This window comes from Ruditapes philippinarum, unplaced genomic scaffold (genome assembly GCF_026571515.1).
Source record: "Ruditapes philippinarum isolate M1 unplaced genomic scaffold, ASM2657151v2 ctg918_1_1_1_1, whole genome shotgun sequence".
Lineage (NCBI taxonomy): Eukaryota > Metazoa > Mollusca > Bivalvia > Venerida > Veneridae > Ruditapes > Ruditapes philippinarum.
In genome coordinates this window covers 102,262-156,753 of record NW_026863899.1, presented here as the reverse complement: position 1 = coordinate 156,753, position 54,492 = coordinate 102,262, and the positions used below count along the sequence as shown (strand labels likewise).

Here is a 54,492-nt window from a genome sequence, read left to right as displayed (position 1 = left end):
AATTTGTTTTTGTAAAATTGAGAGGGTCTTTTTTGCAAAATGATAAGGTTTAAAACCCCTGCCCCTTAAGAAAACACGCCAGAGATCCCAAGGCCAAAAGCCCAAACCCCCAGAAAATATGTCTAGGAGATTTCCGCGTGGCTTGGTCATTTTTGCACCGTCGATTTGTTCTTTTCTATTTTAATTTTCGGGAAAAAAACATATATTAACGAGCCTACAATTCAAAACCCATTTAAATAAATTTCCCGGGTTCAAATTTGATTTTGTACAACTTGAGGGGGTCTTCTTTGACATGAAAAGGTTTAAAGCCCTCCCCCAAAGGGAACCCCTCCATGAGATCTCCGCATGGCTAGGTCACTTCCCAAAGCGATATCTTTTTTTTGTATAAAAATTTGGGAAAAAAAAACATAAATTTTTAAACCGAGCTTACCGTTAAAAATAAAATTCAAACCAAAATTCCAATGAAAATTCGATTTTGTACAACTAGAGAGGGCCCTTTTTTTTGCACATAAAAAGGGCCCAAATACCCCTAACCCCAGAAATATGCCCAGGAAAATTTCCGCGGGGCTTGGTCATTTTTTGCACCCGGGGATTTTGTTCTTTCTCTTGAAAATTTTCGGGAAGAAACATCATTTTTCACGGGGCCTACCATTAAAAAACCATTTGATAAAATTCCTTTTGAAATTTTTTAAATTTTTGTACAACTTTGGGGGGGTTTTTTTGGGCCACATGAAAAGGTTTAAAACCCCAAACCCCAAAGGGAACACGCCCCTTGCAAAGCGAAAAGGGTTTTTTTCTGAAATAAAAATTTTTGGGAAAAAAAAACATAAAATTTTCGAGCTTAAACGTTCAAAAGCCCATTCCCCAAAACCAATTTCCAATCCCCAAATTTCAATTTTGGTTATTAATTAGAGAGGGGCCCTTTTTTTGCACACCCAAAAGGCCAAAAAGCCCTAACCCCAGAAATTTATTTTTCAGGAGATTTCCGCCGGGGGTTGGTATTTTTTTTTGCCCCGGGGGCGAAATTTTTGTTTTTCTCTTTTTTGGCCAATTTTTCGGGAAAGAAAAAAATTTCCATTTCACGGAGCCTTTTCCCCCTTTTTTCCCCAAAAACCATTTTTGTTTCTTTTTCCCCGTTTTTGGCCAAAATTTAAAATTTTGAAAAACAACTTAAAAGGGGGGGTCTTTTTTTTGGCCAAAATGTTTTAAGGCTTAAAAGTCCCCCCCAAAAGGAAAACTCGAATTCCGGAAGATCTCCCGAATGGTTAGGTCATTCCCAAACCCGATATCCCCTTTTTTTTGAAAAAATAAAATTTCGGCAAAAAAACATCAATTTTTAACGAGCCTTAAACCCGTTAAAAAAAGCCTTTTCGAATAATTCCAATGCAAATTTTGGGGTTTTTGGGTACAAACTAGGAGGGTCGCTTTGGCACAATGAAAAGGCCTAAAGCCCTTTACCCCATTTAAATGTCCGGGGCAAATTTCTGCGTGGCGGGGTTCTTTTTTTTTGCACCGGGAATTTGTTTTTCTTTTTTTAAATGAAAAATTTCGGGAAGAAACATAAATATTCCGGAGCCTCCCCAATTCAAAAACCCATTTGATAAATTTCCTTTTGAAAATTTGAATTTTTTTACAAACTTGAAGGGGGCCCTTTTTTGGCCACCATGATAAGGTTTAAAACCCCCTAAACCCAAGGAACACGTCCATGAGATCCCCGCATGGTTTAGGTACTTCCCAAATTTGATATGTTTTTTTCTGTATATAAATTTCGGAAAAAAAAAAAACCCCAAATTTTACGACCCTTTTTTAAGGGTTCAAAAGCCTTTTCAAACCAATTTCCCAAAATGAAAATTTTTCCGTTTTTTTAAACCAACCTAGGGGAAGGGTTTTCCCTTTTGGGAAAACATTGAAAGGGGCCCCAAAAAACCTAACCCACCCAAAAAGAAAAATTTTTTTGTTTCCAAAAATGAGGGAATTTTTTCCGGCGGGGGGGCTTGGGTTTTCATTTTTTAAACCGGGGGGGAATTTTGTTCTTTTCTCTAATTAAAATTTTCGGGAAGAAAAAAAGTAAATTTGTTTTTATTAAACCCAACCATTGGGCGGTAGGAAAAACATTTACGGGGGAAAAACCCAGTGAGAAGAGGTTTGGGTTAGAAACCCGGGTTAAGGTTTCCCGGAAATAAACCCGTAAATTTCCCCGCCCTTTTTTTGGTGAGGAAGGGTTGAATTTAAATTTTTTAATTTTTTCCATTCCTTTTCAAGGGAGAGAAACTTTAAAACCCCACTTTTCCAGTCCATAAATTAAAAAACTGAACATAGACTTTTTTCAAAAGTGTTTATAGGGCATAATCTTTTAAAAGGGACATGTACCCCGTTTAATTCAAAAATTTTTGGAGCAACACTTTAAATGAGCAGAGACTTTCAAAATACATAAAATTTCTTCTGATTTAGAAAAAGTTTAAAAAAAAATAAAGGAAAAAAATAAACCCGGTTGCCCAGGGCCCAAAACCAAAACCCCCGTAATGGTTTTTGCGTACCAGCATGGATCCAAAATTGAAACCCCTGTTGCTTTTTCCACCAAAAGCTGGAAATCATGATTTTATTTTCCTTGTTTGGTAACAAAAGGGCCCTAAAACCCAAAGTGGGACCAAAAAATGGGAAAATCTTTAATAAATATTGGGCAAATTTTTCGCAGGCTGGTTGGATCCATGCTGGTCGCAAACCCATTACGTTGTTTTTGTAAAATGGCGCGCAGCTCAAAATCACTTACACGTGGGTTCAGTGACAGAAAGCTCAGTGATGAGGTTCTAAAAATTTATTTAGCAATATGAAGGAAAAACCTATAATAATAAACGAAACAGTTATAAAAAAAATATTTTACAGAAGAAAATTTCCCGGGCAATTCACATATAAATTTTCAAAAAAATAAAAATAAAATAAAATTTTTCCCATTAAATAAACATTTCATATTTACTCCTAAATGGGTCAGTACCATAACCCTTTTCCCTTTTTTTTGGGTACAGTTTCCCCGCAATTACTAACAAGAACCCCCTCAACTATAATGCCTTTTTTCCAAAAATCACCCCTTTTTAAGAATGAAATGAGTTTTCTGGAGATCTTAAAAAATGCCCCCAACACTATCCCTTTCAAAAATTTTGTCTTTTGAAAAAAATTTCCCTAAACAAAGTCCCAAAATATTTTATACAGGTATTCGAAAAGGGATAGATATAACTCTTTTGAATCATAAAGCTTTCCCAAAAAAAAACCTTAAGAAATTCCCCAAACTGTGTAAAGGGGAACTTCCAAAGAAAAAACCCCCCAATTTTTCTTTAAAATTCAACGAAACAACACTATTGAAAACCCTTTTCCCCAGACTCTTTTGATAACGGGTACATGTGAATTTGTATAAGCATATATTGACCCCTTTCTAATAAATAAACCCTTTTAATAACTCATTTAAAAAAACAATTTTAACTAATTGAAGCAGTTTACTTCCCAAATTTTAAATGAAGCAATTCATGTATCTGATAATAATATCATAAATTTGTTAAACAGCCCCGTACTATTTTTTTAAAAGGCCAATCTTTTTGGGTTTTATTATCATACTTTTATTTATAAATAAACTTTTTCTCATTTTTGGGAAGCAAATATTTTAGATTGGTATAAATTATAACTGCAGCAGAAAATCATTTAAAACCTGAACTTTCGGGAAAGCGTTTTTTTCCGTAGTAAATTTGATAAATAATGAACAAAATCCTCTTAATAATTTTGGAAAAAATATCGAAATTTTGTAGTAGCAGTCACAAACTTGTTTTACGGGGAAAGCAATTTTTAAAAAGGGCCCCTCCAAAAAAATAGTATCTTTGGGCAGCAGTAATCTTTTATATCTTTAAACTGGAAATTTTGGGCCCCATATGTATTTTATTGCCCTTTTTCCCTATGCCCCATGTTAAAAACCCTTTTAAAAGGTTAGTAGCCCATGAATTTTACATTTAAAATTTTCCCTGGAAATTTTAATTCTGGAAAACCAATGCAAAAAACAAAAAAGGGAAAATGCAAAGACAACAAAGAAAATTTAAGAAAATTTCCAATATATTGTCGTTTTTTTTTCCTCAAAAAAATGGCCACTGGATAAATAGGCAATCCTAAAAAATATGTAAATCCCAACCTTTTTTGCAAAAAACATTTGTAAAATAAAAAAAAAGGGATCATTAGGTAAATAACAAAAACAAAAAGTTGAATCCTAAACCCTTTTTTATTAACACATAAATGCAAAATTGAAAAATTGAAATTCTTTAACAAATATAGCAAGGACCAATCTCAAGTTTTCCCTTTTTTTAAAATACAAAAATACCCCGATAGTGGAAAATTGTGTTTTAACAGTTTTTCAGAAACAAAATCATGTTTGCATATAAAAAAACTGCAAATCAAAATAGAAGGTATTTTTTAACGGTATAAAAATTTTAAAAAGGGAAAAAAATAGAAAATAAATAAAAACTTTTAGGGAAATTAAAAATGAAGTATTTTATGGCAAATTTTTGCATGGTTTTCAAAATTTTTAAATGCATTGGATTTATTTTTAAATAAGACGTTAAAATCTTTTGGGGAATAAGTGGAGGGTAAATATAAGTACTTTTTCAAATGTGTATGGTCCCCTTTTTAAAATTGTATTAAACCGCTCTCAAACAAAATATTCATATATAAAAAAGGGAAAACTCTCATTACATGATTGAAATAAAGTATTTGTTTTGAAAATTTAAAAAATTATATGAAAAGTTAAAAGTTAAATGAATTTAAAAACTTATTAAAAATAACTAAATTTATATAGCCAATTATTAATTTTCTACCATATAAAATCATACTTTTTTCCCCTTAAAAATCTTTTAGATATTAACTAAGTAAAACTGGTGGCTAAATATTGCATCATTTTAAATTTCCCCATATATCTCTTTTTTTTACCTACCTCCCCAAAAATGGGCGACAACCAAACAAAAAACAATCTAGTCCCTTCCCCTCCCTAACTATTAATTTCCCAACTTAACTTGTGCCCCTCTATGATAAACATATTTAGTTTGGGAAAATCCAATTATAATTTCTACCTACAACTGCTGGGCCCCCTTTTTAATTTCCCGTTAAGCCTTAAAAATAAACTTTTATATAATACCTACCCACACTGGTGGGGGACTATTAAAAAACTTTTATCTTGGAAAAATTTAATCCCTTAATACCCACCTACCTGGTGGGGCCCTAAACAATATCTTTTTCAACCTTACTATAAATCATTATTAATACCTACCTACCCCTGGTGGGCCCCCTAAAATAAACTATCTAGTCTTGAAAATATCTTATAATGAATACCTACCTTAAAACTGGTGGGGGCCCCTATAACAAACTATCTATTCTTGAAATATCCTTTTTATGAAAAACTTACCTAAAACTGATGGACCACTATTACAAACTATCTAAATCTTTGAAAAATCTAAACATTAATACCTCCTTTCACTGTGGGCCACTATTTAAAAACTTTTTTCAAATTACATATCATTATAAAAAACCTACCTACACTGGGGCCAAATTTTTACAAACTATCCCAGTAAATTTAAAAATCTTTATTTTAATACCTACCTCACTGGTGGGGCCCCTATAAAAAAAACAATTAGTCTTTAAAATTTTCTTTTTTATAAAACCTACCTAAAATGGTGGGCACTATTACAAACTATTTTTGTCTTGAAATATCTTTTTAAAAAATACCCACCTACACCCGTGGGCCCCTATTACAAACAATCCCAGTCCCTTTAAAAATCTGATTAAAAAATCCTACCTACACCCGGTGGGGCCCCTATTACAAACTATCTAGTTTTTGAAATATCTTATTATAAATTTCCCACCCACACTGGTGGGCCACTATTTTCAAAAATATCTAGTCTTGAAATATCCCTTTTTTTTAATTCCTCATACACTGGGGGCCCACTATTAAACCTTTTTCAAACCTTAATATTTTTAAATCAAAATAAATACCTACCTACATTGGTGGGCCCCTATCAAAAAACTATCTTTCTTGAAATATCTTTTTATGAATACCTACCCACACCCGGTGGGGGCCCTTATTAAAACTATTTAGTCTTGAAATATCTTTTTAAATTTTACCTACCTACATGGGGGGCCAATAATACAAACTATCCCAGTCTTGAAAAAATCTTAATTTGGTTTTAAAACCTACCTGCACTGGTTTGGGGCATATAACAAACAATCTAGTTTGAAATATTTATTATAAATACCTTTCCTACCTGGTGGGGCCACTATTACTTAAATATATATCTTGAAATATCTTATTATTAATACCTACCTACACTGATGGGTCACTATTACAAAAAATCTAGTCTTTTTTAAAAACTTATTTTAAATAAACCCCTTTTACACTGGTTTTGGGCCCCTATTACAAACTATCTAGTCCCTTTGGAAAAACTAATCATTAATACCTACCTACACTGGTGGGCCAAATATCAAAATTTTTTTTCAACCCTTTCTAAAAACCTCATTATAAATACTTTTCCTACAAAATGGTGGGCCCTATCACAAAATATCTAGTCTTGAAATTCTTATTATGAAAAACCTACCTACACTGGTGGGCCACTAATTACAAACTAAACTAGTCTTGAAAAATTTTTTTATTAATCCCACCTACACTTTGGGGGGCCCTAATTACAAACTATTTTAAATCTTGGAAATTTAAACATTAATACCTACCCTTTACAGTGGGCCCCTATTAAAATCTTATTCAACCTTACTATACTCCAAAATTATAAATACCTAAACCTACACTGGCGGGCCACTATTACAAACTATCTTATCTTGAAAATATCTATTAATAAATACCTAGCATACCAAATGGTGGGCCCACTATAACAAACAATCTAGTCTTGAAATATCTTTATTATAATACTACCGCTAACACTGTGGGGGCCCCTATTACTAACTATATAGTCTTGAAATATCTTATTATTAACACCTACCTACACTGGGTGGGGCCACTATTACAAACAATCTAGTCTTGAAAATATCTTATTATAATAAACCGCTTCTACACTGGTGGGTTTCTATTACACAACTATCTAGTCCTTGGGAAAATCTAATCATTAATACCCACCACACTGGTGGGCCCCTATCAAAAAACTTATTCAACCTTTCTATACCTCATTATAAATACCTACCTACACTGGTGGGCCACTATTACAAACTATCCCTAGTCTTTAAGTATTTTATTATTAATACTACCTACACTGATAGGCCAGCTATTACAAACTATCTAAGTCTTTGGAAAATCTAATCTTAATAAACCTACCTACAACTGTTGGGCCATTATTAAAATCTTATTCCCAAACCATTACTATACCTCAAATTATAAATACCTCCCTACACTTTGGTGGGCCACTATCACAACTATCTAGTCTTGAAATAATCTTATTATGAATACCTACCTACACTGGTGGGCCAATATTACAAACTACTAGTCCCTTGAAATATCGTATTACTAATACCTACCTACACGGGTGGGCAACTATTACAAACTTTTAGTCTTGAAATATCTAAATTAATTCTTACCTACCTACATTGATGAGCGACTATTATTATCACAATAATGTCCTTATTATCTAAAAATTTACTACCTACAGTTTTGGCTAAAATTTTCACACTCATTGTAATTGGGGTGTCTGAAAATGTTGTTTAATTGACCATTTAGTTACCTAAGTCTTTGAATATGTTTGAATCTGTATGTGTTTTATATTTATAACAGAAATACATTGAAGTAGGGCCCAAAATCTTTTACAGAATACACCAATTTTATCATTTAATGCAGTAAATGGGTTAATCTGTTACTGCACTGAGGTGAACAAAATGTTCCAATTTTTGGGTTTGATCTAGTATGTTTTTTACAATGTGTTTACAGATTGTTATACATCATGAAATATAAAATTTCTCATATGGTAAAATTTGAATTTTTTTACAGAAGTTTATCAAAATATATCCCGCAAGTCTAACCTTGACCTTTGGGACAATGACCTTGCACAAAACATACAACTACAGTATTTGTATATTGAAGCTTACATTTGCCAGCTAACAGATGGACAGACTGCTGCATGCACAAAAACTGTTGTCAGAACACACACAAAAAAGAAATATAATAATTACGATTGTTAAACATTATCTGTCTCCAGTATCAAAAAAATAAATGGTTAAACAGCTACAATTATAACTTCTATCAATATACACTAAACGAAACTTATAAGTACTCCGACCAATTTTTTTATTATATTGTGTTAGAATTACTATAACTAGTCTAAGTCGATACAGTATAAATTTTAAATCATAGAAATCATCTTTTTTAAAAAATTTTTTTAAAGGGCTTTTTTACAATAACTAAAACCCAAAACCGATGTGCATCTCCCCCGGGGCCCGGAGATGTTTTAAAAAACAAATGAACTTTTCTTGACCCACGTGTTTTTTTGGCTCTCCCAAACGTGGGCCGTCTGGGGAAAAAGTTTTGGCGATACTTTCCGGTCCGCCCTGTTTTTTAGCTGGGGAGCTTAGTAATGCTTCTTTCTGTACATGCTTTGGGCACGGGCAAAACCTAGAAAAAAATAAATGTATCAAGGGTCAAAAAATTTCCCGATACACAACAAAGCCAAAAAGTATTTTTTAAAAAAAAGGGGCGCAAAAAAATAAACAAAACTGCGTTTTTAAAAAATTCATACCTTCTGCGGGGGCGTTTGCGGCCGCCCTTTTAATAGCCCAATGGCAATTCCTTTTTTTGTTGCAAGCGACTTTTTGGGGCCTTTTTTGTGTTTTTTAAATTTTAAAGGCACATCCAAATTTTAAACTAACTTTTTTTGTTTAAAAAACACAATTTTGGGTTTTTCTTGCCCCGAAATTGCACTTGGCCCTTATTTCGGGGTTTTTGCATGATGGACCGCCAATATTGCGTTTTCGGATATAAAGAGCTAAAAATTTAAAAATAAAAAGGATTTAATTTTGTGTAAGTACATATATCATTACTTTAACTTTAAAGAGGTTTCTTAAAAAATATATCAATAGCATGAATATGAGTTTTAATTTACAGTATAAAAACAAGCTACTTTCAGTAAATCTTCAAAAAGCATCCTAAAGAGAGGATATTGGATGAGTGTACATGTTACTAAGGTTTAATACTAAATTTATTGAACGAGTTGAATAAAATCATATTATACGAGCCTCTGGCGAGCATAATATTGTTTTATTAAACTTGTTCAATAAATTTAGTATGGAACCTATACGAATATGTAGCAGGGTCATATTTTTGTATGACAGTATTATGAAACGTGTCAGCTCTTTCCGGTGTTTTATTTCTTTAGGTTTTGATAAGTTCTTGCTGGTCTTTTATTTTCTTGTTTTCTTTGTGATCTCGCGAGAGTTTGGCGGGAATGTTGTGCAGGTTTTGAAAAGAGTTTACATGGTTGATGTAGAGAACATTCTATTAATTTCAACTTGTCTATATGATTTACATTTGGTTGAGCTATCCAAGTGTTTGTGAGAAGTATTTAAGGTAGTTTTGTGATGGCTGAAATGATTATTTATTATTCGGTTTAGTTGCAATGTTGTATTTTACAGCGCGTTGAATGTTCCAAAATGGCAGTCATTTACTTTCTCTTTCAATTCTATATTTTTATAACCAGCATGTATTATATGTTTTAATCTTGTTCACAGTTAACCATCACGTGAGACAGGATGTATGTGATGTGAAGTGAAGTGCTATAGATTCTAATTTGTCATTGGTTTATTGTGGAATAGGCTTAAGATCCCATAGATCTGTAAGTATAAGAGTATGTTGGTATTTATACCTTTTGTAATAATGTAAACATTATACATGTAATGTTTAACTGGTAAAACATAAGAGTACAAAGGCTATAATCATTTAGTGATCTTAATGTCTATAGTAATAAGATGTTTATTAAATACTATGTTTATTGATTGTATATATTATATGTGCAAACATTGTTATTATTATGTCATTTCAGTGCCTTGATAAAAGTTGACTTCAATAGAGTACTTAGAAGATATATTGTATATTCAGTTTGACTGTATATGTAAACAATAAATGAATTACCACATCTACCCTGTGTTATAACACCATGTGTTACAAATATAATATTCTATTTATCACATACCCAAAACGAGAACGGCTTATAGTTATTGGGAGATACGATGGTACTCCTTATAATGAGAGAATTTGCACATTGTGTAGCGACAATCAAACTGGCACCGAGCAGCATTACTTGTTACATTGTAGTTTTTTCGGGAGACAAAGAGAGCATTTTTTCCAAAACGTAAATTTAATAAACGAACGCGAACTTTCGCTGAAATCACTATTAGGGTCAAATAACATACATGTTTTAAGGAGCCTCGTGAAATTCATTAATTCTATTACAAAAACGTTCCAATAATCCTAATGCCTCCATCAGTAATTCAAGATTTCATCTGATATTTCTCACTTGTTAAACTGTTTGTTTCCTTTAAATTGCGTGTTTAATTTTTTTCTCAACATTTTCTTTGTATACTGTATAATTTTCTATTCACAAATGAAGTTATTTTTTCATAAAACAGATGTCTGTTATTGTTAGGAATACAAGTACATATTATCTATATGTAAATTTATAAATTGCCATTACTCACATTTTACTGACAAAATCTTATCCAACATAGTCCCATTGATTCCTATTTCGAATTTCCCCAATACACGTAGTAATACATTATAAATCTATGAATGACATTCCTTTCAGTTGTAGATAACTGTTATGCACGACTTTCACGTGCAGATTTACTACATGTTTGTGCTAATGTTTTTTGTTTTTTTTTACGTAATATCGTGCTATACATACATACAGGTGCGTATTGTGTTGTATACCTGTTTAAATTATTACAATAGACAACCTCCTTATTTTTTTTTTCAAATGTAGTTACACGTAGAATAATAAATTAATGGTGTATATCGATTTAATGTTAACAAACCCCTGCTCAATATATCATTCCATAGTTTGTACTTTTTTTTTGGTAATTTAGTAAAGTTTTTTTTTGTGTGTGTTTTTTTTTTTTTCTCTTTGGCAATGTACAGTGTTAAATGATTATATACTTTTTTTGTTCGTACCGGAACTATGCATTCTCTGTTATATAAAAAATGTGTTATGCCCCCATATTGTATTGAAAAATGCTTGGGTGAAAATAAAAGATATGTTCTGTTCTGTTCTGTTCAGTTAAAATGAGTCATTTTCATTGACGCGCCTATAGTGTAACGCTAACATTAGCGCGCAATAACTCTATGACATCATGACAAAGTGTTATTACACTAGAGTAATATTGATTTATTAAATGGCTTTATTACACTCATGTGCCATGGTTTATGTGATAATTAGAGTTATTTAAACAGGTAACAAATTTGACAATAGCAAACTTTTACAACATATACCTTATAACAATGGAATGAAGCAGTTCTGACTAATGTTTAAAACATCATTTACATATGAAACAAACTGTAACTTAAAAAAATCTAAAACTGCTAAAAATCCATTAATTTCAAGCTGATCCATTTCTTGTGTTTGTGTACACTATTGTCATTATTGTTAAAGTTGTGCTATATTTCTGCTCTGTTTCATTGATGGTGTCATCCATTACCCTTGATTTGGTTTTTCACATCCGCTTAATATAAAACTTCCATACTGTATACTTAACCAGACCTGAAAAGAAGAAAAAAAATTAATGTCAAAAGAAAATCATGAGAAACAAAATATTTATAAGTTAAATACATGTCATGTGTAATAATCAATATGCAACCCTCATTCTTCCAGACACTTGAACCCTTAACCTGGTGGAACATGGGGCCATTAGCCTTTGTCACAGTAAAGAGCAGGCCAGCCTGCACTTTCGTGGAGTCTTACCAAGTCCTCAACTGTTGGCAGCTCAATTTTTGAGTTTATTTTCTGATTCACCTTAACTTTGAATTAGCGGTTCTAAATTCAAAGCAAGGTCAATATCTATTTCACAAGTTGAGCAGGTAAAGTGCTATTTAAAACAGACTTGTCATGCTTTCTACTTGCACCTGATTCTTGCAAAATTAATAGATTTAACATTATCTGCAACTTTTAAAATAGCAAACCTATGTTTAGACATAAGGTCAGGATATATTACTTAGTTGCATTATTAGGGCCTACAATATTTGATATCGGATTGCCAATTTTGTCAGCTCTTTTTCTTATACATGTAGTATACAAAAGAACGCATTTCCTTTTTTAAACAACTTCTTGAAAGTAATAGCCAACCTATATATAGACAGAAGGGGCAGGAAATATACATTTTATTTGTATAATGGCTTAATGCCTAATATCCTGAAATAAGTTATACATTTGACATTTAAGACCAACCTACATAAGTACCAGACTGTACCATTTGGTGTTGGAATTAGTTTTAGAAATGATTTACTTACCTAGAAATCCTAAAATCCACAAATAAGCAATTTGTTTTGGAAGTGGTTAGTTGATAGTTTCATAATCAAACTTAACAGTAACCAGAAGTTCTTTGATGACAATTGCTAAAATCATCCATGATTTTCAACCAAACTTGTTCAGCTCTCTGGAATATAGATATTACCTCTTACATGTAAGATTAACACAATGTGATATTTTAGTACTTGATACAAAATATTTCCTGTCTTGATGGTTTTAACACAGATTTTAACACATTATTTTTTGTTTATACCTTTGCAGATGATTCACCTAAATGACTTACCTGGAAAATTAACTAGTAACTACCAATTTCTATATAAGTGATCTACTACTTCTACATGAATTTTTAATCAGCAGTGAGAGAGATAATGTTGAACTATAAACCCTGGATTATTTATTAAATGCTCTCCCTATTGAGCTAAGCAGGCAGGCCAGAGCGAATCCTGCAACAAACAGTTGTAACTCACATTAAATAAAAGAGATTCAACCATTTTCATATAATTATCATACAAGTATAATAAATGTATAATATGCAACCCTAGTTTAAGCTTTTCATTTTATTTACTTATTTTTTCTGCTTCAGTTCTAAGTCACACAAACAGAGTATATGTCATATGGCAACCTTCCAACTTTACTGATGAAAGAAGACCCTAAATGTCCTTCGGTGCATTTTCAGGCACAAACAGGCACCAGAGTAGAACCACAGAGGTTCAGTTAGCTAGCTGGATGGCTTCCTCACTTAAAAGAACCCAAAGTCTCTGTTGTGATTCAAAGCTCTGAGATACAAGTGATCTAAAGGCAATTACCATTTGAACAATTATCTTATAGCTTACAATAATGAACATATTTCATGTAACACAATAACACCTGACTAATAAATTGTAATTTCATCTAATTCCAAATTATCTTTAGTCTACAACAACCTTAATTTCAGCACATTTAAACCATCATATTAGAAATTTTCACAAGTGATTAAATCTACCTAAATGTTTATAGTTTGTAATAGTGGCCCACCAGTGTAGGTAGGTATTAATAATAAGATATTTCAAGACTAGATAGTTTGTAATAGTGGCTTACCAGTGTAGGTAGGTATTAATGATAAGATATTTCAAGACTAGAAAGTTTGTAATAGTGGCCCACCAGTGTAGGTAGGTTTTCATAATGAGATATAGTAAGGTTGAATAAGATTTTAATAGTGGCCCACCAGTGTAGGTAGGTATTAATGATTAGATTTTCCAAGACTAGATAGTTTGTAAAAGTGGCCCACCAGTGTAGCTAGGTATAGATAATAAACATATTTCAAGACTAGATAGTTTGTAATAGTGGCCCACCAGTGTAGGTAGGTATTTATAATAAGATATTTCAAGACTAGATAGTTTTTGATAGTGGCCCATCAGTGTAGGTAGGTACTTATAATGAGGTATAGTAAGGTTGAAATAAGATTTTAATAGTGACCCACCAGTGTAGGTAGGTATTAATGATTAGCTTTTCCAAGACTAGATAGTTTGTAATAGTGGCCCACCAATGTAGGTAGGTATTAATAATAAGATATTTCAAGACTAGATAGTTTGTAATATTGGCCCACCAGTGTAGGTAGGTATTTATGATAAGATATTTCAAGACTAGATGGTTTGTTATTGTGGCCCACCAGTGCAGGTAGGTATTAATGAGAAGATATTTTAAAACTAGATAGAATAAAATAGTTGGTCACCTGTGTAGTTAGGTATTAAAGATTAGATATTTCAAGACATGATAGTTTGTAATAGTGGGCCCACCAGTGTAGGTAGGTATTTTAGTAAGATATGTTAATGATATATAGGATTTAATCGTGGGACACCAGTGTAGGTAGGTATTAATGATTAGATATTTTAAGACTAGATAGTTTGTATAAATAGTGGCTCACCAGTGTAGGTAGGTGTTTATAATGAGGTATAGTAAGGTTGAATAAGATTTAATAGTAGGCCTCTAGTGTAGGTAGGAATAAATGAATAGATATTTCAAGACTAGATAGTTTGTTATAGTGGCCCACTAGTGTAGGTAGGTATTAATGATTAGATATTTTAAGACTAGATGGTATTTGATAGTAGGCTAGCAGTGTAGGTAGGTATTATTTATTTCATAATATTGCACGTTTGTAACGTCACTTTTCATTGGATAATGGTGACGTTTATATAGTTTTATATACACGGCTGTTGTTGATTCATAAAGAAATCTTACTTTTTTCTCTAAAAAATGATGCTACCTGTATTATCAATTTGTTATAAAGATTGCTGAAAGGTTATATGGCTGTATATAAATGGCTTTTTTGCAATATAACCCTTGCCTAGGGGATCTGGTTATATTTACAAATAGCCGTTTATATAGGGCAATATAATTATAACCTGTCAACAATATTTAAACTGATAATATATTTCAAGACTAGATAGAAGGTAATAGTGGCCAAGAAGTGTAGGTAGGTATTTATAATTAGATATTTCAAGACTAGATGGTATGTAATAGTGGGTTGCCAATGTAGGTATATACGGTAGATACATGTAAGTGACTCACATATGGCTTGGACTTTTGGCTAGCTGTACGGCTAGATATTTCCTTCCATTATTTTCTAAAGCCTCATCATATGCGCATCAGCTGATCAGTCCAGAGCTCTGAAAGACATCAGCAAAACATGATACTATCAGAGCATATTTTATCTTACAAAGCAAATTGAATCACATGAATATTATAAAAACAAAACATTGTCATTGGTCGGCAATTCACGTATTGCTTAACATAGAAAAAGGCTGAAATGTCTTTGGGCCGATTTAGTTTTGGGACGAAGTCCTGCGAAATTAACATATATAAAAAGCAGTAAATAAACTAAGCAGCAAAAGTATTTACCGCAGCCCAGCTTACACCATTCTTCTTATTTTTCCTTGCCACAAATCGTCCACTGTTTTAAGTTTCAAGTTCAAGTTGTAAAATCATTTTTTCAGCTTCATCGTTGCTTTTTGTTATTACAGTAGCCATGTTGGATGTAGAGGGCGGAGTTACGGTTATTACCGTAACCTTACGGTTTCTACCGTAACCTCTCCTCACTGGTGTCCCCGTAATGTACCTACCGCTAATGGTGGGTCAATAGCGATTACCGAAGAAACATCATATTCACGAGCCTACCATTCAAAAACCATTTGATCAATTCCGTTGCAAATTTGATTTTGTACAACTTGAGGAGGTCTTCTTTGCATATGATAAGGCTTAAAGCCCTAACCCAAGGAACAGGTCCATGAGATTTCCGCATGGCTAGGTCACTTGCCAGCGATATGCTTTTTCTGTATATAAATTTCGGAAAAAAACATCAATTTTACGAGCTTACCGTTCAAAAGCCATTCGACCAATTCCAATGCAAATTCGATTTTGTACAACTAGAGAGGGTCTTCTTTGCACATGAAAAGGCCTAAAGCCCTAACCCCAGTAATATGTCCAGGAGATTTCCGCGTGGCTTGGTCATTTTTTGCACCGGCGATTTGTTCTTTCTCTATGTAAATTTCGGGAAGAAACATCATATTCACGAGCCTACCATTCAAAAACCATTTGATCAATTCCGTTGCAAATTTGATTTTGTACAACTTGAGGGGGTCTTCTTTGCACATGATAAGGCTTAAAGCCCTAACCCAAGGAACACGTCGATGAGATCTCCGCATGGCTAGGTCACTTGCCTGCGATATGCTTTTTCTGTATATAAATGTCGGAAAAAAACAGCAATTTTACGAGCTTACCGTTCAAAAGTCATTCGACCAATTCCAATGCAAATTCGATTTTGTACAACTAGAGAGGGTCTTCTTTGCACATGAAAAGGCCTAAAGCCCTAACCCCAGTAATATGTCCAGGAGATTTCCGCGTGGCTTGGTCATTTTTTGCACCGGCGATTTGTTCTTTCTCTATGTAAATTTCGGGAAGAAACATCATATTCACGAGCCTACCATTCAAAAACCATTTGATCAATTCCGTTGCAAATTTAATTTTGTACAACTTGAGGGGGACTTCTTTGCACATGATAAGGCTTAAAGCCCTAACCCAAAGAACACGTCCATGAGATCTCCGCATGGCTAGGTCACTTGCCTGCGATATGCTTTTTCTGTATATAAATTTCGGAAAAAAACAGCAATTTTACGAGCTTACCGTTCAAAAGCCATTCGACCAATTCCAATGCAAATTCGATTTTGTACAACTAGAGAGGGTCTTCTTTGCACATGAAAAGGCCTAAAGCCCTAACCCCAGTAATATGTCCAGGAGTTATCCGCGTGGCTTGGTCATTTTTTGCACCGGCGATTTGTTCTTTATATAAATTTCGGGAAGAAACATCATATTCACGAGCCTACCATTCAAAAACCATTTGATCAATTCCGTTGCAAATTTGATTTTGTACAACTTGAGGGGGTCTTCTTTGCACATTAAAAGGCCTAAAGCCCTAACCCCAGTAATATGTCCAGGAGTTTTCCGCGTGGCTTGGTCATTTTTAGCACCGGCGATTTCTACTTTCTGTATGTAAATTTCGGGAAAAAACATCATATTTACGAGCCTACCGTTCAAAAACCATTTGATCAATTCCGTTGCAAATTTAATTTTGTACAACTTGAGAGGGTCTTCTTTGCACATGATAAGGCTTAAAGCCCTTACCCAAGGAACACGTCCAAGAGATCTCCGCATGTCTAGGTCACTTGCCAGCGGTTTGCTTTTTCTTTATATAAATTTCAACAAAAAATCATCAATTTTACGAGCCTACCGTACAAAATCCATTTGACCAATTCCAATTCAAATTCAATTTTGTACAACTTGAGAGGGTCTTCTTTGTACATGAAAAGGCCTAAAGCCCAAACCCAAGTGATATGTCCAGGAGATTTTCTGCACCGGCGATTAGTTCTTTCTTTATGTAAATTTCGGGAACAAATCATCATATTCACGAGCCTACCATTCAAAACCCATTTGATCAATTCCGTTGCAAATTTGATTTTGTACAACTTTAGAGGGTCTTCTTTGCACATGATAAAGCTTAAAGCCCTAGCCCAAGGAACACGTCTATGTGATTTCAGCATGTGTAGGTCACTTGCCAGCGATTTGCTTTCTCTGTATATAAAGTTCGGAAAAAATATCAATTTTATGAGTCTACCGTTTTAAAGCCATTTGACCAATTCCAATGCAAGTTCGATTTTCTACAACTTGCGAGGGTCTTCTTTGCACATGAAAAGGCCTACAGCCCTTACCAAAGAAATATGTCCAGGAGATTTCCGCGTTGCTTGGTCATTTTTTGCACCGGCGATTTCTGCTTTCTCTTTTTAAATTTCGGGAAAAACATCATATTCACGAGCCTACTATTCAAAAACCATTCGATCAATTCCGTTGCAAATTTGATTTTGTACAACTTGAGAGGGTCTTCTTTGCACATGATAAGGCTTAAAGCCCTGACTTAAGTAACACGTCCATGAGATTTCCGCATGGCTAGGTCACTTGCCAGCGATTTGCTTTTTCTGTAAATAAATTTCGGAAAAAACGACAATTTTACGAGCCTACCGTTTAAAAACCATTTGATCAATTCCGTTGCAAATTTGATTTTCTACAACTTGAGGGGGTCTTCTTTGCACATGATAGGCTTAAAGCCCTAACCCAAGGAACACGTCCATGAGATTTCCGCATGGCTACGTCATTTGCCAGCGATTTGCTTTTTCTGTAAATAAATTTCGGAAAAACATCAATTTTACGAGCCTACCGTTCAAAATCCATATGACCGATTCCAATGCAAATTCGATTTTGTAAAACTTGAGAGGGTTTTCTTTGGACATGAAAAGGCCTAAAGCCCTAACCCAAGTAATATGTCCAGGAGATTTCCGCGTGGCTTGGTCATTTTTACACCGGCGATTTGTTCTTTCTCTATGTAAATTTCGAGAAGATACATCATATTCACGAGCCTACCATTCAAAAAACCATTTGATCAATTCCGTTGCAAATTTAATTTTGTACAATTTGAGGGGGTCTTCTTTGCACACGATAAGGCTTAAAGCCTTAACCCAAGGAACATGTCCATGAGATCTCCGCATGGCTAGGTCACTTGCCAGCGATTTGCTTTTTCTGTTGATAAATTTCTGAAAAAAAAAATCAATTTTAGGAGCCCACCGTTCAAAAGCCATTTGACGAATTCCAATGCAAATTCGATTTAGTACGAGGGTTGTTCGGAAAGTTTTGAGACTGGGTCAATATTTAGCGTTGGAAAAGATAAAATCAAACAAGAGTTTACTATGTATTACTTTAATACCTCATCTATTATAGTGTAAAATTTCATAACAATAGCTTCATGTATACAAAAGCTACAAAGCGTTAGGCACAGACACTACCGGTGACCCGGCGCACGCAACGACGTTATCCGACGTTGCCGTTATTTCCAGAGTTTAACGTCACCGTAGAAAAGTCAACTGCTACTGTACTCCTTTTCAAAGTATCTTCCTTCACAACGTACACATTTCTCATGCCTCGTAACCAACTTGGCGAATACATTTCTATACCAGTCGGATTTAAATGTTGCAATAATGCTCATAACTTTAGAGCGCAGTTCAACTAGGTCCTCAAACCGGATTCCTCGTAGTTCGGATTTAAAACGGAAAAGTCCATTGGGGCCAGTTCGGGTGAGTAGGGTGGGTGAGCGATGGGGTTAAACCCGAGAACATCAAGTTCCAGAGAAGTGGCAGATGCTGTATGCGCAGGCGCATTGTCTTGATGTAGGTATATATTCTCCAGATTTGCAAGCATTTTCGGCCGCTTCTTACGGATAGCGTTGATCAGTTCCCGTCTGATTACCTTAAACAGAAATATCGGAGCTCGTACTTAATACAGATACAGGTGAATTAATTTCAAATAATTATTCTAATAATTAAGTAAGTAATCAATTTAATTATCTATATTATTTATATATTTATTTTTAATAATTTTCATGTTAAATAAAGTTAACATAATAATGTAAATTTCGGGAACAAATCATCATATTCACGAGCCTACCATTCAAAACCCATTTGATCAATTCCGTTGCAAATTTGATTTCGTACAACTTGAGAGGGTCTTCTTTGCACATGATAAGGCTTAAAGCCCTTACCCAAGGAAAACGTCAACGATATTTCCGCATGGCTAGGTCACTTGCCAACGATTTGCTTTTTCTGTATCTAAATTTCGGAAAAAACATCAATTTTACGAGTCTACCGTTCAAAGCCATTGACCAATTCCAATGCAAATTCGATTTTGTACAACTTGCGAGGGTCTTCTTTGCACATGAAAAGGCCTACAGCCCTTACCGAAATAATATGTCCAGGAGATTTCCGCGTGGCTTGGTCATTTTTTGCACCGGCGAATTGTACTTTCTCTATGTAAATTTCGGGAAGAAAACATCATATTCACGAGCCTACCATTCAAAAACCATTTGATCAATTCCGTTGCAAATTTGCTTTTGTACAACTTGAGAGGGTCTTCTTTGCACATGATAAGGCTTAAAGCCCTTACCCAAGGAACACGTCCATGAGATATCCGCATGGCTATTTCACTTGCCAGCAATTTGCTTTATCTGTATATAAATTTCGGAAAAACCATCAATTTTACGAACCTTCCCTTCAAAAGCCATTTGACCAATTCCAATGCAAATTCAATTTTGTACAACTTGAAAGGGTCTTTTTAGCACATGAATAACCCAAGTAACATGTCCAGGAGATTTCCGCGTGGCTTGGTCATTTGCCAACGATTTGCTTTTTCTGTATATAAATTTCGGAAAAAACATCAATTTTACGAGCCTACCGTTTAAAAGCCATTTGACCAATTCCAATGCAAATTCGATTTTTGTACAACTTGAGAGGGTCTTCTTCGCACATCATCAGGCTTAAAGCCCTTACCCAAGGAACACGTCCATGAGATTTCCGCATGGCTTAGTCAATTGCCAGCGATTTGCTTTTTCTGTAAATAAATTTCGGAAAAAACATCAATTTTACGAGCCTACCGTTCAAACGCTATTTGACCAATCTTAATGCAAATACAATTTTGTACAACTTGAGAGGGTCTTCTTTGCACATGAAAAGGCCTAAAGCCCTAACCCAAGTAATATGTCCAGGAGATTTCCGCGTGGCTTGGTCATTTTTTGCATCGGACATTTGTTCTTTCCCTATATAAATTTCGGAAAAAACGAGTCTACCGTTCAAAAACCATATGACTCATTTCAATGCAAATACGATTTTGTACAATGTTGGAGGATTTTCCTTACATATTTTAAGCCTTAAAGCTCTAACCCAAACAACATTTCCAGAAGATTTCCGCATGGCTAGGTCATTTTTTGGACCGGCGATTTGTTCTTTCCCTATATAAATTCACGAGCCTACCGTTCAAAAATCATTTGACCAATTCCGATGCAAATTCGATTTTGTACAACTTGAGATAGTCTTTTTTACATATTTTTAAGCTTAAAGCCCTAACCCAAACAACATTTCCAGGAGATTTCCGCATGGCTAGGTCATTCTCCGGCAATTTGTTCTTTCTGTATATAAAGTGTATAACTTTACGGTAAAGAAACACAATCATTTCATCATTTTTTGTTAACATAAAAAAATTAAAAATGTTACAAAACAACAATTTTTAACCAAAATTAGGTGAAAGACCACATGTTAACATGGAAAAACTAGATTTTGGGTAATTCCAAAGTTGTTCATCATTTTTGTATTAACCCTTTACCTCATATATACGCGAAACAACGCACTTTCAACCCCCCCCCCCCCTCTTTCAGGCCTCAAATAGAGAAAAAATATCCTATTTGGGGCCAAAACACATGTTTTCGTTTGAGAAATGTTGCTAAAAAAGTGAGCACTTTTTCGGCGCGCCCCTTATCCAAAAGATACATCAGGGAGTTGCCAGAAGGGGGATGTGCCCCCTTATGTTTTTAGGGTTTGAAGGGGGCGGTAGTCCCCCTCATCGCCAAAATATTTTGGACTTGTGAGAGGCTAAAAATAACCCCAGGTCGATCATAAGGTAACGTGTAACCAACGCTGAAAAGCCTTTGACTCTCTCTCAATCCCTTGAGAAGTTGCAGCACTTTGAAATAAATTTTGATGGAAAAAAATCAAGGCAAAATAGTGATTTTTGGCAATTTTGAGATGTCCCCTCGTTGCCATGGTAACAGGAAATTTAAGACTGAGCATGTCGTTACAAAGGCAATGGTCCAGTCAACATATGTGCCAAATTTGATAAGTATTGAAGCATTTTTCATAGTTTCATAGCAGTTTGAACTTATAACAGGAGGCTTTTTAATGAAAACGGCCATTTTTCACAATATGCTCATGAGGGAAAGGGTTCAAGGCCTAAAGCCCTAACCAAATAGACAAATAAAGAGTCCCTTAAGAAAGCACAACACGACAAGATTGAAAATGTAAGCAGGCTCGGTTTGATAAAGCCTGTTCATGGACGGTACTGGAAAGTGCAAGTGACCGTCCATGCCCCCTAGCACTGGCTTGAGCAGAATTCAACATTTAAACACGAAAATGGTGAAAGTTTGAATTTAGAGACATCCACAGATGTGTTCATACGGCGATTATCATAGAACCTTCAATGTGACATAGTAGTGCCATTCCATGAAAAGGGGCGTATGGTCCCCAAGTAAAAGAATGCGTGTGCCCTAAACGAGAAAACAATGGGCGGAACTAAATAAAATGAAATTTTGAAAGGAGATCTGAGGTTATGAAGCCTGCATATCACAGACAAGACGCCAAAAGACAAATTTTAAAAGCAGGCAACATATAAGGGTGATTATACAGTATTCAAGTAGGAATACTGGAACCATCTAAGTTGAAAAAAGGCCAAATAGAAGAAACTAAAAAAAATGTGTACACAACAATAACTTCCAAGCAATATGTCCGAGAGATTTCCGCATGGCTATGTGATTTTTGTACCGGCGATTTGTTCTTTCTGTATATAAAATGTATAAAGTTTCTATGACCGGCTAATCGTTCTTTCCTTCCTTGGACCTCAACACTATGGTGACAAGTCCCTACTGAAGCGGAGATCTATTTGATTTGAATGATCACTAAGCAGTGGTGAGACAATAGACAAAGAAGTTAAAAAAGCAGTAATATCTAAACAATTAATTTGGAGTCTTGTAAACAGCAATATAAGATTGAAAAGCCTAGCCAAAGCAAAATTAACGAGATATTTCCGCGTAGTATTTCGTATTTTAGCCCGGCGATTTTTAATTTCTGTGTAGAAAGTGTATGCATTTTCGTTAAAAAAAAACACACAATATTCTTAGGCGAACTGCTTACACACAATATGTCCCATATCATTTCAGATTCGATTTTGTACAAATTCGGATGATCTACTTTACAGAAATATAACACTTGAAGGTCAAACCAAAGAAATACATCCGTGAGTTTTCCGCATTGCATTGTTGTTTTTGTGACCGGCGTTTTGTTCTTTCTGTATATAATATATATAAGTGCGTAAATTTACGTAAAAACACACCCTTTCTAAGTCCGAAAAGTTAAACATCATTTGTCTGATTGCGTTGCCCATTCAATTTTGTACAAATTTGAAGGGTCTACTTTACAGAAATATAAAACTCAAAGCTCTAGCCTAAGAAAAGCATCCGTGAGCTCCCCGCGTGGCATGGTCGTTTTCATGACCGACTATTTGTTCTTTCTGTAAATGAAGTGTATACATTTTTGGAAATAAGGACACTATCTTCGAGCCAACTGTTTAAACACCATTTGTCTGACTCCGTTGCAGATCGTATAATTTTGGAGAGTCTTCTTTACAGCAATAAAAGGCCAAAAACTAAAACCCATTTAACCCATGCAAAATGGCATGGAGATTTCCGCGTGTCATGATCTTTTTGGGCCGGCAATTTGTTCTCTCATCTCAATATAGCGTATATAAACTAACTCGTAAAAAACACAATTACAGATTCCATTACGGATTTTTTTCTTCTATTCAAAGAATTTGGTCTTGATATTTCCGCGTGGCATGGTCGTCTTTTGCACTGGCAATTTGTTAAATTTACATATAATGTCTAAATTGTTTTGTAAAAACACTATTTTCTGGGGCAAACCTTTCAAACATCATTTTGTGATTCTGTTCCAGATTTCAAAGGATATAACATCTGAGACTCTAATTTACAACAATATAAGGCAAAGGTCTGAGCCAATGTTTAAAGTCTAGAGATATCAGTATGGCATGCTTTTTTTTACAGGCGATTTGTTGTCGGTTTTTTTTTTCTTTTATATAAGTGAAAACAATTTTGTTTAAAAAAAACACCATAATCTGCGGCTGGCCGTTCGAACACCATGTGTGGGATTCCTTTTCGGGTTGGAAATTATATTAATTTGGAGGGTTTTTCTTTATTTATTTTTCTTTTGTACAGCAATATAAGGCACACGAAATAAGGCCTTGAGATTTGGTCACGGAATAAGACCTTGAGATATGGCACAAGGGCGATTCCGTACCAAAACATTTCTGAAAGATTTTCGACCGTGAGACCACATACACGCATCAAGGCTATTTAAGACGGAATGGGTCTGAACGACTAGTTAACGTATTATATGATTCCCCTTCCCATACGAGAAAGGAAAAAGAACTTTCCAGCCATTTAACAAAGGACAGGCTTTACATGTATATGACATTTCATTATTGTAGTTAATAAGGAGGCTAATATCCACAGATTTGTCTCGAATTTGTATATATATACACCTACAGCAGCGCAAGCCAAGCGGGGATCATTTTCGTCCTTTAAAACTCGCTCATATATAATTTCTCAAAATATAGAGTTATCATTTTATATATATAATAGAATTGTTGTTTTTCTGCAAAGCATGAACGTTGCAAAAACGTTGTAAATGCAATAATGTGGACGATATATTTCACATTTTGTAAATGTATTTATTTATTTTTTTTTTCAAAATTACGCTTTTAATTTCTTCATTGACTCCACGTATCCTTCTAGAAAGAGATTGATTGCAAAAAACAAAAAATATTAAACTTAAGAGCCAACAATGCAGACCCTTATCCTTTACCTAATGAATTTATGACACTTTGTGACGTTTTCAAGCTTCCAGATATGGAAATGTACATTATCAACCTTGAGCTATCAAAAAAGAAATTCAAAACGTTAGTAAGCAAACAGAGCAGAGCCTGATCAGACTACACGGGTGATCAACCTGGATTGGCTCTATACTGGTTTATACAGTTCTGTTCTTGCATGGTAAATGGTGAAATTTGCTGTTGTCGCATTTACATCATTATTTCTCATCAAACGCGACGGACTGATGATAATCTAATTATTGCTGGCTGTGTGAATTAAAGCACCTCCATGGGGAAAATCGTGGTTTCCTTGAACAAGAACATTTATACTCATAGGAGATTGGACTTAGAACCCACAATCAAGCAAGGTAAAAATTAAATTATACAGTTATTTTTCTGCATTATACAGCATAAACGTTTATGTTATTATAGCATAATCTTTTAAACGTTCATTTGTAATATTTTCCAAAGGTAAAAGAGTTATCAATGCGATAGGTGCATCGAAAACTGGTTATGTTATTTAAATCAAACAAATGCGATATAGCATTTCAAGAAACTATAAAGAACAATTCGGTATATATGCACCCAACAGTGAATGATACAACCGATCAGATGACTTGCATAAACTGAACATTTATTGTTATAACTCTAAAAAGCGAGCAGTGTAGCAGATAGTCTGAGGGTATAGTGTGCTAGTTGTGTAAATTCGATTACCGCCCGCAGGGTTAGAGTAAATACGGAGTTATCGTTTTTCGTTTTTCCATACATAATGCAGAAACTCGCATAATATAATTTTATTGAACTTTCAACAAACACAGAATTGAATCTCCATTCGTACTAGTATTAAGGAACCGGAAACGCTACGTGGGCATGTTATAAACAAAATGGAAGTAAAATTAATGTTACGTTTCCGCCATATGACCATATGACGTCATGCGATTAAACCTCGGTTTCAAACATATGACAATAAAAAAAGTCAAACAAAAATATAAATTTACGAAAAAAAATGCAAATTCAACGTCATGTAAAAATATTTCGAAAACGACTACTTCATCTGCGTGTACACTTTCCTTGGTGTGATTTGTTTTGTAATCAATGTAATTTGATAAAACTTTAAACGAACTGTCCTCTGTATATATACATGTATATAGGTCATATGACAATTTTCCAGCTTTACTGGTGTATTATTCCAGGCATGATTTGAATAGAACAGTGAACGTTCGTAAGCTGGCTTGCTTATTCACATAAAAGTGTCAAATTCCCTGCAGCAATGAGATTAACCATAGTTTGCAGCAGATGCTTACTACTTACTGCCCGAGCTATAATTTGGAGATAGTGTGGTAGAAAATTATTTTCTTTCGATCCATTATGTTGGTTTGAAAAAGAAGATAGTTTTGTTAAAAATACTTCATGTTTTGATCAGAAACTTGTATTTTGCTAGGACATAAAGCGTCAGGTCTGATCCATTCTACCAATACCAATAAAGCCAAATACAGGTAAAATGTCTAAAGATCTCTTACCATACTTTTAGTGTATTCTTATTTAAACTATATATTGTTTCAACGGTAACGACATATCATTATGTAAGCAACGAAATATTTCTGACTGCAGTTGTGCACAATACCTATTATTTTCTAGTCGTAATGGTACCAGGCATTAAATATACTAAATTTCAGTAAACTGTCATTTTCATATAAAGACGTTACTGGTTTATGTGAACAGTATTTTATTCATAGCTCTTTATAATGTTGATGAATTCTTTTTCCTTAAAAGGCTTATTCTTTCCTAGAACTTTTATCTTTATATCTCGACGGCTTTTTTATTTCCTATGTACTGTTATATTGTCCAAAAATATTACTCAGTAACCAGCTATCTAAACTATCTTTTATTTGTGTTACCTTCTTGCAATAAGAAAAGTTTTACTGATTAGTATTCTGTAAGATATTCATAATAGTTCTTTGTTTATATTTTGCTACCTATAATTAAAACTTTAACAATCAGTGCTACTTGCTACAAGTGACGCGCATGTTACATGCTCCAAAATTAGTATTAAATAATTATGAAACTCTCATGTGTCCTTCCTAAACAAATATTCTATTTCTGATACATAGTGTGTATTCAAAGTTATTTTAAATGTACCGAGGTATATTTACGACTAGCCCAAGACATTATAGGGAAATAAAATAATCCTTCAAAATACCACACGAAGATATCATTGACAGCAAGTACTTGATTTATAAAGAAGTGAAATATCCTATTTCTGACAGATCTTTTCAAATTTCCTTGTGAAAGGGAAATTAATTAACATGCGATACATACCACATGAAACGTGAGTCAAGACAGGTTTTAAAAATCAGATATTTACACAAATCCTTACTTTTATCGTCATATTGATAACACTTGATAAAAATTTCAACCGAAACATTTTGTTCAAGGAAAGTTTATATTCCCCCATTTTATCTAAGTGCGTGTTGATACAGTTGGAGTCTTGTCTTCTATATTGCTGTAATTACGAGTAGACCGCGGGTTGATGCTTCTTGCTTCCCCGGCCCAAGGATCCGACTCCCTGTAAAGTCCAACGCGGCTTCGCTTTTTCCTTATTGTTATAAATATTATCGTACCAATCAAAGCACAAGCGAGGGCAGCCGAAATAGATATGGCAGCAATACCGCCACCAGAAAGGCCCTTCTCCGCCCTTTTGCTGTCTGAATTATACTGAGCTGTACCAATAGGCGCTTCAGTACTTGCGTGGAACAAACCATGCTGCGCCATAAATTTTGGAACCATTACATCAGCGTCTTCAATATTTGTCCAAAGCGCTCCGTCACTGCTTACAACGACACTCTCAGAATCTATCATAGTGAAGCCATCTTTTGGGGCGTCCATGAACGGCGGTCTCTGAACCTTTGGCAGGCCCTGTGCAGAGAGAGCTCCTGTCTTTATACAATAGTTGATACTACATCCCTCATCTACAATCGCCAAATGTTGACTGTAACCTTTAGGACAAGAATGCGGATATGACGTCATTCCTTGGTCTTTCATATACGTCATCATCATACTTGTTCTACCGCTACTTTGAAGCAGATCACTTTGCTCTTTCAATGCCAATGGGTTTCCCGCTTTGCAGCTATAAAACCCGGCAAATGGGAGGGAGTATCGATATCCTAACTCATAATCATCACTTACACAAATAGTTAGAGAATCAAGAAGTTTAAGGGGATAGAATTCTGGAGGGCAACTCATACTTTGTGTAAGTACATTTGCCATTTTAGACGTGAACAGTCCTCCAAAAAGAAAGCCGCTGTTCGCTTCAACTTGTACAGTTGCGGCGCACCAGAATGCAGAATAACTGGCATAGGCTCTGTCAGTTACAGTCTTGCAGCAATGGCAAAACCACCAGCATCTATGGCATGATCTGCGTCGTCGTTGAGAGTGTTTTGTCCCTTCTTTAAGAGGAACTGACTCATAACCATCCGGACAGCTGAAATCACCTGTCTGTGGGTTTTTCTGTGTTATTCCCGAACAAAGGTTAGTATAGCCACCACCTGTACAAATCTGATAGACACCACCAAAGGTGAAATTCGTTTGAGATGCAACACAGGTGCCATCTTCAACATTGGCCTGGAAACTAAAGTTTGGAGACTCTTCGTTCGTGCAGCCTCTATGAATGTTGTGCCCGTAGTACATATGTACTGCGTCTTTGACGTAATCATATACGTCATAAACGGTTGACTCTGGTACATTGGGAAGATTGACGTGATTTATTTGGTAATATATAGGATCTCCGCTTCTATCGAGGGCTACCATGTCGTTATATATGGAACTTGACCAGTTGTTTGCGGTGAAATTATTTGGTCTGAAAAGTACATAGATATATATACGTGTGCATGTTAACATTTTCTAAAAACAATTTATTTCAACTCTTAACTTATCCGATATATAACCGGATTCTAATTTTGCATACATGTTTTGTGAATATGGTTTTTAATATTCATCCAGAATTAAATTACGATGGTTCGATGGAGAAAACTTGCATGTACGATGAATAAAAACGTGATGATGATATGATGAAATTACAATGGTACGATGGTGAAATGACAATGGTACGAAACCACTATGGTACGATTAAGCCACGATGAAGTTTTTACAATCGCGTTTTTACCATTTTGGCATCGTGCATCGCAGGCCATGCGTTTAATAAAAACACAATTGTCTAAAACGATCGCTATGTACATATATTTTTAAGAAAAGGAAATAACTCATAATTACTGAACCTGATTTATCTAAACTTAATTGTTAATGTTTTGCAGAAAGAATAGATACCTGAATACTGGACCACCAAATGTCATAATCTTTGAGGATGTTCGTTGTTTGTGGTATTCGTCTATCATTGTTTTCGAAGTTGATTTGGAATAGCTGACCCCAAAGTCGAATATTCCAAAGAAACTGGCACTTGCCGATGCTAGGATCTGGTGCTTCTGAGATTCGTATTTCTTTACAAATGTAGCGGTAACGTGGTCTAGCTGATAAAATAGCATTAGTGTTGTTAAGCTTTAAATTAATGGATAGTTTAATGACGATGAAGTGAGGAGTTTAAGGATGAGTTGATAACAAAGATCAAGATGAAATATTCGAAACAGATGATGCTAAGGATGATAACGACTATGGCGATTATGTTAAGGGTGAATATATATTTTAAGTTGGGACTAGAAGTTTTTGAGACATTTACTAGTATTTCTATTTCTATTGCATGAACCTTTATAGCAATTTACTCTTTCACTGTAATTTACAATGTATTAACATGCGACCTGTGTGTGCCTTGTTCTAATTTACGTGTATCGGCGAATCCCAAAAACATGCAAAACACTACAAATAACGACAAAATGATGTGTTTTCATTATTTAATATGTTCATTGACGCTTTTAATCATGTCGCTTCGACACTTAAAAAGACAAAAAACTCATCGCACCAATCTGCTACCAATGTATCCAACAAAAGAAAAACTTGTTTGTTTTACAAGTCACTTAAAAAGTATATAATTAAGATAAACAAAATCTTTTCAGTACATACTTGAACTAAAGCCGCTCCAACATCTATGCTAGTTATCACGTGGGTTCCAAAGTCTCGTACTAAAAGTTGACTCTCGTAACGGGCGATATCTGTGCGGTTCAGCGTTATATGAGCAGCTATTTTTCGCAGACGAGCCCGGAACACCTCGTTGACTTTGGTATCAGGTTCGAGCTTTGCAGTGTATTGTACATAACGGGCCTGTATAAAAATAAATTTTAAAGAAAACAACACCATATTAGCTGGGTCTTAAGGGCACAATCTTAACAAACCTAGAAGAAAGTTCCAGAGTCACTGGCAAGGCAATATATTTGTTACGTTAAAGATTTGGTGAATAATCATGTGTATAAATACCATTTGTCCTAAAATATGAAGATGGAGAAAATAAAACTTATTTTCTAAATATAAGTTTGTGTTAGGAGGAAAATATAGTGACACTAGTGCAGGGTGGTTGATCATGGAATATTTGTTTAAGGTAACATTGGGTCATCGCTAATTGATTTTTCTATTTTTTTCGTTTTGTCTTTCAATACAAAATGGTTTACAACTTTCTATTGTAGCTCTTTTACTTCGGTCGTTAGGCTTGCAAAAAAATTTTCTATGCGGCAATAAATGTGTTAAATAACGTTTGAATAATGCTTATAAAGCGTGTTAAATGTTTTCGGCACCGAATATTCTTTAATAGCATATAATTTAACATAAAAGTAGCAAAACGTAGACAAAGTGGTATTATAACTTCTATACAAAATACATTATGATATAAAAACAAACATATTCTGGCTGAGTTTCACCATTTTTTACAATTTTTACAGTTTTACAATTTCTCTAAGTTACGTAGTGTAAACAGTAGGTGTTCATTATATATTGCGATAACTTAAGAAAATGATATAAATTCGGAGTGAGTTGTTGTTGAAAAATCCACGGTTTATCGTTCAAATGCTCAGGAATATAATCACGAAGGTCGATATCAAATTGAAAGAGTTGTAGATAACATGACCCGACTATTTAAAGTTAAAAGTTAAAATGTCAATAATGAAAAAAAAGTCCATTTAAAAGTCATTCATGTGTATCAACGTGAAATTATACGTTTATGTTATAAAAGGGGATCATTCTATATCCTAAATATATCAGAGTAATGATCCATGCCATTTGAAGTTCAGAGATAAACAATGAGTCCATAGGACACCTATGCCCTCAGTTCTTTTGCCTTTTACAGCAACATTTTAACTTGTTTTGCTTATTTATAAGTTGCACAATGCTATAACTGAGGCAACTCTAGTCATTAGTTTGGTAAGGATTTCGCATCGAGTGTCACTGTTACAATCATCACTGGATATTGGTAATGTCCTACTATGTAACATAAACCACGGAAAAAAATGATGTTATGACATTAACTCTTATTAACAGAATGACCTAAAAATCAGTAAGGATCATCTACTGTTCATGTGCATTGTCCTTGCCATGTGACAAAAGAGTAATTAATAAACTTTTGAAAAATAGAAATGGTTGCATTTTTGAGGTTTAATGGGCCTAAAAGAAAAGCAAATAGAGGAAAAAAGGAATCTAGTTTTTATTGCCATTTTTACTTACCTGAACTCTAGTTGTCATGGATTTATCAAAATGTTGCTTGGATTTCACGCTCTCATATTCGTTGGAATACTTTCCGCTGACACTCACTTTACCAAGGTGAAGTCCCGCGTGAATATTTACCCCTTTTGATAAGGTACTTGTGAAGTTGTCCCAATGTGTGATCAATTCCGCATACGTTTCTACCTTACTGCTTTTAATCGGGATGGTGGAAATTCCGTCGGGAATGAGAAATTTGCCGTCTTCTGTCGTTCTGCATTGCGAATAGCTATAGTTTGATATTATGCCCATTTCTCGATTTCGTAGATTATCCCAACCTCTGCCGGGGAGCACCTCAAACCGCAACACTCGATCATTTTTATGCAAAGTGCATTTCCGTGGATCACCGTCGGGATACGTAACAGGATTTTCCGGCGGCGCTGTTAAATGATCGTCTCCTAATACTAAGTACACTGCGAGGACAAGTTGTAACACTAAATACATGCATTCCATATTTTCTTTATTTTGTCTTGGTTTATATCAATCGATACTAAGGTGCTCAACAATTTGCCCAAGTGGCCAAATGGGCTCCAAGAATACGCTTTATATACAATCCTGTCGGATGCGTCAACGTAGCGGAATATAATTCAGTAAAGTGAGGAAAATAATCGACCGTTATCTATTTGATAATATGAGCGAATTAAAGAAAATGGGATTTTGGTTTAACTTTACCCATTTTTTATTCGCTAATGTAAATTTCATTTAAAAACAGAAAGCTAGGCCTATTTCTATGCTTGTTAAGTTTATGTTAAATAAGGGTCCATCCGCCGGCCATTACTCAAAAAGCAGCTTTCGCTGTCAAGTACGGACCCCCAACATGTCGCCAGTTGTGTCCTTAATGGATTGATTTTGGAGCACAAGTGATGATAATTTACCTCCATGTAATTTCCACAGAATATCAACCGAAAACATTAATTATGAATCAAGAATTAGTCAAAATGCACGGCGGTTAATAAGAACCTGAATGTACAGTAACCTGGGACAATATAAAAACGAAGTAGCCCTGAAAAGGGCTGATATGCCATCAAGGGGGGGGGCTGCCATTCAAACCGTCTAACCCTACTAGGGACAAACGCACCCTAGTACCCTTCCTCCACGTCTCTGATTCATTTGTAGGGCCCCTCCCTCGGCTATAGTCAGGACACCAGAAACAAACGTAATACGAACTTAGTTGTGCCAACTTAAACGTAACCCGGAGTATGCAAACATTGTAAATCATTTTGCTTCATGTTTGATGTTTTGGTAATTTGTTTGCCAATCTATACACAGGCGAACGAAACAATTCTAACTAATGGTAGGAGAGTTGTTGAATTGTTATAGATGAAATATATTTAATTGATCCAGCCGAACTATTAACTGTTCGTCCTTTCCAAGAGAATTAAAACAAACTATTTAACACTCGCGCATTCTCGCTTTCTTGATGATTAAGGGACTTCTGGTGGTATAGGTGTGTGTGGCAATAACTCCTTGTTCAACGGCATACATATTTTATAAATTGTCACGAAGGCTGAGTCAAAACTGTATAAAAAACAACAACAGAATGTATCAAATGATGAATTTCGATCTGAACAATTAATTCTTTGTGAACTTTTATATATTTAATTCACCAAGATTTTCAAGAATAATCATTTTTATTGTTAAAAATAATTAAAAATTGAAAAGCATGCAAAACTTAAATTGGACGAACGTCACTTTCTAATAGGTCAATTAAGAAAGCGTCCGGTTGACATGGTCTAGTTTTGTTCCTTGTCATGCAGAAGGATTTTTAAAATGTAAATCACGAAAACTCCAAATGTTTCCCAGTCTTATGAAAACTATAATGCATAAGGTAGTGATGTTGATACTGAAATACGTTATTCGTAATTTAGATAATCTTTTGTATAACATAGAAAGCCTAGGGTCGGAGAGCTATTTTAACCGAAACTGTAATTAAAGTCAGACTTCTTGACAATTCGTAAAATGTATGAGTTGAACAAGGAGTTATTGCCACACACACTTTGATGTCGGACTCTACCACCAAAGCCCTTTAACCATCAAGAAAGCCCAAGTGCGCGAGTGTTAAATGATTTGTTTTAATTCGTTTGGAAATTGTAAAACGAAATAATACTAGTAGTTAATGATTGAAATAGATGCCCCATTCGCTTTACAATTTTAAATGATTCTTAGTTCACAGGTGCGGCTTAAGGTAGGGCACAGGTTCTGACACCTCCGTGTCCTTCTTAAGTGTGTCTCTTGTAAAGATCGTCCCAGATAAAGAACGCATTTTAAAAGAACTGTCATCCAAGAACAACAAATCATTTAAATAAATAATACAGATTTTATTTTATTTCGATTATGCAGTGAGCTAAAGGTTAACAGACATACTTTAATACCTCTTCTTCAAACTAACCAGTACTTATTCTAAGTATTAAAGGCTTCATGCATTAGAAACCAACAGCTTTCCTATGACAGGGTTCGAACCCATGCGGGCAGAAATTCACAGAATATTATAACCGACATTTAACCACTCGGCCCGCACGCCGTTACATTAATTTAATAAAGAACTATTACTTTTTATTGTTCACTGTCTGCTAGTAAAGACAACATTTTCATTTTCATGGAGTGGTCTTGAAAGTCAAGGTTGACTGTAGCCTGGGTTCCAGTCTGTCGATTTTTTTATGTTTCTGTTTGGCAAATCGACACCATTTCCTCATTGCATTTAAATTCCGCCAATCAAGCGTCAAATTAAAATGGATTAGAGCTATACAATTTTTTGGTGTTATAATCAAAAAATATTTTATCATTCTTTGTTTTCCTTATTTGCTAATTTCTTTCTTTTATATACCTAGGTAATTGCCTTTTGTTTACTTTGCTTTGTTTGGTTTTAGTTTAGTTTTTACTTGTCCAAACGAAAATGCTAAAAGACGATCAAATAGTATTTCTTACAACTGCATAAAAACATTTATTCTCTAAGTGTATCCAAAAATTTTGAAAGCCATAAAAATATACAATTTTCATGCCAACAGTTAAACAACTTTTGTGTTATTATTCTATTACAGATTAGTCCATGCTTTACTTTGGTGGTTCTTCATTACAGCAATATAAGGCACAAAAGCTCTAACCTAAGGGAAGTGGCATGAGAAACCCGCATTGAATTGTTGTTTTCTTAAATCGACAGTTTGTTCTTTCTGTATATAATATGCATCAATTTTCGTAAATTAAAAACGAAATTCTTGAGCTTTTCGTTATAATTTGACCATTTTGTCTGATTCTGTTGCAGATTTGCCCTGCATTTGTTCGAACATTTTTCTCTACAGCAATACATTTGTAAAAGGTCCAATGCTCTTGGCTCGAAAGGCCGTATGAAATGTTTTTTGTTTGTTTTTTGTTTGTTTTTTTTTTGTTTTTGTTTTTTGGATCGGCCATTTTTTTCTTCCTGTGTATAAAGTGTATCAATGTTGTAGGGCTCAAATTCTAACTGTGCGACGATTTCTTCTCTAAGGATATTACATCCAAGACTTTTCGAGAGAGAAAAAACACACCCTTTTCTATAGGCAAAATTTTGAAATTAATTCGGCTGATTCGGTTGCGGATTAGCCATGTAATATTTTTAATTTGTTAGCAATTTCGTGTCTATATTTCTTGATTTTACCAGTGAAAAGAAATTGAAACAAGTTAGCTGAAATGTTAACGAAAATTAGACGATGTTGAGAGCGTAGGTTTGTAGCTTTGACCTTACAGGGGTCAATATTAATTGGGGACATTTGATTTTATATAGACTCATATAGAAAAACATATTTAAATCTTATTGTGTAAAACTACAAATCCCATGGTTTAGGTATTTGGCGTGTTGCATCAATTTTTAGATACCGTCAGATCAAATTGGTCTTGCACCGGGAGTGAGTCTCTTTCTTTATGTAGACAAAGGTATAGGTAGACATATCTTAATTTCTTGATGATAACTACAATGTCTCTATATTTGGCATAAAGCCTTGCTTAGTAGACGTCTATAAAAGGTTTCGGAATCTTGTACCTAGGGTAAAAATGCCCCTTGTAATTGTCTTCGTGTAATATAGAATCACAGGGATAATTAAGATAAAACATTGTTCAGATAAGTTTCTTGATTAGGTATCTTCCCTAAATGAAAGATTTTTGTTGTATTTTTTACTCAAAAAAATTTACATTCGAGCGTATATTGTCCCGCCCTTGTAGTACTCTTGTTGGCAATGACCTTGGTCAGTTTGAAGATTAGGGATTATGCATCTCTTACCATACGTTATTGCTGTTTGCAGTTACATTAATTTTTGATGATACGACAGTGCCTTTTGACTTCCTAGGAATTCTTACATAGCTAAAAAAAATACAAAACACATAAAAGGTATACGGACAAGTAGAAAGGTACAGCTCGAAAATGTATTGTATATTTTGAAATAAGAATATTAACAACTACTGAGTTTTCAATTTTTATTGTTTCTTCCAGTACAACAGGTTTGGCGCAGGACCGGAAATATTTAAAGACTTTAAATGAACTCCGCTGATGTTTTCTTTTACATGACGTGGCTAAGTAATAGTTTTCCGAGTTAACCATTTTATGAAGGTCTAGACCAATAAATTTCAGATGAATCCTAATTTCTTTCTTCTAGAATCATCATTTTAACTGTGTAAAAAACTTAAAATGAAAAGCTTTGCAACCTTTTTCACTCAAGCGGACTAAGAATCGCAAAAAAACGATTTTCGAGTTCAATCTCGGCAGATTTATTTTATTCTTTGCAGATTTTTTTTCTTTTTAAGTGATTCACTTCATCTTTGAAAGCATTTCAAAATTTAAGTTTTAGACTTTTTGACCCGAAATAAGATAACTTAAATAATGTTTTGTAATTTGGTATATATTAGTAGTCTTATGTATACTCTAAATAACAGACATATTTGAATCTGCTATTTGCAAAAATCTCTTTATGGCGTGATTAAGAATTCTAATTTTATTCAACAAAACTTTTATTTTAGACTTGTACATAACAAACCGTCATGGAAATATATTTACAATACAATTTTTTTCATACCACGTGATCATGATTACAGAAAAATACAATATGATAATAAATCAGACAAGAAAAAATGCATTTGTTTTCAAACATAAAGCTATATCAAGGACAGATGACCATTGAGATAAATACATCCATGAAAAACTGGTTTTACTCATAAAGATAAGTTGACTGGAGTGATTCAGAACCTCTGAAAAGTCAAAATATTTCAACATGCAAAACTACTGGTAGATTCTAGATAACTTTTTATTCTGGGTCGAAATATCGCTTCTTCGTCGTAGAGGGGAAATATTACCTAGCTTAATACATCAACTTATAATACAGTTCTTTTTTGGACAAGCCGTTCACAACTGGTTGTAACATAGCCCTACTGAATTCTCACCACAACTTTGAATTTGCACAAGTAATAATTATTTCATCATTAAGGAGACAATTCTATCATTTCTACATGCAAATAATTTTGCTAGTAAAACAGATTTACTTCGGCCAAGTATCTTTTCTAAAGATATTTCTTGTTATGTACCGTTACAGTGTCCAAAATGTTACTTAACCATGCACGCTTACTTGTGTTGCTGTTTAGCAATACGTACAGTTTTTATATTTAAGCATTTTGTATGCATCTCAAAATGTTACTTTATTTACAATTTCGTTACTTTTATGATAAATACATTTGCAATACGACGAGCATCTTACATGCTCTAAAACTATTAATTTGAACGCTTAATAGAACGTTAGTCGTTTCTGAGGCACAGTGTGTCTTTAAAGTTATTTCTAAGGTATTAAGATATATGTGCGACAAGTACAAGACCTTATAGGGAAGAAAATAATGATTAATCCTATATATTATCGCCTAAAGATAGCATAGACAGCAAGTAAGTGATGAAATATCCTACTTCTTGACAGCCATTAAGTATTGAAAAAGTATGCTTTCAGTTTAAAGTAATCTTAAATTTCCTTGTGAAAGGGAAGTTAATTGTCATGCGATACATAGCACGTGTTTTATGAGTCAAAACAATTTTGCTAGTCAGAGATTTACACAAAATCACATCGACGAGTCTATTCCTTAATCTCATAAAGATAACACTTAATCGAAGAAAAGTTTATATTCCCCCATTTTATCTACGTGCGTGTTGATACAGTCGGGGTGTTGTCTTCCATATTGCTGTAATTGCGAGTAGAGCGCGGATTGATGTTTCTTCCTTCCCCGGCCCAAGGATCAGACTCTCTGTAAAGACCACCGCGGTTTCGCCTTCTCCTTATCGTTATGACTATCACCGTTCCTATCAAAACGCAAGCGAGCGTAGCCGAAATAGATATGGCCGCAATACCGCCACCAGAAAGGCCTCTCTTCGTTCTGTTGCTGTCTGAATTATACTGAGCTGTGCCAACAGGCGCTTCAGTACTTGGTTGCACCATACCATGCTGTGCCATGAATTTTGGAACCATTACGTCAGCATCTTCCATACTTGTCCAAAGCTCTCCGTCACTACTTATAACGACACTATCGGAATCTATCGTAGTGAAGCCGTCTTTTGGTGCGTCCATGAACGGTGGTCTCTGGACCTTTGGTAGGCCCTGTGCAGAGAGAGCTCCTGTCTTTATACAATAGTTGATACTACATCCCTCATCTACAATCGCCAAATGTTGACTGTAACCTTTAGGACAAGAATGCGGATATGACGTCACTCCTTGTTTTTTCATATACGTCATCATCATACTTGTTCTACCACTACTTTGAAGCAGATCACTTTGCTCTTTCAATGCCAATGGGTTTCCCGCTTTGCAGCTATAAAACCCGGCAAATGGGAGGGAGTATCGATATCCTAACTCATAATCATCGCTTACACAAATTGTAAGAGTATCAAGAAGTTTAAGGGGATAGAACTCAGGCGGGCAACTCATACTTTGTGTAAGTGGATTTGACATTTTTGAGGTAAACAGTCCTCCAAAAAGAAAGCCACTGTTATCTTTAACTTGTCCAGTTGCGGCGCACCAGAAGGCAGAATAGCTAGCATGGGCGGTGTCGGTAACAGTATCGCAGCAATGGAAAAGCAACCAGCAGCTGTGACATGATCTGCGTTGTCGCTGAGAGTTCTTTGCCCCTTGTTTAAGAGGCACTGACTCATAACCATCCGGACAGCTGAAGTCACCGGTCTGTGGATTTTTCTGTGTCATTCCCGCGCAGAGGTTAGTATAGCCACCCCCTGTACAAGACTGATAGACACCACCGAATGTGAAATTTGTTTTAGGTGCAACACACGTGTCATCGTCAACATTGGCCTGGAAACTAAAGTTTGGAGACTCTTCGTTCGTGCAGCCTCTATGCGTGTTGTGCTCGTAATACAGATGCACAGCGTCTTTGACGTAATCGTATACGTCATAAACAATTGACTGTGGTACATCGGGAAGGTTGACGTGCGTGATTTGGTAATATATAGGATCTCCGCTTCTATCAAGGGCCACCATGTCGTTATATATGGAACTTGACCAATTGTTTGCAGTGAAATTATTCGGCCTGAAAATTACATAGATGTTACATTTACTAGATCATTTATTTTGATTCTGAACGTACTTGATAAATGATCGTTTAGTATATTCTACATTCTAATTTACTTTATATATTTTCTGATAATATAATTTCTAATATTCAGTCCGTATCAATTTACGGTAGTACGATGATAAAATCGCGATAACACGTTGGTGAAACCACGATGGTATGTTTGCACGACGATGAAAGCGCACGGACATGTGGAGAAAACTAGATACTAGTGAAAATCGTATTTTTGGATTTTCGCATTTTCACCATCCTGTCAGCGTATTTTCATCATTGTACCATTACGTTTTCACAAACGCGTTTTCACCCTCAATTGGATCGTACATCGTGGGCCAGGGAACATCGGAACTGAACATCGTCATTAATACTGATCTTGTACATATATTTTAAATAAAGGGAAATAACTCTTAATTACTGCACCTGATTTATCTAAACTAAACTGATAATATTTTGTAAAAAGAGTACATACTTGAATACTGGACCGCCAAATGTCATAATCTTTGAGGTTGTTCGTTGTTTGCGGTATTCGTCTATCATTGTTTTCGAAGTTGATTGTGAATAGCCGCCGCCAAAGTCGAATATTCCAAAGAAACTGGCGCTTGCCGATGCTAGGATCTGTTGCTTCTGAGATTCGTATTTCTTTACAAACGTAGCGGTAACTTCGTCTAGCTGATAAAATAAAATTAGTGTTGTTCAGTTTAAATGAATGTATATATACTATGTTATTCATGAGGCGAGGGAGAAGAAAAACTGGAATGTCTACTTAAATCATGGCGATAAAGAAGATGCAGTATACGATTCAAATAATGTTAATGATGATGATGATGATGATTATGCTGCTGCTGCTGCTGCTGATGATGATGATGATGATGATGATGATGACGATGATGATGATGATGATGATGATGATGTTAAGGGTTAATCAAAGGTTTGAGACAAAGACAGGGTTATTTTGACTTCTTATACATGAAGCTTTATAGACATTTACCCCTTCACTGCAATCTTATTTTTATCTTAACGGCATTAACTTGCGGCCTGTTTATGCCGTGTTCTATTTTTCGTGTAGACTCGAATCCCCAAAACATATAAAACACAACAAATGACGACAAAATAATGTGTTATCTAATCATTTTTTTTTTCTAAACCATTTCACCTCGTCAATCGCCACTGAAAAAGACAAATCATTCGCACTAACCTGTCACCGTAGTAAAACAATGTGTACTAAACAGAAGAAACATTGTTTGTTTTAAAAGTCACTTAAAAAGTACTTAATTATGAGTACAAAATCTTTTCAGTACATACTTGAACTAAAGCAGCTCCAACATCTATGCTAGTGATCACGTGGGTTCCAAAGTCTCGTACTAAAAGTTGACTCTCGTAACGGGCGAGATCTGTGCGGTTCAGCGTTATATGAGCGGCTATCGTTCGCAGACGTGCCCGGAACACATCGTTGATCTTGGTATCAGGTTCGAGCTTTGCAGTGTACTGTACATAACGGACCTGGATAGAAATAATTAAAAAACAGTATCATATTAGCTGGCTAGCACAAGCTTAACAAATCTTGAAACCGTTAGTTCGAGCCATTGACATGGTAATAATATGGTGGATTATCATATGTTATAAAATATAAAGATGGAGACAGTTAAAGGTTATTTCCTGAGGGGGGATGTGAAATAGAAAATAGTCACTCGAATAACTTCAACAAGAACTGTCGGAGGACAGTAACGCTCGACTATTCGAAAAGTTGTCACAAGGGTGTTTCATTGAGTATAATAATGCTTACCTATATGAATACATAAAATTTTCCGAAAAGGTACAAACCCTTCAGAAGTTATGGAGATGCCAGCTTACAAGCAAAAATTTACCTAGAATTTCTAAGTCGAAAAAGGGGCATAATTATGCAAAAAAGCAAATCAGAGTTATGGGATTGTGCCAATCATCTTAGATAATCACAGAGAACAAGTGTGTGAAGTTTCAATCCATTCTCTTCAGTAGTTATGGAGATACCAGCTTACACGCAAAAACTTAACCAAGTATTTCTAAGTCAAAAAAGGGGCATAATTATGCAAAAAGCAAATCAGAGTTATTGGACCTAAGCCGATCATCTAAAATAATCACAGAGAACAAGTGTGTGAAGTTTCAATCCATTCCCTTCAGTAGTTATGGAGATACCAGCTTACACCAAGTATTTCTAAGTCAAAAAAGGGGCATAATTATGCAAAAACAGCCAATCAGAGTTATGGGACTTGTGCCAATCATCTTAGATAATCACAGAGAACAAGTGTGTGAAGTTTCAATCCATTCCCTTAAGTAGTTATTGCGATACCAGCTTACATGCAAAAACTTAACCACAGCGACGCCGACGCCGACGCCAACGCCGACAAATGGGTGACTGCATTAGCTCGATTATTCTTCGAAAAGTCGAGCTAAAAATTAATGCATCTGCTATCTGCGTTAAATCAACCGCGACCCCAAGTATGTGGTTAATCAGTCGCCTCCCTTTATTTAAGTATCGCACTCGCAAAAGATAAGAGCTTAAGTTTACCACATTACCACGCAAATATAGGAAATGTCATAGAAGGGGGTATTACTCAAATGTGAAGCAACTAAATTTATCATAAAAGCAAGGATAATAATTTCAAAAGAACGGATATAAATCGAAAAGAGTAATAGAATTCAATGATGAATCCTTTCAATATAATAAGGAACTCCGAGAAATTTAATATAGACAAAGTAAACATTTGTGCCGCGTCATGTGAAAAGATGACTTCAGTCTTTGCCCTACTTTTTCGCCGAATGACAAGTTCTTTTTTCTTTTTTTAAAATCTTTTCTTTGTCCCATAAATTGTTTAAACTAATCTTACATCTATAAACGTCTGTTTACTCCCTATGCCAATACTAACTGATTATCTTTTGGAGAGCGTACCAATTATATAAATAGATAATGGAAAATACGTGGGAAATTTTAGTGAACTCGAAATGGAAAAAAAACGGGAATTTTTATTGAAATGCCAACAAGTGCTTAATTAGGTCGAACATTTTTTTTCGACAACGGTTTGCATAATCATGAAAACTGTTAAAAGAATATAATAAAGGTATGTCATCTAAGCGTCCATAATATACAATAAAATCTGTATACATGTATACCGCATTTTTTTTTTTTTTATTTTTTTTTTTTTTTTTTTTTTTTTTTTTTTTTGTTTTTTCCTCAATTTCAGACATTTGAAAATATGGAGATGTGATCATTTCAGACAGGTAGGTATTGTTGCAGACAAATACTAAAAGTCAATTAAATTGTAAAAAAGTGGCATTAAGCACAATATTTTCTTTGCATAGCCATCTTTCGGAGGTGGCAACCCGTTTAGTCAATGGTCATGCGCGTAACATAGGAAAATAATTTGTGCAATATATTGCACGGGCATATATTGCACGGGAAACATGGTTAGTAAACGGACCAATATAGTTTATGTTAGAAATGCCTTTGCAGAGATATTTTAAACCTCATTTTAAAAAAAATCCATGTTGTTGTTTTTTTTTGATATTCGTGAGAATAACATTCGTGAGAATGACGACCTGGCTACGGATATACACAGTATTCCGAACATAATTAATGCTGTACGCCTCCAAATGAACCAAAATATTTCAAGAAAATTAGACTTGAGAAAAACGTTTTGTGATTAATGATCGATTTCGCAGTATTTTCACCGTATTTGTACTGCGTTACTAACACACTTAGGGCTATTTTGACATATTTTGACCTCTTTTTGGTAATTTTCATGAGTTGTAAGTGATGTTTGCAACGTGAATTTTTTTTCACTTCACAATATTTTTAATACATTTTTAATTCATGAAATTTAGCATGATTCTGCAGGCGTGCTGCTTTAAGATGGAGTTAAATAATATATACCAAAAAGGCGGATTAATTTTTCTTCCATTTAATTTAACTTAACGTATTTACTAGGGTATACAAGAAAGGTTTTTAAGAAAAATTTCCCATTTAAACAATTTTAGGTTTCGGATTACTGTATTTGTCTGTACCCCATATTTTCTTGCATATAAGTACGGCATACGTTTTAGTTATGCGTTAAATGATTCATATTTTACAAGTGTATACATATTTTACCAGTGTATACATGTACATGTATTTGGTAATACATAGCGACGATAAAAAGCATAACTTATTTCTCATTTTCACAAGTATTTTGGTTATTGGGACTTTTTTGTGTCTGCTCGGAAGAATGCCTTAACGGATATTAAATTCCCATTATGATATAGAAAATTATCTTTCCTATATTTTTACAGCTTCAAACATGTCAAAGAAAATTGTATACTCATTTGCCACATACGAGATAAACTTACGTTTAACTTCTTTTGCTCTGTTGACAATGATGTATAGTTACAATGAATGAGTATTTTGTATGGAAGTTAAATACTATTCCTTTACGACACATTACTGCACATTCAATGCAACTTTCTTCGGTTGTTAGACATCAAATATGCTCTAGATTCAATATATAAACATTTTTAAACACGTATTTGACATTTCAAAAGAAACTTTTAATATGGATTTCGGAAGCATAACGTGCCTTTAACAGATCCTACGCTACCTAAAAAGTCTTAAGGTTCAGAAATTATTAAGCCCCAGTGTCCTGATGTAATGTTTTTACACCAAATCCGTTAATGGATCATTTGCTTCTGCAGTAACGGAGTATAATTTCTGATTAACGGAGTATTTTCTGATTATATATTTGATACTCACCAACACCATCCTGAAGTGTGCTGTTATGTATGATTCTATCAACAAAATTATAAATGATATTTCAGACATCCCATTATGGATAAAATTCACTTTTAAACTTTAGGACCATCAAACCCTCTAAATGGAATAAATTATCCTAATTCTATTCAGTAATTAAACTTAAGAGTACAGTTTGTAAAATCAATGCTTATGACAAAAAGTATAATAATTAAGAAAACAAATATATTGCTTTTACGAACCTGAACTCTGGTTGTCATGGATTTATCAAAATGTTGCGTGGATTTCACGCTCTCATATTCGTCGGAAAACTTCCCGCTGATACCCACGTGAGAGAAGTGAAGCCCGGCGTGCACATTGACCCCGCGGGATAAGGTACTTGTGAAGTTATCCCAATGTGTAATCAATTCCGCATACGTTTCTACTTTACTGCTTTTTATCGGGATGGTGAAAATTCCGTCGGGAATAAGAAACTTGCCGTCTTCTGTCGTTCTGCATTGCGAATAGTTATAGTTTGTTAGTATGCCCATTTCTCGATTCCGTAGATTATCCCACCCACCGCCGGGTAGCACCTCAAACCGCAAGACTCGATCACTCTTTTTTGAAGTACATCTTCGTGGATCACCGACGGGATATTCATTATTGTTTCCCGACGACGGCGCCGCCGTTATACTATCATCTCCTAAAACTAAGTGCACTGCAATGGCTAAATGAAACACAACAGCTACACTGTTCATTTTTCTCTTATTTCGTTTCACACATTTAACATTCTACACTAGTACTCGAGTGTTGCAATTAGCTATGTGGATACACTATATATACTAATGGGAGGAAAACCCGGAGTAAGAAAAAAACAACCCGGAAGATAATAAATACAGTTGCGTACGGAAGAAAATTGGTACTTATCTATCATGTCATGTGAATAAATGTAAGAAAAGGGGGATTTTGTGGGTTACATTTATCCATTTTTTATTCGCTTTGATAAAGTTATATACATAAATATAAATTTACAGCAAAAAAAACCATTGTTGGGTAGGTTCGAAATGTCAAAAGGCACGTGATTCGGTTTAAATGTTTATTGTTATAAATTGTGCATCGTCAGCGTTGATCCGGGCTACCGTTAAACGCATTATCCCGCTTCTTTTCTACATTTGGATTTTTTTTACTGTATATCAAGATTCTTTTTTAGTGAACAAATTACGCGTAAACGTAAGAAATGCCTTAAAGAAGCAAACCTCCAAACTGTGCAAACATTTATGAAAATCTGTTGTTTGTTGTTGTTTTTTGTTGTTGTTTTTTTTTAAGATTTAAGTATATTATTAAGTATATACATTATTAGTTTTAAAGATTTTTCACAGGTTATATGGTCCTATGTGAACGGCTGTTTGGATATATAACCCGAGCTGTAAGGCCGATTATAAACGGTCATATAAACTTTATATTTATAACGAATTTATAATACCGCAAACTTCCTTTGATTTAGAAAAAAAGTGAGATTTCTTAGAAAATTGACAGCAGCGGTGTAAATACTATATAAACGTCACAATTATCCAATGAAAAGTGACTTTACAAACGTGCAGTATTATAATATGTCATTAAACTAGCTTTTTAAGGCATTTAGCAATTCGCTATATTGGCTGATTTGTGCGTTGTTATATTTTCGCACGTACTGGCGTCCCGTAGAGCGAAAATACCACATGGCACAAATCAGCCACCATACATGTTATTCAGTACCAGTACGGGATAGAAACTTGATTAATGGAGATAAAAATATTTTCAAATATGTGATACTTTGTATTAACCCTTGGATTATGAATACTTAATCCTTTAATATTGATAAATTTATCTTAAGTTTGCGGTTTTGAAACATTACTGCTCGGGCATGCCGTTTTGCATATGATAAGATATTCTTATCTAATTAATTATTCAGTTAAATAACGTCGTAATAAACCATAATTATAAAAACACATATGGAATATATCTTAAGTCTATCAAATCTTCTTTAAACTAATAACTTCAATGCTATTGTCGTATATCTAACGAATAGGAGCTTTAACAGCGAAACCCATTTAACAGCGTTTAATTTTTCCCTTCAGTTTGACATTGCCCTACGCTGCAAATCGCGGCGAATTGTCGTTAAAAAACAAGGTTTATTGTAAACAAAGGTGAAATTGTAAGATGTACAACAATTTCGGTATTAAAATAAAGTGTTGCGAGTATAGATCATCTGACTCCTACTGTAGAGGTCGTGAGTTCGAGACCCATCATGAGCTCGAGTCCCATCAGGAATATTATGCAGATTTTATTCATGGTGAAGGTGCAATTTGAGTTTAAAACAATTTGACAGAACCCGTTTGCCTAGACTTCAAAAATTTAAAAACTATGTATAAATCTTGTAAATGAGGTGAGGGAAAACCAAGATTAAATAATTGATTACTTTTTAAATCCTTAAACCGTAACCTTGATCTGTAACCCACAAGTAATATTTGCGCATCTAAATAGAGGGCGCATTTTATCTCCTGCCAATCAAATCACGCGTTCAATGGATTAGAGATAACATCAAAATCTGGTAACAAAAACATCTAATCGCGTGATCAAATCAGTTTTTGTCGTTATGAAAATATGTTTTAATATATTAATATATGTATCTAAATATCTTCCTGTATTATAAATTCGTCATAAAGAGTCATGACATTTTATATGGCGGTATATAAACGTCTGTTTGCAATATAACCATCGCCTAGCGGCTCGGGTTATATATACAAACAACCGTTTATAATTATAGGGTCATATAACCTGTCAAGAATCTTTATAACTAATAATATAAACGTTACGACTAACCAATTAAAAGTGGCGTTACAAACGTGCAGTATTATTAAGTATGTATAATACATGCCAAGGGACGTAAACTACATTTTTTGAATGATCTGCCCTTGACATAAGCAAATTATTTCTAATTCAATATTGAAATCGAGCTCGGTTACCCGCAAATTTTGTGTTTTCACAAAGTATTAGTTATAAAAAAAAATTTACAGGTTATATGGCCCTATATAAACGATTGTTTGAAAATATAAGTGCCGCTAGGCGAGGGTTATATCGCAAAAAAAACGTTTTTATACGGCCATATAACCTGTCAGAAATATTCATAACGACTTTATAATACAGCAAGCATCATTTTTAAGAGGAAAAAGTATGAATTCTTCATAAGTGAAAACTATATAAAGCTCACGATTATCCAATGAAAAGCAACGTTACAAATTTATAATGTTTCATATTGTTGCTTTATACCGAATTTATTTTAGTTCGATTGTGTAGGAAGCTTATAGCTTATAGACACACTCTCGAATCCGTTTCTGGAACCAACCAGTACTGACAGCAAAGAGTGTAAACAACGGCTCGTTCCTGACAGGGTTTGAACCCACGCGAATAGCGAACCTTAGATTACTACACCGAAACCTTAACCTCTCGACCATGCCGCCACCCATACAGTTGTGTTAAACCTTTCAAGAACAAAACAGCATGGGCCTTTAAAGAATTTTATTTCTGACTTTGTAATGATGTTTTTAACCGTTTCTGGAATGATACAAGGAAAGTAGGAAAGTAAAAGCTTATTTCGGTTTCTGTATAAGACAATGTAGGCCGTGTCGTCTTACAACATTTATAGATTCTCCTATCGTATTTCCGGACGTTTAAGTGTTCTTATGTGAATATAATATCAAATATTTATATAAGTACAGTCATCGTCAATGCATTACTTAGTCAGCGTACAATCTGAAAGTTCTCGTCTGTTTGCTTGGTTGCTGTTGTTGCTGCTGCTGCTGCTTAAACCACTCTTTTGTGTTCTTCCTGAAACTAACCAATACTGGTGTCGTATTGTCATGACAACATCAGTATCAGTAGTGACTAATGTTTATGCACTGAGAAGCCCTCACTGAGTAATGTTCATGAAGTGAATAATTACGAAAGACTGGTGGAGACATTTCAAATTCGTGAATTCCGGGATTCATCTTCGTGAATTCACGATTTTAACTTCACTATTACACGATTTCAATTTCACGAATTCACGATTTAAACTTCAAGAATTCAGCTTCATAAATTCGTGTTTAGAATTTAACAATTTCAACTTCACGAATTCAAGATTTCATCCTCACAGATTCATGACTTCACCTTCACGAAGTACAAAATATATAAAGGATATTGAATGAGTGTAAGTTCAATACTGAATTTATTGCACGAGTTGAATAAAATAATATTATGCGAGCGAGCCTTTGGCGAGCATAATATTATTTTATTCAACGAGTGCAATAAATTCAGTAATGAACTTACACGAGTTTAATATTCTTTTTATCACATACCAAAAATAAAGACCGTTTAAAGTGAAATAAGAGTCATTTTTTAATCAACGCGCCTACAGTATAACGCTAACATTTAGCGCGTCTTTACACTTTGTTTGTATAACGCTAATGACGTCACGTCAAAATATATGCACGGCCGTGCAATACCATATTTACGGAGTCGCAAAATCGGCATGGGTGTGTGATAAAAATTCATTAATTTCAATTTCTCATGAAGTGAGTGGTGCTCAGTGATTAATGTCTTATAGTTATATAGTGCTCAGTGATTATTGTCCATGTAGTGATATAGTGCCTTGTTAGTAACGCCCATGTAGTGATATAGTGCTCAGTGAGTAATGTCCATGTAGTGATATAGCTCTCACTGAGTAATGTCCATGTAGTGATATAGTGCTCAGTGAGTAATGTCCATGTAGTGATATAGTGGTCAGTGATTATTGTCCATGTAGTGATATAGTGCCTTGTTAGTAACGTCCATGTAGTGATATAGTGCTCAGTGAGTAATGTCCATGTAGTGATATAGTGCTCAGTGAGTAATGTCCATGTAGTGATATAGTGCTCAGTGAGTAATGTCAATGTAGTAATATAGTGCTCAGTGAGTAATATCCATGTAGTGATATAGTGCTCAGTGAGTAATGTCCATGTAGTGATATATTGCTCTGTGGCTAATGACTATGTAGTGCTCAGTGAGTAATGTTCATGTAGTTATATAGATCTCAGTGAGTAATGAATGTCCATGTAGTGATATAGTGCTCAGTGAGTAATGTCCATGTAATGATATAGTGCTCTGTGAGTAATGTTCATGTAGTGATAAAGTGCTCAGTGAGAAATGACCATGAAGTGATATAGTGCTTAGTGAAAATGTCCATGTAGTAATATAGTGCTCTGTGAGTAATGTCCATGTAGTGATATAGTGCTCAGTGAGTAATGTTCATGTAGTGATATAGATCTCAGTGAGTAATGTCAATGTAGTGATATAGTGCTCAGTGAAAATGTCCATGTAGTGATATATTGCTCAGTGAGTAATGTCCATGTAGTGATATAGTGCTCAGTGAGTAATGTCCATGTAGTGATATAGTGCTCAGAGAGTTATGTCCATGTAGTGATATAGTGCCCAGTGAGTAATGTCCATGTAGTGATATATTGCTCAGTGAGTTATGTTTATGTAGTGATATAGTGTCAGTGAGTAATGTTTATGTAGTTATATAGTGCTCAGTGAGTAATGTCCATGTAGTTATATATTGCCCAGTGAGTAATGTCCATGTAGTTATATAGTGCTCAGTGAGTAATGTCCATGTAGTTATATAGGGCTCAGTGAGTAATGTCCATGTAGTTATATAGTGCTCAGTGAGTAATGTCCATGTAGTTATATATTGCCAAATGAGTAATGTCCATGTAGTTATATAGTGCTCAGTGAGTAATGTCCATGTAGTTATATAGTGCTCAGTGAGTAATGTCCATGTAGTTATATAGTGCCCAGTGAGTAATGTCCATGTCGTGATATAGTGCCCAGTGAGTAATGTCCATGTAGTGATATATTGCCCAGTGAGTAATGTCAATGTAGTGATATATTGCCCAGTGAGTAATGTCAATGTAGTGATATAGTGCTCAGTGAGTAATGTCAATGTAGTGATATAATGCTCAGTGAGTAATGTCCATGTAGTTATATAGTGCTCAGTGAGTAATGTCTATGTAGTTATATAGTGCTCAGTGAGTAATGTCCATGTAGTTATATATTGCCCAGTGAGTAATATCCATGTAGTGATATATTGCCCAGTGAGTAATGTTAATGTAGTGATAAAGTGCTCAGTGAGTAATGTCAATGTAGTGATATAGTGCTCAGTGAGTAATATCCATGTAGTGATATAGTGCTCAGTGAGTAATGTCCATGTAGTTATATATTGCCCAGTGAGTAATATCCATGTAGTGATATAGTGCTCAGTGAGTAATGTCCATGTAGTGATATAGTGATCAGTGAGTAATGTCAATGTAGTGATATAGTGCTCAGTAAGTAATATCCATGTAGTGATATAGTGCTCAGTAAGTAATGTCCATGTAGTGATATATTGATCTGTGGGTAATGACTATGTAGTGCTCAGTGAGTAATGTTCATGTAGTTATATAGATCTCAGTGAGTAATGAATGTCCATGTAGTGATATAGTGCTCAGTGAGTAATGTCCATGTAATGATATAGTGCTCTGTGAGTAATGTCCATGTAGTGATATAGTGCTCAGTGAGTAATGTTCATGTAGTGATATAGATCTCAGTGAGTAAAGTCAATGTAGTGATATAGTGCTCAGTGAAAATGTCCATGTAGTGATATAGTGTTCAGTGAGTTATGTTTATGTAGTGATATAGTGCTCAGTAAGTAATGTTTATGAAGTGATATAGTGCTCAGTGAGTTATGTCCATGTAGTTATATATTGCCCAGTGAGTAATGTCCATGTAGTTATATAGTGCTCAGTGAGTAATATTCATGTAGTGATATAGTGCTCAGTGAGTAATGTCAATGTAGTTATATAGTGCTCAGTGAGTAATGTCCATGTAGTTATATAGTGCTCAGTGAGTAATGTCCATGTGGTTATATATTGCCAGTGAGTAATGTCCATGTTGTGATATAGTGCTTAGTGAGTAATGTCCATGTAGTGATATAGTGCTCAGTGAGTAATGTCAATGTAGTTATATAGTGCTCAGTGAGTAATATCCATGTAGTGATATAGTGCTCAGTGAGTAATGTCCATGTAGTGATATAGTGCTCTGTGGGTAATGACTATGTAGTGCTCAGTGAGTAATGTTCATGTAGTTATATAGATCTCAGTGAGTAATGAATGTCCATGTAGTGATATAGTGCTCAGTGAGTAATGTCCATGTAATGATATAGTGCTCTGTGAGTAATGTCCATGTAGTGATATAGTGCTAAGTGAGTAATGACCATGAAGTGATATAGTGCTTAGTGAAAATGTCCATGTAGTAATATAGTGCTCTGTGAGTAATGTCCATGTAGTGATATAGTGCTCAGTGAGTAATGTTCATGTAGTGATATAGATCTCAGTGAGTAATGTCAATGTAGTGATATAGTGCTCAGTGAAAATGTCCATGTAGTAATATAGTGCTCAGTGAGTAATGTTCATGAAGTGATATATTGCTCAGTGAGTAATGTCCATGTAGTGATATAGTGCTCAGTGAGTAATGTCCATGTAGTGATATAGTGCTCAGAGAGTTATGTCCATGTAGTGATATAGTGCCCAGTGAGTAATGTCCATGTAGTTATATAGTGGTCAGTGAGTAATGTCCATGTAGTGATATAGTGCCCAGTGAGTAATGTTTATGTAGTTATATAGAGCTCAGTGAGTAATGTCCATGTAGTAATATAGTGCTCAGTGAGTAATGTCCATGTAGTTATGTAGTGCTCAGTGAGTAATGTCCATGTAGTTATATAGTGCTCAGTGAGTAATGTCCATGTAGTTATATAGTGCTCAGTGAGTAATGTCCATGTAGTTATATATTGCCAAGTGAGTAATGTCCATGTAGTTATATAGTGCTCAGTGAGTAATGTCCATGTAGTTATATAGTGCTCAGTGAGTAATGTCCATGTAGTTATATAGTGCCCAGTGAGTAATGTCCATGTAGTGATATATTGCCCAGTGAGTAATGTCAATGTAGTGATATATTGCCCAGTGAGTAATGTCAATGTAGTGATATAGTGCTCAGTGAGTAATGTCAATATAGTGATATAATGCTCAGTGAGTAATGTCCATGTAGTAATATAGTGCTCAGGGAGTAATGTCAATGTAGTTATATAGTGCCCAGTGAGTAATGTCCATGTAGTTATATATTGCCCAGTGAGTAATATCCATGTAGTGATATATTGCCCAGTGAGTAATGTCAATGTAGTGATATAGTGTTCAGTGAGTAATGTCAATGTAGTGATATAGTGCTCAGTGATTATTGTCCATGTAGTGATATAGTGCCTTGTTAGTAACGTCCATGTAGTGATATAGTGCTCAGTGAGTAATGTCCATGTAGTGATATAGTGCTCAGTGAGTAATGTCCATGTAGTGATATAGTGATCAGTGAGTAATGTCAGTGTAGTGATATAGTGCTCAGTGAGTAATATCCATGTAGTGATATAGTGCTCAGTAAGTAATGTCCATGTAGTGATATATTGCTCTGTGGGTAATGACTATGTAGTGCTCAGTGAGTAATGTTCATGTAGTTATATAGATCTCAGTGAGTAATGAATGTCCATGTAGTGATATAGTGCTCAGTGAGTAATGTCCATGTAGTGATATAGTGCTCTGTGAGTAATGTCGATGTAGTGATATAGTGCTCAGTGAGTAATTTTCATGTAGTGATATAGATCTCAGTGAAAATGTCCATGTAGTAATATAGTGCTCAGTGAGTAATGTCCATGTAGTGATATAGTGCTCAGTGAGTTATGTTTATGTAGTGATATAGTGTCAGTAAGTAATGTTTATGAAGTGATATAGTGCTCAGTGAGTAATGTCCATGTAGTTATATATTGCCCAGTAAGTAATGTCCATGTAGTGATATAGTGCTCAGTGAGTAATATTCATGAAGTGATATAGTGCTCAGTGAGTAATGTCAATGTAGTTATATAGTGCTCAGTGAGTAATGTCCATGTAGTTATATAGTGCTCAGTGAGTAATGTCCATGTAGTTATATATTGCCAGTGAGTAATGTCCATGTAGTGATATAGTGCTCAGTGAGTAATGTCCATGTAGTTATATAGTGCTCAGTGAGTAATATTCATGTAGTGATATAGTGCTCAGTGAAAATGTCCATGTAGTAATATAGTGCTCAGTGAGTAATGTCCATGTAGTTATATAGTGCTCAGTGAGTAATGTCCATGTAGTTATATATTGCCCAGTGAGTAATGTCCATGTAGTTATATAGTGCTCAGTGAGTAATGTCCATGTAGTTATATAGTGCTCAGTCAGTAATATTCATGTAGTGATATAGTGCTCAGTGAGTAATGTCCATGTAGTTATATAGTGCTCAGTGAGTAATGTCCATGTAGTTATATAGTGCTCAGTGAGTAATGTCCATGTAGTTATATATTGTTATATATTGCCAGTGAGTAATGTCCATGTAGTGATAAAGTTGCTCAGTGAGTAATGTCCATGTAGTTATATAGTGCTCAGTGAGTAATATTCATGTAGTGATATAGTGCTCAGTGAAAATGTCCATGTAGTAATATAGTGCTCAGTGAGTAATGTTCATGTAGTATATAGTGCTCAGTGAGTAATGTCCATGTAGTTATATATTGCCCAGTGAGTAATGACAATGTAGTTATATATTGCCCAGTGAGTAATGTCCATGAAGTGATATAGTGCTCACTGAGTAATGTCAATGTAGTGATATAGTGCTCACTGAGTAATGTCAATGTAGTGATATAGTGCTCAGTGAGTAATGTCAATGTAGTGATATAGTGCTCAGTGAGTAATGTCAATGTAGTTATATAGTGCTCAGTGAGTAATGTCAATGTAGTTATATAGTGCTCAGTGAGTAATGTCAATGTAGTTATATAGTGGTCAGTGAGTAATGTCCATGTAGTTATATAGTGCCCAGTGAGTAATGTCCATGTAGTTATATATTGCTCAGTGAGTAATGTCAATGTAGTTATATAGTGGGCAGTGAGTAATATTCACGTAGTGATATAGTGCTCAGTGAGTAATGTCCATGTAGTGATATAGTGCTCAGAAAAAATGTCCATGTAGTGATATATTGCCCAGTGAGTAATGTCCATGTAGTTATATAGTGCTCAGTGAGTAATGTCCATGTAGTTATATAGTGCTCAGTGAGTAATGTCAATGTAGTGATATAGTTCTCAGTAAGTAATGGCCATGTAGTTATATAGTGCCCAGTGAGTAATATCCATGTAGTGATATATTGCCCAGTGAGTAATGTCAATGTAGTGATATAGTGCTCAGTGAGTAATGTCAATGTAGTGATATAGTGATCAGTGAGTAATGTCAATGTTGTTATATAGTGCTCAGTGAGTAATGGCCATGTAGTTATATATTGCCCAGTGAGTAATGTCCATGTCGTTATATAGTGCTCAGTGAGTAATGTCCATGTAGTTATATATTGCCCAGTGAGTAATGTCCATGTAGTTATATAGTGATCAGTGAGTAATGTCAATGTTGTTATATAGTGCTCAGTGAGTAATGTCAATGTAGTGATATATATTGCCCAGTGAGTAATGTCCATGTTGTTATATAGTGATCTGTGAGTAATGTCAATGTTGTTATATAGTGCTCAGTGAGTAATGGCCATGTAGTTATATATTGCCCAGTGAGTAATGTCCATGTAGTTATATAGTGATCAGTGAGTAATGTCAATGTTGTTATATAGTGCTCAGTGAGTAATGGCCATGTAGTTATATATTGCCCAGTGAGTTATGTCCATGTAGTTATATAGTGCTCAGTGAGTAATGTCCATGTAGTTATATATTGCCCAGTGAGTAATGTCCATGTAGTTATATAGTGCTCAGTGAGT

The 54,492-nt window shown here is 34.8% G+C and overlaps 2 protein-coding genes and 2 long non-coding RNA genes across 4 annotated transcripts; 1 reads left to right on the top strand and 3 right to left on the bottom strand.

Annotated features, from left to right (window-relative positions):
- The first annotated feature begins 9,040 nt into the window (after positions 1–9,040).
- LOC132723742 (uncharacterized) lies at positions 9,041–11,128 on the top strand. The gene is made up of 3 exons (XR_009624784.1): positions 9,041–9,580; positions 9,742–9,845; positions 10,053–11,128. It is a non-coding gene; the product is annotated as an uncharacterized LOC132723742 (long non-coding RNA).
- Positions 11,129–11,493: 365 nt separating this feature from the next.
- Positions 11,494–15,672, bottom strand: LOC132723741 (uncharacterized). The gene is made up of 4 exons (XR_009624783.1): positions 15,408–15,672; positions 15,078–15,175; positions 12,512–12,657; positions 11,494–11,765 (listed from the first exon to the last, which is right to left on the bottom strand). It is a non-coding gene; the product is annotated as an uncharacterized LOC132723741 (long non-coding RNA).
- Positions 15,673–25,375: 9,703 nt separating this feature from the next.
- LOC132723740 (macrophage-expressed gene 1 protein-like) lies at positions 25,376–31,839 on the bottom strand. Its single transcript, XM_060708506.1, has 4 exons — positions 31,251–31,839; positions 29,664–29,861; positions 28,917–29,116; positions 25,376–28,449 (listed from the first exon to the last, which is right to left on the bottom strand). Exons 1-4 carry the CDS (start codon positions 31,737–31,739, stop codon positions 27,054–27,056), a joined length of 2,283 nt encoding a protein of 760 aa, XP_060564489.1. The 5' UTR covers positions 31,740–31,839; the 3' UTR covers positions 25,376–27,053.
- Positions 31,840–35,715: 3,876 nt separating this feature from the next.
- LOC132723739 (macrophage-expressed gene 1 protein-like) lies at positions 35,716–44,429 on the bottom strand. Its single transcript, XM_060708505.1, has 4 exons — positions 43,860–44,429; positions 40,164–40,361; positions 39,331–39,530; positions 35,716–38,822 (listed from the first exon to the last, which is right to left on the bottom strand). Exons 1-4 carry the CDS (start codon positions 44,352–44,354, stop codon positions 37,427–37,429), a joined length of 2,289 nt encoding a protein of 762 aa, XP_060564488.1. The 5' UTR covers positions 44,355–44,429; the 3' UTR covers positions 35,716–37,426.
- Positions 44,430–54,492: the final 10,063 nt, after the last annotated feature.

Coding starts and splice junctions, on each gene's coding strand:
- LOC132723740 (XM_060708506.1), bottom strand. CDS start 31,739: ATGGAATGCATGTATTTAGTGTTACAACTTGTCCTCGCAGTGTACTTA. Junction 29,117..29,663: donor TTGGAGCGGCTTTAGTTCAA/GTATGTACTGAA, acceptor CTATTTTATCAG/CTAGACCACGTTACCGCTAC. Junction 28,450..28,916: donor TTTGGTGGTCCAGTATTCAG/GTATCTATTCTT, acceptor TGTACTTTTCAG/ACCAAATAATTTCACCGCAA.
- LOC132723739 (XM_060708505.1), bottom strand. CDS start 44,354: ATGAACAGTGTAGCTGTTGTGTTTCATTTAGCCATTGCAGTGCACTTA. Junction 40,362..43,859: donor CCATGACAACCAGAGTTCAG/GTTCGTAAAAGC, acceptor ATTTCTATCCAG/GTCCGTTATGTACAGTACAC. Junction 39,531..40,163: donor TTGGAGCTGCTTTAGTTCAA/GTATGTACTGAA, acceptor TTATTTTATCAG/CTAGACGAAGTTACCGCTAC.